Raw genomic sequence first — 72,089 nt, 5'->3', positions numbered from 1 at the left:
ATATCTCAATGCTTCTAATACCAAACCTGAGACCCGTCCTATAACATGAGATGGGATATCCAACTCCTTCCCATTCCAAATCTAAGACCCTTCATATAGCATGAGATGTGATATCTCAATGCTTCTAATACCAAACCTGGATCCTTCCTATAGCATGAAATGTGATATAAAACTCCGTCCCATTCCAATCCTGCGTCCCTTCCTATAGCATGAGGTTTGATATCTCAATGTTTCTACTACCAAACCTGAGACCTTTCCTATAACATGAGACGTGATATCCAACTCCTTCCCATTCCAATCCTGAGACTCTTCCTATAGCATGAGATGTGATATCTCAATGCTTCTACCAAACCTGAGACCCTTCCTATAGCATGAGATGTGATATCCAACTCCTTCCCATTCCAATCCTCAGACACTTTCTATAGCATGAGATGTGATATCTCAATGCTTCTAATACCAAACCTGAGACCCTTCCTATGGCATGAGATTTGATATCACACTCCTTCCCATTCCAATCCTGAGACCCTTCCTATAGCATGAGATATGATATCCAACTCCTCCCCATTCCAATCCGGAAACCCTTCCTATACCATGAGGTGTGAAATCTCAATGCTTCTAATAGCAAACCTGAGACCCGTCCTATAACATGAGATGTGATATCCAAATCCTTCCCCTTCCAAAACTGAGACCCTTCCTTTAGCATGAGATGTGATATTCCAGCTCCTTCCCATTCCAATCCTGAGACCCTTCCGATAGCATGAGATGTGATATCTCAATGCTTCTAATATCAAAACTGAGACCCTCCTTATAGCATGAGATGTGATATCTAAGTCCTTCCCATTCCAATCCTGAGATCCTTCTGATAGCAGAGATGTGATATCTCAATGCTTATACGAAACCTGAGACCCTTCCTATGGCATGAGTTGTGATATACAAATCCTTCCCATTCCAAACCAGAGACCCTTCCTATAGCGTGAGCTGTGATATCACAATGCTTGTAATACCAAACCTGAGACCCTTCCTATAGCATGAGATGTGATATCTCAATGCTTCTAATACCAAAACTGAGACCCGTCTTAAAGCATGAGATGTGATATCCAACTCCTTCTCATTCCAAACCTGAGGCCCTTCCTATAGCATATGTGATATCCAACTCCTTCCCATTCCAAACCTGAGACCCATCCTATAGCAAGAATGTAATATCCAACTCCTTCTCATTCCAATCCTGAGACCATTCCTATAGCATGAGATGTGATATCTCAATGCTTCTAATAGCAAACCTGAGATCCTTCCTATGACATGAGATGTGATATCCAATTCCTTTCCATTCCAAACCTGAGACCCTTCCTACAGCATGCGATGTGAATATCTCAATGCTTCTAATACCACACCTGAGACCCATCCAATAACATGAGATGGGATATCCAGGTCCTTCCCATTCCAATCCTGAGACCCTTCCTATAGCATGGGATGTGATATCTCAATGCTTCTAATACCAAACCTGAGACCCTTCCTATAACATGAGATGGTATATCCAACTCCTTCCCATTCCAATCCTGAGACCCTTCCGATAGCAGAGATGTGATATCTCAATGCTTATACCAAACCTGAGACCTTTCCTATGGCATGAGATGTGATATCCAAATCCTTCCCATTCCAATCCTGAGATCCTTCCTATAACATGAGATGTGATATCCAATTCCTTCCCATTCCAAACCTGAGACCCTTCCTATTGGATGAGATGTGATATCCAACTCCTTCCCATTCCAATCCTGAGACCCTTCCTATACCATGAGATGTGATATCTCAATGCTTCTAATACCAAACCTGGGACCCGTCCTATAACATGAGATATGATATCCAAATCCTTCCCCTTCCAAACCTGAGACCCTTCCTTTAGCATGAGATGTGATATCCAAATCCTTCCCATTCCAATCCTGAAACCCTTCCTATGGCATGAGATGTGATATCTCAATGTTTCTAATAAAAAACCTGAGACCCATCCTTTAGCATGAGATGTGATATCCAAATCCTTCCCATTCCAATCCTGAGACCCTTCCTATAGCATGAGATGTGATATCTCAATGCTTATACCAAACCTGAGACCCTTCCTATAGCCTGAGATGTGATATCCAACTCCTTCCCATTCCAATCCTGAGACCCTTCCTATAGCATGAGATGTGATATCTCAATGCCTCTAATACCAAACCTGAGATCCTTCCTCTAACATGAAATGTGATATCCAACTCCTTCCCTTTCCAAACCTGAGAGCCTACCTATAGCATGAGATGTGATATCCAAGTCCTTCCCATTCCAATCCTTAGACCCCTCCTACAGCATGCAATATGATATCTCAATGCTTATACCAAACCTGAGACCCTTCCTATAGCATGAGATGTGATATCCAACTCCTTCCCATTCCAATCCTGAGACCCTTCCTATAGCATGAGATGTGATATCTCAATGCCTCTAATACCAAACCTGAGATCCTTCCTCTAACATGAAATGTGATATCCAACTCCTTCCCTTTCCAAACCTGAGAGCCTACCTATAGCATGAGATGTGATATCCAAGTCCTTCCCATTCCAATCCTGAGACCCTTCCTACAGCATGCAATGTGATATCTCAATGATTCTAATACCAAACCTGAGACCCGTCCTATAACATGAGATGGGATATCCAACTCCTTCCCATTCCAATCCTGAGACACTTCCGATAGCAGAGATGTGATATCTCAATGCTTATACCAAACCTGAGACACTTCCCTTAACATGAGATGTGATATCCAACTCCTTCCAGTTCCAAACCTGAGACCCTTCCTATAGCATGAGATGTGATATTCAACTCCTTCCCATTCCAATCCTGAGTCCCATCCGATAGCATGAGATGTGATATCTCAATGCTTCTAATACCAAACCTGAGATCCTTCCTATAACATGAGATGTGATATCCAAATCCCCTTCCAAACCTGAGACCCTCCCTATAGCATGAGATGTGATATCCAACTCCTTCCAGTTCCAAACCTGAGACCCTTCCGATAGCATGAGATGTGATATCTCAATGCCTCTAATACCAAGCCTGAGATCCTTCCTCTAACATGAAATGTGATATCCAACTCCTTCCCTTTCCAAACCTGAGAGCCTTCCTATAGCATGAGATGTGATATCCAACTCCTTCCCATTCCAATCTTGAGACCCTTCCGATAGCATGAGATGTGATATCTCAATGCCTCTAATACCAAACCTGAGATCCTTCCTCTAACATGAAATGTGATATCCAACTCCTTCCCTTTCCAAACCTCAGAGCCTTCCTATAGCATGAGATGTGATATCCAAGTCCTTCCCATTCCAATCCTGAGACCCTTCCTATAACATGAGATGTGATATCCAACTCCTTCCCATTCCAACCTGAGACCCTTCCTATAGCATGAGATGGGATATCCAACTCCATCCAAATCCAATCCTGAGACCCTTCAGATAGCATGAGATGTGATATCTCAATGCTTCTACCAAACCTGAGACCCATATTATGGCATGAGATGTGATATCAAACTCCTTCCCATTCCAATCCTGAGACCCTTCCTATAGCTTGGGATGTGATATCCAACTCCTTCCCATTCCAATTCTAAGACCCTTCCTATACCATGAGATGTGATATCTCAATGATTCTAATACTAAACCTGAGACCCGTCCTATAACATGAGATGTAATGTCCTAATCCTTCCCCTTCCAAGCCTGAGACCCTTCCTTTAGCATGAGATGTGATATCCAACTTCTTCCCATTCCAATCCTGAGACCCTTCCGATAGCATGAGATGTGATATCTCAATGATTCTAATATGAAACCTGAGACCCTCCCTATAGCATGAGATGTGATATCCAAGTCCTTCCCATTCCAATCCTGAAACCCTTCCTATAACATGAGATGTGATATCTCAATGCTTCTAATACGAAACCTGAGACCCTTCCTATAGCATGAGATGTGATATCTCAATGCTTCTAATACCAAACCTGAGACCCTTCCTATAGCATGAGATGGGATATCCAACTCCTTCCCAATCCAATCCTGAGACCCTTCCTATACCATGAGATGTGATATCTCAATGATTCTAATACTAAACCTGAGACCCGTCCTATAACATGAGATGTAATGTCCTAATCCTTCCCCTTCCAAGCCTGAGACCCTTCCTTTAGCATGAGATGTGATATCCAACTTCTTCCCATTCCAATCCTGAGACCCTTCCGATAGCATGAGATGTGATATCTCAATGATTCTAATATGAAACCTGAGACCCTCCCTATAGCATGAGATGTGATATCCAAGTCCTTCCCATTCCAATCCTGAAACCCTTCCTATAACATGAGATGTGATATCTCAATGCTTCCAATACCAAACCTGAGACCCTTCCTATAACATGAGATAGGATATCCAACTCCTTCCCATTCCAATCCCGAGACCCTTCCGATAGCAGAGATGTGATATATCAATGCTTATACCAAACCTGAGACCCTTCCTATGACATGAGATGTCATATACTACTCCTTCCCATTCCAATCCTGGGACCCTTCCTATAGCATGAGATGTGATATCTCAATGCTTCTACCAAACCTGAGACCCTTCCTATAGCAAGAGATGTGATATACAAATCCTTCCCATTCCAAACCTGAGACCCTTCCTATAGCAAGAGATGTGATATCCAAATCCTTCCCATTCCAATCCTGAAACCCTTCCTATGGCAAGAGATGTGATATCTCAATGTTTCTAATAAAAAACCTGAGACCCATCCTTTAGCATGAGATGTGATATCCAAATCCATCCCATTCCAATCCTGAGACCCTTCCTATAGCATGAGATGTGATATCTCAATGCTTATACCAAACCTGAGACCCTTCCTATAGCATGAGATGTGATATCCAACTCCTTCCCATTCCAATCCTGAGACCCTTCCTATAGCATGTGATGTGATATCTCAATGCCTCTAATACCAAACCTGAGATCCTTCCTCTAACATGAAATGTGATATCCAACTCCTTCCCTTTCCAAACCTGAGAGCCTACCTATAGCATGAGATGTGATATCCAAGTCCTTCCCATTCCAATCCTTAGACCCTTCCTACAGCATGCAATATGATATCTCAATGCTTATACCAAACCTGAGACCCTTCCTATAGCATGAGATATGATATCCAACTCCTTCCCATTCCAATCCTGAGACCCTTCCTATAGCATGAGATGGGATATCCAACTCATCCTATCCTGAGACCGTTCCGATAGCATGAGATGTGATATCTCAATGCTTCTACCAAACCTGAGACCCATACTATGGCATGAGATGTGATATCAAACTCCTTCCCATTCCAATCCTGAGACCCTTCCTATAGCTTGAGATGTGATATCCAACTCCTTCCCATTCCAATTCTGAGACCCTTCCTATACCATGAGACTTGATATCTCAATGCTTCTAATACGAAACCTGAGACCCTTCCTATAGCATGAGATGTGATATCCAATTCCTTCCCATTCCAAACCTGAGACCCTTCCTACAGCATGTGATGTCATATCTCAATGCTTCTAATACAAAACCTGAGACCCGTCCTATAACATGAGATGGGATATCCAACTCCTTCCCATTGCAAATCTAAGACCCTTCATATAGCATGAGATGTGATATCTCAATGCTTCTAATACCAAACCTGGATCCTTCCTATAGCATGAAATGTGATATAAAACTCCGTCCCATTCCAATCCTGCGTCCCTTCCTATAGCATGAGATTTGATATCTCAATGTTTCTACTACCAAACCTGAGACCTTTCCTATAACATGAGACGTGATATCCAACTCCTTCCCATTCCAATCCTGAGACTCTTCCTATAGCATGAGATGTGATATCTCAATGCTTCTACCAAACCTGAGACCCTTCCTATAGCATGAGATGTGATATCCAACTCCTTTCCATTCCAATCCTCAGACACTTTCTATAGCATGAGATGTGATATCTCAATGCTTCTAATACCAAACCTGAGACCCTTCCTATGGCATGAGATTTGATATCACACTCCTTCCCATTCCAATCCTGAGACCCTTCCTATAGCATGAGATATGATATCCAACTCCTCCCCATTCCAATCCGGAAACCCTTCCTATACCATGAGGTGTGAAATCTCAATGCTTCTAATACCAAACCTGAGACCCGTCCTATAACATGAGATGTGATATCCAAATCCTTCCGCTTCCAAAACTGAGACCCTTCCTTTAGCATGAGATGTGATATCCAGCTCCTTCCCATTCCAATCCTGAGACCCTTCCGATAGCATGAGATGTGATATCTCAATGCTTCTAATATCAAAACTGAGACCCTCCTTATAGCATGAGATGTGATATCTAAGTCCTTCCCATTCCAATCCTGAGATCCTTCTGATAGCAGAGATGTGATATCTCAATGCTTATACGAAACCTGAGACCCTTCCTATGGCATGAGTTGTGATATACAAATCCTTCCCATTCCAAACCAGAGACCCTTCCTATAGCGTGAGCTGTGATATCACAATGCTTGTAATACCAAACCTGAGACCCTTCCTATAGCATGAGATGTGATATCTCAATGCTTCTAATACCAAAACTGAGACCCGTCTTAAAGCATGAGATGTGATATCCAACTCCTTCTCATTCCAAACCTGAGGCCCTTCCTATAGCATATGTGATATCCAACTCCTTCCCATTCCAAACCTGAGACCCATCCTATAGCAAGAATGTAATATCCAACTCCTTCTCATTCCAATCCTGAGACCATTCCTATAGCATGAGATGTGATATCTCAATGCTTCTAATAGCAAACCTGAGATCCTTCCTATGACATGAGATGTGATATCCAATTCCTTTCCATTCCAAACCTGAGACCCTTCCTACAGAATGCGATGTGAATATCTCAATGCTTCTAATACCACACCTGAGACCCATCCAATAACATGAGATGGGATATCCAGGTCCTTCCCATTCCAATCCTGAGACCCTTCCTATAGCATGGGATGTGATATCTCAATGCTTCTAATACCAAACCTGAGACCCTTCCTATAACATGAGATGGTATATCCAACTCCTTCCCATTCCAATCCTGAGACCCTTCCGGTAGCAGAGATGTGATATCTCAATGCTTATACCAAATCTGAGACCTTTCCTATGGCATGAGATGTGATATCCAAATCCTTCCCATTCCAATCCTGAGATCCTTCCTATAACATGAGATGTGATATCCAATTCCTTCCCATTCCAAACCTGAGACCCTTCCTATTGGATGAGATGTGATATCCAACTCCTTCCCATTCCAATCCTGAGACCCTTCCTATACCATGAGATGTGATATCTCAATGCTTCTAATACCAAACCTGGGACCCGTCCTATAACATGAGATATGATATCCAAATCCTTCCCCTTCCAAACCTGAGACCCTTCCTTTAGCATGAGATGTGATATCCAAATCCTTCCCATTCCAATCCTGAAACCCTTCATATGGCATGAGATGTGATATCTCAATGTTTCTAATAAAAAACCTGAGACCCATCCTTTAGCATGAGATGTGATATCCAAATCCTTCCCATTCCAATCCTGAGACCCTTCCTATAGCATGAGATGTGATATCTCAATGCTTATACCAAACCTGAGACCCTTCCTATAGCCTGAGATGTGATATCCAACTCCTTCCCATTCCAATCCTGAGACCCTTCCTATAGCATGAGATGTGATATCTCAATGCCTCTAATACCAAACCTGAGATCCTTCCTTTAACATGAAATGTGATATCCAACTCCTTCCCTTTCCAAACCTGAGAGCCTACCTATAGCATGAGATGTGATATCCAAATCCTTCCCATTCCAATCCTTAGACCCCTCCTACAGCATGCAATATGATATCTCAATGCTTATACCAAACCTGAGACCCTTCCTATAGCATGAGATGTGATATCCAACTCCTTCCCATTCCAATCCTGAGACCCTTCCTATAGCATGAGATGTGATATCTCAATGCCTCTAATACCAAACCTGAGATCCTTCCTCTAACATGAAATGTGATATCCAACTCCTTCCCTTTCCAATCCTGAGACACTTCCGATAGCAGAGATGTGATATCTCAATGCTTATACCAAACCTGAGACACTTCCCTTAACATGAGATGTGATATCCAACTCTTTCCAGTTCCAAACCTGAGACCCTTCCTATAGCATGAGATGTGATATCCAACTCCTTCCCATTCCAATCCTGAGTCCCATCCGATAGCATGAGATGTGATATCTCAATGCTTCTAATACTAAACCTGAGATCCTTCCTATAACATGAGATGTGATATCCAAATCCCCTTCCAAACCTGAGACCCTCCCTATAGCATGAGATGTGATATCCAACTCCTTCCAGTTCCAAACCTGAGACCCTTCCGATAGCATGAGATGTGATATCTCAATGCCTCTAATACCAAACCTGAGATCCTTCCTCTAACATGAAATGTTATATCCAACTCCTTCACTTTCCAAACCTGAGAGCCTTCCCATACCATGAGATGTGATATCCAACTCCTTCCCATTCCAATCTTGAGACCCTTCCGATAGCATGAGATGTGATATCTCAATGCCTCTAATACCAAACCTGAGATCCTTCCTCTAACATGAAATGTGATATCCAACTCCTTCCCTTTCCAAACCTCAGAGCCTTCCTATAGCATGAGATGTGATATCCAAGTCCTTCCCATTCCAATCCTGAGACCCTTCCTATAACATGAGATGTGATATCCAACTCCTTCCCATTCCAACCTGAGACCCTTCCTATAGCATGAGATGGGATATCCAACTCCATCCAAATCCAATCCTGAGACCCTTCAGATAGCATGAGATGTGATATCTCAATGCTTCTACCAAACCTGAGACCCATATTATGGCATGAGATGTGATATCAAACTCCTTCCCATTCCAATCCTGAGACCCTTCCTATAGCTTGGGATGTGATATCCAACTCCTTCCCATTCCAATTCTAAGACCCTTCCTATACCATGAGACTTGATATCTCAATGCTTCTAATACGAAACCTGAGACCCTTCCTATAGCATGAGATGTGATATCTCAATGCTTCTAATACCAAACCTGAGACCCTTCCTATAGCATGAGATGGGATATCCAACTCCTTCCCAATCCAATCCTGAGACCCTTCCTATACCATGAGATGTGATATCTCAATGCTTCTAATACTAAACCTGAGACCCGTCCTATAACATGAGATGTAATGTCCTAATCCTTCCCCTTCCAATCCTGAGACCCTTCCTTTAGCATGAGATGTGATATCCAACTTCTTCCCATTCCAATCCTGAGACCCTTCCGATAGCATGAGATGTGATATCTCAATGATTCTAATATGAAACCTGAGACCCTCCCTATAGCATGAGATGTGATATCCAAGTCCTTCCCATTCCAATCCTGAGACCCTTCCGATAGCATGAGATGTGATATCTCAATGATTCTAATATGAAACCTGAGACCCTCCCTATAGCATGAGATGTGATATCCAAGTCCTTCCCATTCCAATCCTGAAACCCTTCCTATAACATGAGATGTGATATCTCAATGCTTCTAATACCAAACCTGAGACCCTTCCTATAACATGAGATAGGATATCCAACTCCTTCCCATTCCAATCCCGAGACCCTTCCGATAGCAGAGATGTGATATATCAATGCTTATACCAAACCTGAGACCCTTCCTATGACATGAGATGTCATATACTACTCCTTCCCATTCCAATCCTGGGACCCTTCCTATAGCATGAGATGTGATATCTCAATGCTTCTACCAAACCTGAGACCCTTCCTATAGCAAGAGATGTGATATACAAATCCTTCCCATTCCAAACCTGAGACCCTTCCTATAGCAAGAGATGTGATATCCAAATCCTTCCCATTCCAATCCTGAAACCCTTCCTATGGCAAGAGATGTGATATCTCAATGTTTCTAATAAAAAACCTGAGACCCATCCTTTAGCATGAGATGTGATATCCAAATCCATCCCATTCCAATCCTGAGACCCTTCCTATAGCATGAGATGTGATATCTCAATGCTTATACCAAACCTGAGACCCTTCCTATAGCATGAGATGTGATATCCAACTCCTTCCCATTCCAATCCTGAGACCCTTCCTATAGCATGTGATGTGATATGTCAATGCCTCTAATACCAAACCTGAGATCCTTCCTCTAACATGAAATGTGATATCCAACTCCTTCCCTTTCCAAACCTGAGAGCCTACCTATAGCATGAGATGTGATATCCAAGTCCTTCCCATTCCAATCCTTAGACCCTTCCTACAGCATGCAATATGATATCTCAATGCTTATACCAAACCTGAGACCCTTCCTATAGCATGAGATATGATATCCAACTCCTTCCCATTCCAATCCTGAGACCCTTCCTATAGCATGAGATGGGATATCCAACTCATCCTATCCTGAGACCGTTCCGATAGCATGAGATGTGATATCTCAATGCTTCTACCAAACCTGAGACCCATACTATGGCATGAGATGTGATATCAAACTCCTTCCCATTCCAATCCTGAGACCCTTCCTATAGCTTGAGATGTGATATCCAACTCCTTCCCATTCCAATTCTGAGACCCTTCCTATACCATGAGACTTGATATCTCAATGCTTCTAATACGAAACCTGAGACCCTTCCTATAGCATGAGATGTGATATCCAATTCCTTCCCATTCCAAACCTGAGACCCTTCCTACAGCATGTGATGTCATATCTCAATGCTTCTAATACCAAACCTGAGACCCGTCCTATAACATGAGATGGGATATCCAACTCCTTCCCATTCCAAATCTAAGACCCTTCATATAGCATGAGATGTGATATCTCAATGCTTCTAATACCAAACCTGGATACTTCCTATAGCATGAAATGTGATATAAAACTCCGTCCCATTCCAATCCTGCGTCCCTTCCTATAGCATGAGATTTGATATCTCAATGTTTCTACTACCAAACCTGAGACCTTTCCTATAACATGAGACGTGATATCCAACTCCTTCCCATTCCAATCCTGAGACTCTTCCTATAGCATGAGATGTGATATCTCAATGCTTCTACCAAACCTGAGACCCTTCCTATAGCATGAGATGTGATATCCAACTCCTTCCCATTCCAATCCTCAGACACTTTCTATAGCATGAGATGTGATATCTCAATGCTTCTAATACCAAACCTGTGACCCTTCCTATGGCATGAGATTTGATATCACACTCCTTCCCATTCCAATCCTAAGACCCTTCCTATAGCATGAGATATGATATCCAACTCCTCCCCATTCCAATCCGGAAACCCTTCCTATACCATGAGGTGTGAAATCTCAATGCTTCTAATACCAAACCTGAGACCCGTCCTATAACATGAGATGTGATATCCAAATCCTTCCCCTTCCAAAACTGAGACCCTTCCTTTAGCATGAGATGTGATATCCAGCTCCTTCCCATTCCAATCCTGAGACCCTTCCGATAGCATGAGATGTGATATCTCAATGCTTCTAATATCAAAACTGAGACCCTCCTTATAGCATGAGATGTGATATCTAAGTCCTTCCCATTCCAATCCTGAGATCCTTCTGATAGCAGAGATGTGATATCTCAATGCTTATACGAAACCTGAGACCCTTCCTATGGCATGAGTTGTGATATACAAATCCTTCCCATTCCAAACCAGAGACCCTTCCTATAGCGTGAGCTGTGATATCACAATGCTTGTAATACCAAACCTGAGACCCTTCCTATAGCATGAGATGTGATATCTCAATGCTTCTAATACCAAAACTGAGACCCGTCTTAAAGCATGAGATGTGATATCCAACTACTTCTCATTCCAAACCTGAGGCCCTTCCTATAGCATATGTGATATCCAACTCCTTCCCATTCCAAACCTGAGACCCATCCTATAGCAAGAATGTAATATCCAACTCCTTCTCATTCCAATCCTGAGACCATTCCTATAGCATGAGATGTGATATCTCAATGCTTCTAATAGCAAACCTGAGATCCTTCCTATGACATGAGATGTGATATCCAATTCCTTTCCATTCCAAACCTGAGACCCTTCCTACAGAATGCGATGTGAATATCTCAATGCTTCTAATACCACACCTGAGACCCATCCAATAACATGAGATGGGATATCCAGGTCCTTCCCATTCCAATCCTGAGACCCTTCCTATAGCATGGGATGTGATATCTCAATGCTTCTAATACCAAACCTGAGACCCTTCCTATAACATGAGATGGTATATCCAACTCCTTCCCATTCCAATCCTGAGACCCTTCCGGTAGCAGAGATGTGATATCTCAATGCTTATACCAAACCTGAGACCTTTCCTATGGCATGAGATGTGATATCCAAATCCTTCCCATTCCAATCCTGAGATCCTTCCTATAACATGAGATGTGATATCCAATTCCTTCCCATTCCAAACCTGAGACCCTTCCTATTGGATGAGATGTGATATCCAACTCCTTCCCATTCCAATCCTGAGACCCTTCCTATACCATGAGATGTGATATCTCAATGCTTCTAATACCAAACCTGGGACCCGTCCTATAACATGAGATATGATATCCAAATCCTTCCCCTTCCAAACCTGAGACCCTTCCTTTAGCATGAGATGTGATATCCAAATCCTTCCCATTCCAATCCTGAAACCCTTCATATGGCATGAGATGTGATATCTCAATGTTTCTAATAAAAAACCTGAGACCCATCCTTTAGCATGAGATGTGATATCCAAATCCTTCCCATTCCAATCCTGAGACCCTTCCTATAGCATGAGATGTGATATCTCAATGCTTATACCAAACCTGAGACCCTTCCTATAGCCTGAGATGTGATATCCAACTCCTTCCCATTCCAATCCTGAGACCCTTCCTATAGCATGAGATGTGATATCTCAATGCCTCTAATACCAAACCTGAGATCCTTCCTTTAACATGAAATGTGATATCCAACTCCTTCCCTTTCCAAACCTGAGAGCCTACCTATAGCATGAGATGTGATATCCAAGTCCTTCCCATTCCAATCCTTAGACCCCTCCTACAGCATGCAATATGATATCTCAATGCTTATACCAAACCTGAGACCCTTCCTATAGCATGAGATGTGATATCCAACTCCTTCCCATTCCAATCCTGAGACCCTTCCTATAGCATGAGATGTGATATCTCAATGCCTCTAATACCAAACCTGAGATCCTTCCTCTAACATGAAATGTGATATCCAACTCCTTCCCTTTCCAATCCTGAGACACTTCCGATAGCAGAGATGTGATATCTCAATGCTTATACCAAACCTGAGACACTTCCCTTAACATGAGATGTGATATCCAACTCCTTCCAGTTCCAAACCTGAGACCCTTCCTATAGCATGAGATGTGATATCCAACTCCTTCCCATTCCAATCCTGAGTCCCATCCGATAGCATGAGATGTGATATCTCAATGCTTCTAATACTAAACCTGAGATCCTTCCTATAACATGAGATGTGATATCCAAATCCCCTTCCAAACCTGAGACCCTCCCTATAGCATGAGATGTGATATCCAACTCCTTCCAGTTCCAAACCTGAGACCCTTCCGATAGCATGAGATGTGATATCTCAATGCCTCTAATACCAAACCTGAGATCCTTCCTCTAACATGAAATGTGATATCCAACTCCTTCCCTTTCCAAACCTGAGAGCCTTCCTATACCATGAGATGTGATATCCAACTCCTTCCCATTCCAATCTTGAGACCCTTCCGATAGCATGAGATGTGATATCTCAATGCCTCTAATACCAAACCTGAGATCCTTCCTCTAACATGAAATGTGATATCCAACTCCTTCCCTTTCCAAACCTCAGAGCCTTCCTATAGCATGAGATGTGATATCCAAGTCCTTCCCATTCCAATCCTGAGACCCTTCCTATAACATGAGATGTGATATCCAACTCCTTCCCATTCCAACCTGAGACCCTTCCTATAGCATGAGATGGGATATCCAACTCCATCCAAATCCAATCCTGAGACCCTTCAGATAGCATGAGATGTGATATCTCAATGCTTCTACCAAACCTGAGACCCATATTATGGCATGAGATGTGATATCAAACTCCTTCCCATTCCAATCCTGAGACCCTTCCTATAGCTTGGGATGTGATATCCAACTCCTTCCCATTCCAATTCTAAGACCCTTCCTATACCATGAGACTTGATATCTCAATGCTTCTAATACGAAACCTGAGACCCTTCCTATAGCATGAGATGTGATATCTCAATGCTTCTAATACCAAACCTGAGACCCTTCCTATAGCATGAGGTGGGATATCCAACTCCTTCCCAATCCAATCCTGAGACCCTTCCTATACCATGAGATGTGATATCTCAATGCTTCTAATACTAAACCTGAGACCCGTCCTATAACATGAGATGTAATGTCCTAATCCTTCCCCTTCCAAGCCTGAGACCCTTCCTTTAGCATGAGATGTGATATCCAACTTCTTCCCATTCCAATCCTGAGACCCTTCCGATAGCATGAGATGTGATATCTCAATGATTCTAATATGAAACCTGAGACCCTCCCTATAGCATGAGATGTGATATCCAAGTCCTTTCCATTCCAATCCTGAAACCCTTCCTATAACATGAGATGTGATATCTCAATGCTTCTAATACCAAACCTGAGACCCTTCCTATAACATGAGATAGGATATCCAACTCCTTCCCATTCCAATCCCGAGACCCTTCCGATAGCAGAGATGTGATATATCAATGCTTATACCAAACCTGAGACCCTTCCTATGACATGAGATGTCATATACTACTCCTTCCCATTCCAATCCTGGGACCCTTCCTATAGCATGAGATGTGATATCTCAATGCTTCTACCAAACCTGAGACCCTTCCTATAGCAAGAGATGTGATATACAAATCCTTCCCATTCCAAACCTGAGACCCTTCCTATAGCAAGAGATGTGATATCCAAATCCTTCCCATTCCAATCCTGAAACCCTTCCTATGGCAAGAGATGTGATATCTCAATGTTTCTAATAAAAAACCTGAGACCCATCCTTTAGCATGAGATGTGATATCCAAATCCATCCCATTCCAATCCTGAGACCCTTCCTATAGCATGAGATGTGATATCTCAATGCTTATACCAAACCTGAGACCCTTCCTATAGCATGAGATGTGATATCCAACTCCTTCCCATTCCAATCCTGAGACCCTTCCTATAGCATGTGATGTGATATCTCAATGCCTCTAATACCAAACCTGAGATCCTTCCTCTAACATGAAATGTGATATCCAACTCCTTCCCTTTCCAAACCTGAGAGCCTACCTATAGCATGAGATGTGATATCCAAGTCCTTCCCATTCCAATCCTTAGACCCTTCCTACAGCATGCAATATGATATCTCAATGCTTATACCAAACCTGAGACCCTTCCTATAGCATGAGATATGATATCCAACTCCTTCCCATTCCAATCCTGAGACCCTTCCTATAGCATGAGATGTGATATCTCAATGCCTCTAATATCAAACCTGAGATCCTTCCTCTAACATGAAATGTGATATCCAACTCCTTCCCTTTCCAAACCTGAGAGCCTACCTGTAGCATGAAATGTGATATCCAAGTCCTTCCCATTCCAATCCTTAGACCCTTCCTACAGCATGCAATGTGATATCTCAATGATTCTAATACCAAACCTGAGACCCGTCCTATAACATGAGATGGGATATCCAACTCCTTCCCATTCCAATCCTGAGATACTTCCGATAGCAGAGATGTGATATCTCAATGCTTATACCAAACCTGAGACGCTTCCTATAACATGAGATGTGATATCCAACTCCTTCCAGTTCCAAACCTAAGACCCTTCCTATAGCATGAGATGTGATATCCAACTCCATCCCGTTCCAATCCTGAGACCCATCCGATAGCATGAGATGTGATATCTCAATGCTTCTAATACCAAACCTGAGATCCTTCCTATAACATGAGATGTGATATCCAAATCCCCTTCCAAACCTGAGACCCTCCCTATAGCATGAGATGTGATATCCAACTCTTTCCCGTTCCAATCCTGAGACCCATCCGATAGCATGAGATGTGATATCTCAATGCTCATACCAAACCTGAGACCCTTCCTATAGGATGAGAAGTGATATCCAACACCTTCCCATTCCAATCCTGAGACCCTTCCTATAGCATGAGATGATATCCAACTCCTTCCCATTCCAAACCTGAGACATTTCCTATTGCATGAGATGTGATATCCAACTCCTTCCCAATCCAATCCTGAGACCCATCCGATAGCATTAGATGTGATATCTCAATGCTTCTAATATCAAACCTGAGACCCTCCCTATAGCATGAGATGTGATATCCAACTCCTTCCCAATCCAATCCTGAGACCCTTCCGATAGCATGAGATGTGATATCCAACTCATGCCAATTCCAACCTCTGAACTTTCCTATAGCATGAGATGGGATATCCAACTCCTTCCCAATCAAATCCTGAGACCCTTCCGATAGCATGAGATGTGATATCTTAATGCTTCTACCATACCTGAGACCTTCCTATGGCATGAGATGTGATATCCAACTCCTTCCCAATCCAATCCTGAGACCCTCCCTATAGCATGAGATGTGATATCCAACTCCTTCCCATTCCAATCCTTTGACCCTTCCCATAGCCTGAGATGTGATATCCAACTCCTTCCCATTCCAATCATGAGGCCCTTCCTATAGCATGAGGTGTGATATCCAACTCCTTCCCATTCCAATCCTGACACCCTTCCTTTAGCATGAGATGTGATATCTCAATGCTTCTACCAAACCTGAGATCCTTCCTAAAGCATGAGATGTGATATTCAACTCCTTCCCATTCCAATCCTGAGAACCTTACGATAGGATGAGATTTATTATCTCACTCCTTCAAATACCAAACTTGAGTCCCTTCCTAAAGGATGAGATCTGATATCTCAGTGCTTCTAATACCAAACCTGAGTCCCTTCCTATAACATGAGATGTGATATCCAACTCCTTCCCATTCCAATCATGAGGCCCTTCCTATAGCATGAGATGTGATATCTCAATGCTCTTATTACCAAACCTGGGATCATTCCTATAACACGTGATGATATCCACCTCCTTCCCATTCCAATCCTGAACCCCTTTCATGAGATGTGATATCTCACTGCTTCTAATACCAAAGTCGGACCGTTCCTACACCATGAGATGTGATATCCAACTCCTTCCCATTCCAATCCTGCGTCCCTTCATTTAGCATGGGATTTGAGATCTCAGTGCTTCTAATACCAAACCTGAGACACTTCCTATAACATGAGATGTGATATCCAACTCCTGCCGATTCCACTCCTGAGACCCTTCCTATGGCATGAGATGTGATATCTCAATGCTTCTAATATCAAACCTGAGACCCTCCCTATAGCATGAGATGTGATATCCAACTCCTTCCCAATCCAATCCTGAGACCCTTCCGATAGCATGAGATGTGATATCCAACTCCTGCCAATTCCAACCTCTGAACTTTCCTATAGCATGAGATGGGATATCCAACTCCTTCCCAATCAAATCCTGAGACCCTTCCGATAGCATGAGATGTGATATCTTAATGCTTCTACCATACCTGAGACCTTCCTATGGCATGAGATGTGATATCCAACTCCTTCCCAATCCAATCCTGAGACCCTCCCTATAGCATGAGATGTGATATCCAACTCCTTCCCATTCCAATCCTTTGACCCTTCCCATAGCCTGAGATGTGATATCCAACTCCTTCCCATTCCAATCATGAGGCCCTTCCTATAGCATGAGGTGTGATATCCAACTCCTTCCCATTCCAATCCTGACACCCTTCCTTTAGCATGAGATGTGATATCTCAATGCTTCTACCAAACCTGAGATCCTTCCTAAAGCATGAGATGTGATATTCAACTCCTTCCCATTCCAATCCTGAGACCCTTACGATAGGATGAGATTTATTATCTCACTCCTTCAAATACCAAACTTGAGTCCCTTCCTAAAGGATGAGATCTGATATCTCAGTGCTTCTAATACCAAACCTGAGTCCCTTCCTATAACATGAGATGTGATATCCAACTCCTTCCCATTCCAATCATGAGGCCCTTCCTATAGCATGAGATGTGATATCTCAATGCTCTTATTACCAAACCTGGGATCATTCCTATAACACGTGATGATATCCACCTCCTTCCCATTCCAATCCTGAACCCCTTTCATGAGATGTGATATCTCACTGCTTCTAATACCAAAGTCGGACCGTTCCTACACCATGAGATGTGATATCCAACTCCTTCCCATTCCAATCCTGCGTCCCTTCATTTAGCATGGGATTTGAGATCTCAGTGCTTCTAATACCAAACCTGAGACACTTCCTATAACATGAGATGTGATATCCAACTCCTGCCGATTCCACTCCTGAGACCCTTCCTATGGCATGAGATGTGATATCTCAATGTTTCTAATAACAAACCTGAGACCCTTCCTATTGCAAGAGATGTGATATCCAACTCCTTCCCATTTCAATCATGAGGCCCTTGCTATAGCATGAGATGTGATATCTCAATGCTTCTACCAAACCTGAGACCCTTCCTATAGCATGAGATGTGATATCCAACTCCTTCCCATTCCAATCCTGAGACCCTTCCTATAGCATGAGATGTGATATCTCAAGGCTCTTAATACCAAACCTTGGATCATTCCTATTGCAAGAGATGTGATATCCAAATGCTTCCCATTCCAAACCTGAGACCCTTCCTACAGGATGAGAAGTGATATCCAACACCTTCCCATTCCAATCCTGAGACCCTTCCTATAGCATGAGATGATATCCAACTCCTTCCCATTCCAATCCTGAGACCCTTCCTATACCATGAGATGTGATATCTCAATGTTTCTAATACCAGACCTGAGACCCTTCCTATTGCAAGAGATGTGATATCCAAACCCTTCCCATTCCAAACCTGAGACCTTTCCTATTGCATGATGTGATATCCAACTCCTTCCCAATCCAATCCTGAGACCCTTCCGATAGCATTAGATGTGATATTTCAATGCTTCTAATATCAAACCTGAGACCCTCCCTATAGCATGAGATGTGATATCCAACTCCTTCCCAATCCAATCCTAAGACCCTTCCGATAGCATGAGATGTGATATCCAACTCCTTCCAATTCCAACCTATGACCCTTCCTATAGCATGAGATGGGATATCCAACTCCTTCCCAATCCAATCCTGAGACCCTTCCGATAGCATGAGATGTGATATCTTAATGCTTCTACCATACCTGAGACCTTCCCATGGCATGAGATGTGATATCCAACTCCCTCCCATTCCAATCCTGAGACCCTTCCTAAAGCATGAAATGTGATATCCAACTCCTTCCCATTCCAATCCTGAGACCCTTCCAATAGCATGAGATGTGATATCCAACTCCTTCCCATTCCAATCCTGAGACCCTTCCTATAACATGAGATGTGATATCCAACTCCTTCCCAATCCAATCCTGAGACCCTCCCTATAGCATGAGATGTGATATCCAACTCCTTCCCATTCCAATCCTGAGACCCTCCCTATAGCATGAGATGTGATATTCAACTCCTTCCCATTCCAATCCTGAGACCCTTACGATAGGATGAGATTTATTATCTCACTCCTTCAAATACCAAACTTGAGTCCCTTCCTAAAGGATGAGATCTGATATCTCAGTGCTTCTAATACCAAACCTGAGTCCCTTCCTATAACATGAGATGTGATATCCAACTCCTTCGCATTCCAATCATGAGGCCCTTCCTATAGCATGAGATGTGATATCTCAATGCTCTTATTACCAAACCTGGGATCTTTCCTATAACACGAGATGATATCCACCTCCTTCCCATTCTAATCCTGAACCCCTTCCATGAGATGTGATATCTCAATGCTTCTAATACCAAAGTCGGACCGTTCCTATACCATGAGATGTGATATCCAACTCCTTCCCATTCCAATCCTGCGTCCCTTCATTTAGCATGGGATTTGAGATCTCAGTGCTTCTAATACCAAACCTGAGACACTTCCTATAACATGAGATGTGATATCCAACTTCTGCCGATTCCACTCCTGAGACCCTTCCTATGGCATGAGATGTGATATCTTAATGTTTCTAATAACAAACCTGAGACCCTTCCTATTGCAAGAGATGTGATATCCTAATCCTTCCCATTCCAAACCTGAGACCCTTCCTATAGCATGAGATGTGATATCCAACTTCTTCCCATTCCAATCCCGCGTCTCTTCATATAGCATGGAATTTGATATCTCAGTGCTTCTAATACAAAACCTGAGACCCTTCCTATGAGATGTGATATCCAACTCCTTCCGATTCCAATCCTGAGACACTTCCTATACCATGAGATGTGATATCTCAATGTTTCTAGTACCAAACCTGAGACCCTTCCTATTGCAAGAGATGTGATATCCAAATGCTTCCCATTCCAATCCTGAGACCCTTCCTATAGCATTAGATGTGATATCTCAATGCTTCTACCAAACCTGATATTGTTCCTATTGCATGAGATTTGATATTCAACACCTTCGTATTCCAATCCTGAGACCCTTCCGATAGCATGAGATGTGATACCTCAGTGCTTCTAATACCAAACCTGAGACCCTTCCTATGGCATGACATGTGATATCCAACTCCTTCCCTTTCCAATCCTGAGACTCAGATCTCCCTAACTTCTCACTACTCCTAGCTCCCGGATTGATCCTGTTCGCTGTCTCGTCTCTCCCTTCTTCGGCTTCCTTCTTTCATTAACCTACAGGTTCCTGACCTGGACTCTAACGAAATCTGCAACTCTTCATGCCGCTGGCCCTCCACACTTTGCAGGGAATACTCTGGATTTTCTGGTCTCAGACCTCTAATTTAGACGCGAGTTCCCTGCCTTCTCTCCTCTTCCCGCTGCCTTCAAAACAACAAATGAGCTCCAAAAAATACACAGTGCTCAGAATGCTTTATAACTCCCATTATTCAACTTATAGCTGTAACCCGCTAGACTTATTGAAACGTGCTAAAAACTATCAAAAACAGCTAGAAAATGTACTTTCCTCGCGTTTTGGTAAATGCTAATTGTGTTGAGTTTCCTGTTTGTCAGTGTACGTGCGTTTGTTCAGTCGAACCTAATATTTTTAACCACTCGTCTCCTATACAAGTGGGATCAAAATATACTTTGTTTACAGGCTGAAGGTATACTGCTGAAATCTTCAATGCATTATCAGCTTTCCTTACTGTTCTGGAACGTGTATTTGCCATCTGTTAATCCAGTCACCATGTGTGCCTTCTAGTTTACAAGCTGCACTCCCCTGGTGATCTCGTTCTCTCCAAAGTAGGCTAATCCAGTTGGTCCTCCTCAGAGGCGTTCTTCCTTTCTTTTCCTGTTCCCTGCAGTTTCGCGTTGCAAGTGCTTGCTTCCCAGCTCTGGTTTAGACGCGTGTTCCCTGCCTTCTCTCCTCTTCCCGATGCCTTCAAAATAACAAATGAGCTCCATAAGATCCAGCGCTCAGAATGCTTTATAACACCCTTTATTCAACTTAGAGCCGTAACCCTCTAGACGTATTGAAAAGTGACATCTCTGCTATCGGAAGGGTCTCAGGATTGGAATGGAAAGGACTTGGATGTCAAATCTCATGCTATAGGGAGGGTCTCAAGTTTGATATTAGAAGCATTGAGATAACAAATCTCATGATATCGGAAGGGTCTCAGGATTGGAATGGGAAGGAGTTGGATATCACATCTCATGCCATAGTATGGGTCTCATGTTTGGTAGAAGCATTGGGATATCACATCTCATACTATCGGAAGGGTATCAGTATTGGATTTGGAAGGAGTTGGATATCCCATCATGCTATAGGAAGGGTCTCAGGTTGGAATGGGAAGGAGTTGGATATCACATCTCATGTTATAGGACGGGTCTCAGGTTTGGTATTAGAAGCATTGAGATATCACTTCTCATGCTATAGGAAGGGTCTCAGGATTGGAATGGGAAGGACTTGGATATCACATCTCATGCTATAGGGAGGGTCTGAAGTTTGATATTAGACGCATTGAGATATGACATCTCATGATATCGGAAGGGTCTCAGGATTGGAATGGGAAGGAGTTGGATATCACATCTCATGATAAAGGAAGGGTCTAAGGTTTGGAAGGGGAAGGATTTGGATATCACATCTCATGTTATAGGACGGGTCTCAGGTTTGGTATTAGAAGCATTGAGATATCAAGTCTCATGGTATAGGAAGGGTCTCAGAATTGGAATGGGAAGGAGTTGGATATCACAACTCAAGCTATAGTAAGGGTCTCAGGATTGGAATGGGAAGGAGTTTGATATCACATCTCATGCCATAGTATGGGTCTCAGGTTTGGTAGAAGCATTGGGATATCACATCTCATGCTATCGGAAGGGTATCAGTATTGGATTTGGAAGGAGTTGGATATCCCATCTCATGCTATAGGAAGGGTCTCAGGTTGGAATGGGAAGGAGTTGGATATCACATCTCATGTTATAGGAAGGGTCTCAGGATTGGAATGGGAAGGACTTGGATATCATATCTCATGCTATAGGAAGGCTCTCAGGTTTGGAAGGGGAAGGAGTTGGATATCACATTTCATGTTAGAGGAAGGATCTCAGGTTTGGTATAAGAGGCATTGAGATATCACATCTCATGCTATAGGAAGGGTCTCAGGTTTGGTATAAGCAGTGAGATATCACATCTCATGCTATAGGAAGTGTCTCAGGATTGGAATGGGAAGGAGTTGGATATCACATCTCATGCCATAGTATGGGTCTCAGGTTTGGTAGAAGCATTGGGATATCACATCTCATGCTATCGGAAGGGTATCAGTATTGGATTTGGAAGGAGTTGGATATCCCATCTCATGTTATAGGAAGGGTCTCAGGATTGGAATGGGAAGGCCTTGGATATCATATCTCATGCTATAGGAAGGCTCTCAGGTTTGGAAGGGAAAGGAGTTGGATATCACATCTCATGTTATAGGAAGGGTCTCAGGATTGGAATGGGAAGGACTTGGATATCATATCTCATGCTATAGGAAGGCTCTCAGGTTTGGAAGGGGAAGGAGTTGGATATCACATCTCATGCTATAGGAAGAGTCTCAGGTTTGGTATAAGCATTGAGATATCACATCTCATGCTATAGGAATGGTCTCAGGATTGGAATGGGTAGGAGTTGGATATTACATTCTTGCTATAGGAAGGGTCTCATGTTTGGAATGGGAAGGAGTTGGATATCACATATGCTATAGGAAGGATCTCAGGTTTGGTATTAGAAGCATTGAGATGTCACATCTCATGCTATCGGAAGGGTCTCAGGATTGGAATGGGAATGATTTGGATATCACATCTCATGTTATAGGAAGGGTCTCAGGTTTGGTATAGCATTGAGATATCACATCTCTGCTATCGGAAGTGGCTCCGGATTGGAATGGGAAGGAGTTGGATATCCCATCTCATGTTATAGGACGGGTCTCTGATTTGGTATTAGAATCATTGAGATATCACATCGCATGCTGTAGGAAGGGTCTAAGGATTGGAATGGGATGGACTTGGACATCACATCTCATGCTATAGGTAGGCTCTCAGGTTTGGTATAAGCATTGAGATATCACATCTCATGCTATAGGAAGGGTCTCAAGATTGGAATGGGACGGATTTGGATATCACATCTCATGCTATAGGAAGGGTCTCAGGTTTGGTATACGCATGGAGATATCACTTCTCATGCTATAGGAAGGGTCTCAGGATTGGAATGAGAAGGAGTTGGATAACACATCTCATGCTATAGGAAGGGTCTCAGATTTGGTATAAGCATTGAGATATCACATCTCATGCTATAGGAAGGGTCTCAGGATTGGAATGGGAAGGAGTTGTATATGACATCTCAGGCCATAGGAAGGGTCTCAGGTTTGGTATAAGCATTGAGATATCACATCTCTGCTATCGGAAGGGTCTCAGGATTGGAATGGGAAGGACTTGGATGTCAAATCTCATGCTATAGGGAGGGTCTCAAGTTTGATATTAGAAGCATTGAGATAACAAATCTCATGATATCGGAAGGGTCTCAGGATTGGAATGGGAAGGAGTTGGATATCACATCTCATGATATATGAAGGGTCTCAGGTTTGGAAGGGGAAGGATTTGGATATCACATCTCATGTTATAGGACGGGTCTCAGGTTTGGTATTAGAAGCATTGAGATATCAAGTCTCATGGTATAGGAAGGGTCTCAGAATTGGAATGGGAAGGAGTTGGATAACACATCTCAAGCTATAGCAAGGGTCTCAGGATTGGAATGGGAAGAAGTTTGATATCACATCTCATGCCATAGTATGGGTCTCATGTTTGGTAGAAGCATTGGGATATCACATCTCATGCTATCGGAAGGGTATCAGTATTGGATTTGGAAGGAGTTGGATATCCCATCATGCTATAGGAAGGGTCTCAGGTTGGAATGGGAAGGAGTTGGATATCACATCTCATGTTATAGGAAGGGTCTCAGGATTGGAATGGGAAGGACTTGGATATCATATCTCATGCTATGGGAAGGCTCTCAGGTTTGGAAGGGGAAGGAGTTGGATATCACATCTCAAGCTATAGGAAGGGTCTCAGGTTTGGTATTAGAAGCATTGAGATATCACATCTCATGCTATAGGAAGGGTCTCAGGATTGGAATGGGAAGGAGTTGGATATCACATCTCAAGCTATAGGAAGGGTCTCAGGTTTGGTATAAGCATTGAGATATCACATCTCATGCTATAGGAAGGGTGTCAGAATTAGAATGGGAAGGAGTTGGATATCACATCTCATGTTATAGGAAAGATCTCAGGTTTGGTATTAGAAGCATTGAGACATCAAATCTCATGTTATAGGAAGGGTCTCAGGATTGGAATGGGAAGAAGTTGGATATCACATCTCATGCTATAGGAAGGGTCTCAGGATTGGAATGGGAAGGAGTTGTATATGACGTCTCATGCCATAGGAAGGGTCTCAGGTTTGGTATAAGCATTGAGATATCACATCACATGCTATAGGAAGGGTCTCAGGATTGGAATGGGAAGGATTTGGATATCACATCTCATGCTATAGGCAGGGTCTCAGGTTTGGAAAGGGAAGGAGTTGGATATCACATTTCATGTTAGAGGTAGGATCTCAGTTTTGGTATTAGAGGCATTGAGATATCACATCTCATGCTATCAGAAGGGTCTCAGGATTGGAATGGGAAGGAGTTGGATATCACATCTCATGCTAAAGGGAGGGTCTCAGGTTTGGAAGGGGAAGGAGTTTGATATCACATCTCATGCCATAGTATGGGTCTCAGGTTTGGTAGAAGCATTGGGATATCACATCTCATGCTATCGGAAGGGTATCAGTATTGGATTTGGAAGGAGTTGGATATCCCATCTCATGCTATAGGAAGGGTCTCAGGTTGGAATGGGAAGGAGTTGGATATCACATCTCATGTTATAGGAAGGGTTTCAGGATTGGAATGGGAAGGACTTGGATATCATATCTCATGCTATAGGAAGGGTCTCAGAATTGGAATAGGAAGGAGTTGGATATCACATCTCATGTTATAGGAAAGATCTCAGGTTTGGTATTAGAAGCATTGAGACATCAAATCTCATGTTATAGGAAGGGTCTCAGGATTGGAATGGGAATAAGTTGGATATCACATCTCATGCTATAGGAAGGGTCTCAGGTTTGGTATAAGCATTGAGATATCACATCTCATACTATAGGAAGGGTCTCAGGATTGGAATGGGAAGGAGTTGTATATGACATCTCATGCCATAGGAAGGGTCTCAGGTTTGGTATAAGCATTGAGATATCACATCACATGCTATAGGAAGGGTCTCAGGATTGGAATGGGAAGGACCTGGATATCACATCTCATGCTATAGGCAGGGTCTCAGGTTTGTAAAGGGAAGGAGTTGGATATCACATTTCATGTTAGAGGTAGGATCTCAGGTTTGGTATTAGAGGCATTGAGATATCACATCTCATGCTATCAGAAGGGTCTCAGGATTGGAATGGGAAGGAGTTGGATATCACATCTCATGCTAAAGGGAGGGTCTCAGGTTTGGAAGGGGAAGGAGATTGATATCACATCTCATGCCATAGTATGGGTCTCAGGTTTGGTAGAAGCTTTGGGATATCACATCTCATGCTATCGGAAGGGTATCAGTATTGGATTTGGAAGGAGTTGGATATCCCATCTCATGCTATAGGAAGGGTCTCAGGTTGGAATGGGAAGGAGTTGGATATCACATCTCATGTTATAGGAAGGGTCTCAGGATTGGAATGGGAAGGACTTGGATATCATATCTCATGCTATAGGAAGGGTCTCAGAATTGGAATGGGAAGGAGTTGGATATCACATCTCATGTTATAGGAAAGATCTCAGGTTTGGTATTAGAAGCATTGAGACATCACATCTCATGTTATAAGAAGGGTCTCAGGATTGGAATGGGAAGAAGTTGGATATCACATCTCATGCTATAGGAAGGGTCTCAGGTTTGGTATAAGCATTGAGTTATCACATCTCATGCTATAGGAAGGGTCTCAGGATTGGAATGGGAAGAAGTTGGATATCACATCTCATGCTATAGGAAGGATCTCAGATTTGGTATTAGAAGCATTGAGATATCACATCTCATGCTATCGGAAGGGTCTCAGGATTGGAATGGGAAGGATTTGGATATCACATCTCATGTCATAGGAAGGATCTCAGGTTTGGTATTAGAAGCATTGATATATCACATCTCATGCTATAGGAATGGTCTCAGGATTGGAATGAGTAGGAGTTGGATATTACATTCTTGCTATAGGAAGGGTCTCATGTTTGGAATGGGAAGGAGTTGGATATCACATATGCTATAGGAAGGATCTCAGGTTTGGTATTAGAAGCATTGAGATATCACATCTCATGCTATCGGAAGGGTCTCAGGATTGGAATGGGAATGATTTGGATATCACATCTCATGTTATAGGAAGGGTCTCAGGTTTGGTATAAGCATTGAGATATCACATCTCTGCTATCGGAAGTGGCTCAGGATTGGAATGGGAAGGAGTTGGATATCCCATCTCATGTTATAGGACGGGTCTCTGGTTTGGTATTAGAATCATTGAGAGATCACATCGCATGCTGTAGGAAGGGTCTAAGGATTGGAATGGGATGGACTTGGACATCACATCTCATGCTATAGGTAGGCTTTCAGGTTTGGTATAAGCATTGAGATATCACATCTCATGCTATAGGAAGGGTCTCAGGATTGGAATGGGACGGATTTGGATATCACATCTCATGCTATAGGAAGGGTCTCAGGTTTTGTATACGCATGGAGATATCACTTCTCATGCCATAGGAAGGGTCTCAGGATTGGAATGGGAAGGAGTTGGATATCACATCTCATGCTATAGGAAGGGTCTCAGATTTGGTATAAGCATTGAGATATCACATCTCATGCTATAGGAAGGGTCTCAGGATTGGAATGGGAAGGAGTTGTATATGACATCTCAGGCCATAGGAAGGGTCTCAGGTTTGGTATAAGCATTGAGATATCACATCTCTGCTATCGGAAGGGTCTCAGGATTGGAATGGGAAGGACTTGGATGTCACATCTCATGCTATAAGGGAGGGTCTCAAGTTTGATATTAGAAGCATTGAGATAACAAATCTCATGATATCGGAATAGTCTCACATTGGAATGGGAAGGAGTTGGATATCACATCTCATGATATAGGAAGGGTCTAAGGTTTGGAAGGGGAAGGATTTGGATATCACATCTCATGTTATAGGACGGGTCTCGGGTTTGGTATTAGAAGCATTGAGATATCAAGTCTCATGGTATAGGAAGGGTCTCAGAATTGAAATGGGAAGGAGTTGGATAACACATCTCAAGCTATAGGAAGGGTCTCAGGATTGGAATGGGAAGAAGTTTGATATCACATCTCATGCCATAGTATGGGTCTCAGGTTTGGTAGAAGCATTGGGATATCACATCTCATGCTATCGGAAGGGTATCAGTATTGGATTTGGAAGGAGTTGGATATCCCATCATGCTATAGGAAGGGTCTCAGGTTGGAATGGGAAGGAGTTGGATATCACATCTCATGTTATAGGAAGGGTCTCAGGATTGGAATGGGAAGGACTTGGATATCATATCTCATGCTATGGGAAGGCTCTCAGGTTTGGAAGGGGAAGGAGTTGGATATCACATCTCAAGCTATAGGAAGGGTCTCAGGTTTGGTATTAGAAGCATTGAGATATCACATCTCATGCTATAGGAAGGGTCTCAGGATTGGAATGGGAAGGAGTTGGATATCACATCTCAAGCTATAGGAAGGGTCTCAGGTTTGGTATAAGCATTGAGATATCACATCTCATGCTATAGGAAGGGTCTCAGAATTGGAATGGGAAGGAGTTGGATATCACATCTCATGTTATAGGAAAGATCTCAGGTTTGGTATTAGAAGCATTGAGACATCAAATCTCATGTTATAGGAAGGGTCTCGGGATTGGAATGGGAAGAAGTTGGATATCACATCTCATGCTATATGAAGGGTCTCAGGTTTGGTATAAGCATTGACATATCACATCTCATGCTATAGGAAGGCTCTCAGCATTGGAATGGGAAGGAGTTGTATATGAAATCTCATGCCATAGGAAGGGTCTCAGGTTTGGTATAAGCATTGAGATATCACATCACATGCTATAGGAAGGGTCTCAGGATTGGAATGGGAAGGACTTGGATATCACATCTCATGCTATAGGCAGGGTCTCAGGTTTGGAAAGGGAAGGAGTTGGATATCACATTTCATGTTAGAGGTAGGATCTCAGGTTTGGTATTAGAGGCATTGAGATATCACATCTCATGCTATCAGAAGGGTCTCAGGATTGGAATGGGAAGGAGTTGGATATCACATCTCATGCTAAAGGGAGGGTCTCAGGTTTGGAAGGGGAAGGATTTGGATATCACATCTCATGTTATAGGAAGGATCTCAGGTTTGGTATTAGAAGCATTGAGATATCACATCTCATGCTATCGGAAGTATCTCAGGTTTGGTATTAGAGGCATTGAGATATCACATCTCATGCTATCATAAGAGTCTCAGGATTGGAATGGGAAGGAGTTGGATTTCACATCTCATGCTAAAGGGAGGGTCTCAGGTTTGGAAGGGGAAGGATTTGGATATCACATCACATGTTATAGGAAGGATCTCAGGCTTGGTATTAGAAGCATTGAGATATCACATCTCATGCTATAAGAAGGGTCTCAGGATTGGAATGGGATGGAGTTGGATATCACATCTCATGCTAAAGGAAGGGTCTCAGGTTTGGTAGAAGCATTGGGATATCACATCTCATGCTATCGGAAGGGTATCAGAATTGGATTTGGAAGGAGTTGGATATCCCATCTCATGCTATAGGAAGGGTCTCAGGTTGAAATGGGAAGGAGTTGGATATCACATCTCATGTTATAGGAAGGGTCTCAGGATTCGTTTTAGAGGCATTGAGATATCACATCTCATGCTATCAGAAGGGTCTCAGGATTGGAATGGGAAGGAGTTGGATTTCACATCTCATGCTAAAGGGAGGGTCTCAGGTTTGGAAGGGGAAGGATTTGGATATCACATCTCATGTTATAGGAAGGATCTCAGGTTTGGTATTAGAAGCATTGAGATATCACATCTCATGCTATCGGAAGGATCTCAGGTTTGGTATTAGAAGCATTGAGATATCACATCTCATGCTATCAGAAGGGTCTCAGGATTGGAATGGGAAGGAGTTGGATATCACATCTCATGCTAAAGGGAGGGTCTCAGGTTTGGAAGGGGAAGGATTTGGATATCACATCTCATGTTATCGGAAGGATCTCAGGTTTGGTATTAGAAGTATTGAGATATCACATCTCATGCTATAAGAAGGGTCTCAGGATTGGAATGGGATGGAGTTGGATATCACATCTCATGCTAAAGGAAGGGTCTCAGGTTTGGTAGAATCATTGAGATATCACATCTCATGCTATCGGAAATGTCTCAGGATTGGAATGGGAAGGAGCTGGATATCACATCTCATGCTAAAGGAAGGGTCTCAGGTTTGGAACGGGAAGGAGTTGGATATCACATCTCATGTTATAGGAAGGGTCTCAGGTTTGGTATAAGCATTGAGATATCATATCTCTGCTATCGGAAGTGTCTCAGGATTGGAATGGGAAGGAGTTGGATATCCCATCTCATGTTATAGGACGGGTCTCAGGTTTGTTATTAGAATCATTGAGATATCATATTGCATGCTGTAGGAAGGGTCTAAGTATTGCAATGGGAAGGACTTGGATATCACATCTCATGCTATAGATAGGCTCCCAGGTTTGGAAAGGGAAGGAGTTGGATATCACATTTCATGTTAGAGGAAGGATCTCAGGTTTGGTATTAGAGGCATTGAGCCATCACATCTCATGCTATAGGAAGGGTCTCAGGATTGGAATGGGAAGGAGTTGGATATCACATCTCATGCTATAGGAAGGGTCTCAGGTTAGGTATAAGCATTGAGATATCACATCTCATGCTATAGGAAGGGTCTCAGGATTGGAATGGGAAGGAGTTGTATATGACATCTCATGCCGTAGGAAGGGTCTCAGGTTTGGTATAAGCATTGAGATATCACATCTCTGCAATCGAAAGGGTCTCAGGATTGGAATGGGAAGGAGTTGGATATCCCATCTCATGTTATAGGAAGAGTCTCAGGTTTGGTATTAGAAGCATTGAGATATTACATCTCATGCTATAGGAAGTGTCTCAGGATTGGAATGGGAAGGACTTGGATATCACATCTCATGCTATAGGGAGGGTCTCAAGTTTGATATTAGAAGCATTGAGATATCACATCTCATGCTATAGGAAGGGTCTCAGGATTAGAATGGGAAGGAGTTGGATATCACTTCTCATGCTATAGGAAGGGTCTCAGGTTTGGTATAAGCAGTGAGATATCACATCTCATGCTATAGGAAGTGTCTCAGGATTGGAATGGGAAGGAGTTGGATATCACATCTCATGTTATAGGAAGGATCTCAGGTTTGGTATAAGCATTGAGATATCACATCTCTGCTATCGGAATGGTCTCAGGATTGGAATGGGAAGGAGTTGGATATTCCCATCTCATGATAAAGGAAGGGTCTAAGGTTTGGAAGGGGAAGGATTTGGATATCACATCTCATGTTATAGGACGGGTCTCAGGTTTGGTATTAGAAGCATTGAGATATCACTTCTCATGCTATAGGAAGGGTCTCAGGATTGGAATGGGAAGGACTTGGATATCACATCTCATGCTATAGGGAGGGTCTGAAGTTTGATATTAGAAGCATTGAGATATGACATCTCATGATATCGGAAGGGTCTCAGGATTGGAATGGGAAGGAGTTGGATATCACATCTCATGATAAAGGAAGGGTCTAAGGTTTGGAAGGGGAAGGATTTGGATATCACATCTCATGTTATAGGAAGGGTCTCAGGTTTGGTATTAGAAGCATTGAGATATCAAGTCTCATGGTATAGGAAGGGTCTCAGAATTGGAATGGGAAGGAGTTGGATATCACATCTCAAGCTATAGTAAGGGTCTCAGGATTGGAATGGGAAGGAGTTTGATATCACATCTCATGCCATAGTATGGGTCTCAGGTTTGGTAGAAGCATTGGGATATCACATCTCATGCTATCGGAAGGGTATCAGTATTGGATTTGGAAGGAGTTGGATATCCCATCTCATGCTATAGGAAGGGTCTCAGGTTGGAATGGGAAGGAGTTGGATATCACATCTCATGTTATATGAAGATTCTCAGGATTGGAATGGGAAGGACTTGGATATCATATCTCATGCTATAGGAAGGCTCTCAGGTTTGGAAGGGGAAGGAGTTGGATATCACATTTCATGTTAGAGGAAGGATCTCAGGTTTGGTATAAGAGGCATTGAGATATCACATCTCATGCTATAGGAAGGGTCTCAGGTTTGGTATAAGCAGTGAGATATCACATCTCATGCTATAGGAAGTGTCTCAGGATTGGAATGGGAGGGAGTTGGATATCACATCTCATGCCATAGTATGGGTCTCAGGTTTGGTAGAAGCATTGGGATATCACATCTCATGCTATCGGAAGGGTATCAGTATTGGATTTGGAAGGAGTTGGATATCCCATCTCATGTTATAGGAAGGGTCTCAGGATTGGAATGGGAAGGCCTTGGATATCATATCTCATGCTATAGGAAGGCTCTCAGGTTTGGAAGGGAAAGGAGTTGGATATCACATCTCATGTTATAGGAAGGGTCTCAGGATTGGAATGGGAAGGACTTGGATATCATATCTCATGCTATAGGAAGGCTCTCAGGTTTGGAAGGGGAAGGAGTTGGATATCACATTTCATGTTAGAGGAAGGATCTCAGGTTTGGTATAAGAGGCATTGAGATATCACATCTCATGCTATAGGAAGGGTCTCAGGATTGGAATGGGAAGGAGTTGGATATCACATCTCAAGCTATAGGAAGGGTCTCAGGTTTGGTATAAGCATTGATATATCACATCTCATGCTATAGGAAGGGTCTCAGAATTGGAATGGGAAGGAGTTGGATATCACATCTCATGTTATAGGAAAGATCTCAGGTTTGGTATTAGAAGCATTGAGACATCACATCTCATGTTATAGGAAGGGTCTCAGGATTGGAATGGGAAGAAGTTGGATATCACATCTCATGCTATAGGCAGGGTCTCAGGTTTGGTATAAGCATTGAGATATCACATCCCATGCTATAGGAAGGGTCTCAGGATTGGAATGGGAAGGAGTTGTATATGACATCTCATGCCATAGGAAGGGTATCAGGTTTGGTATAAGCATTGAGATATCACATCACATGCTATAGGAAGGGTCTCAGGATTGGAATGGGAAGGACTTGGATATCACATCTCATGCTATAGGCAGGGTCTCAGGTTTGGAAAGGGAAGCAGTTGGATATAACATTTCATGTTAGAGGTAGGATCTCAGGTTTGGTATTAGAGGCATTGAGATATCACATCTCATGCTATCAGAAGGGTCTCAGGATTGGAACGGGAAGGAGTTGGATATCACATCTCATGCTAAAGGGAGGGTCTCAGGTTTGGAACGGGAAGGAGTTGGATATCACATCTCATGCTATAGGAAGGGTCTCAGGTTTGGAATGGGAAGGAATTGGATATCACATCTCATGTCATAGGAAGGATCTCAGGTTTGGTATTAGAAGCATTGAGATATCACATCTCATGCTATAGGAATGGTCTCAGGATTGGAATGGGAAGGAGTTGGATATTACATTCTTGCTATAGGAAGGGTCTCATGTTTGGAATGGGAATGAGTTGGATATCACATATGCTATAGGAAGGGTCACAGGTTTGGAACGGGAAGGAGTTGGATATCACATCTCATGTTATAGGAAGGGTCTCAGGTTTGGTATAAGCATTGAGATATCACATCTCTGCTATCGGAAGTGTCTCAGGATTGGAATGGGAAGGAGTTGGATATCCCATCTCATGTTATAGGACGGGTCTCAGGTTTGTTATTAGAATCATTGAGATATCATATTGCATGCTGTAGGAAGGGTCTAAGGATTGGAATGGGAAGGACTTGGATATCACATCTCATGCTATAGGTAGGCTCTCAGGATTGGAAAGGAAAGGAGTTGGATATCACATTTCATGTTAGAGGAAGGATCTCAGGTTTGGTATTAGAGGCATTGAGCCATCACATCTCATGCTATAGGAAGGGTCTCAGGATTGGAATGGGAAGGAGTTGGATATCACATCTCATGCTATAGGAAGGGTCTCAGGTTAGGTATAAGCATTGAGATATCACATCTCATGCTATAGGAAGGGTCTCAGGATTGGAATGGGAAGGAGTTGTATATGACATCTCATGCCGTAGGAAGGGTCTCAGGTTTGGTATAAGCATTGAGATATCACATCTCTGCAATCGAAAGGGTCTCAGGATTGGAATGGGAAGGAGTTGGATATCCCATCTCATGTTATAGGAAGAGTCTCAGGTTTGGTATTAGAAGCATTGAGATATTACATCTCATGCTATAGGAAGTGTCTCAGGATTGGAATGGGAAGGACTTGGATATCACATCTCATGCTATAGGGAGGGTCTCAAGTTTGATATTAGAAGCATTGAGATATCACATCTCATGCTATAGGAAGGGTCTCAGGATTAGAATGGGAAGGAGTTGGATATCACTTCTCATGCTATAGGAAGGGTCTCAGGTTTGGTATAAGCAGTGAGATATCACATCTCATGCTATAGGAAGTGTCTCAGGATTGGAATGGGAAGGAGTTGGATATCACATCTCATGTTATAGGAAGGATCTCAGGTTTGGTATAAGCATTGAGATATCACATCTCTGCTATCGGAATGGTCTCAGGATTGGAATGGGAAGGAGTTGGATATTCCCATCTCATGATAAAGGAAGGGTCTAAGGTTTGGAAGGGGAAGGATTTGGATATCACATCTCATGTTATAGGACGGGTCTCAGGTTTGGTATTAGAAGCATTGAGATATCACTTCTCATGCTATAGGAAGGGTCTCAGGATTGGAATGGGAAGGACTTGGATATCACATCTCATGCTATAGGGAGGGTCTGAAGTTTGATATTAGAAGCATTGAGATATGACATCTCATGATATCGGAAGGGTCTCAGGATTGGAATGGGAAGGAGTTGGATATCACATCTCATGATAAAGGAAGGGTCTAAGGTTTGGAAGGGGAAGGATTTGGATATCACATCTCATGTTATAGGAAGGGTCTCAGGTTTGGTATTAGAAGCATTGAGATATCAAGTCTCATGGTATAGGAAGGGTCTCAGAATTGGAATGGGAAGGAGTTGGATATCACATCTCAAGCTATAGTAAGGGTCTCAGGATTGGAATGGGAAGGAGTTTGATATCACATCTCATGCCATAGTATGGGTCTCAGGTTTGGTAGAAGCATTGGGATATCACATCTCATGCTATCGGAAGGGTATCAGTATTGGATTTGGAAGGAGTTGGATATCCCATCTCATGCTATAGGAAGGGTCTCAGGTTGGAATGGGAAGGAGTTGGATATCACATCTCATGTTATATGAAGATTCTCAGGATTGGAATGGGAAGGACTTGGATATCATATCTCATGCTATAGGAAGGCTCTCAGGTTTGGAAGGGGAAGGAGTTGGATATCACATTTCATGTTAGAGGAAGGATCTCAGGTTTGGTATAAGAGGCATTGAGATATCACATCTCATGCTATAGGAAGGGTCTCAGGTTTGGTATAAGCAGTGAGATATCACATCTCATGCTATAGGAAGTGTCTCAGGATTGGAATGGGAGGGAGTTGGATATCACATCTCATGCCATAGTATGGGTCTCAGGTTTGGTAGAAGCATTGGGATATCACATCTCATGCTATCGGAAGGGTATCAGTATTGGATTTGGAAGGAGTTGGATATCCCATCTCATGTTATAGGAAGGGTCTCAGGATTGGAATGGGAAGGCCTTGGATATCATATCTCATGCTATAGGAAGGCTCTCAGGTTTGGAAGGGAAAGGAGTTGGATATCACATCTCATGTTATAGGAAGGGTCTCAGGATTGGAATGGGAAGGACTTGGATATCATATCTCATGCTATAGGAAGGCTCTCAGGTTTGGAAGGGGAAGGAGTTGGATATCACATTTCATGTTAGAGGAAGGATCTCAGGTTTGGTATAAGAGGCATTGAGATATCACATCTCATGCTATAGGAAGGGTCTCAGGATTGGAATGGGAAGGAGTTGGATATCACATCTCAAGCTATAGGAAGGGTCTCAGGTTTGGTATAAGCATTGATATATCACATCTCATGCTATAGGAAGGGTCTCAGAATTGGAATGGGAAGGAGTTGGATATCACATCTCATGTTATAGGAAAGATCTCAGGTTTGGTATTAGAAGCATTGAGACATCACATCTCATGTTATAGGAAGGGTCTCAGGATTGGAATGGGAAGAAGTTGGATATCACATCTCATGCTATAGGAAGGGTCTCAGGTTTGGTATAAGCATTGAGATATCACATCCCATGCTATAGGAAGGGTCTCAGGATTGGAATGGGAAGGAGTTGTATATGACATCTCATGCCATAGGAAGGGTATCAGGTTTGGTATAAGCATTGAGATATCACATCACATGCTATAGGAAGGGTCTCAGGATTGGAATGGGAAGGACTTGGATATCACATCTCATGCTATAGGCAGGGTCTCAGGTTTGGAAAGGGAAGCAGTTGGATATAACATTTCATGTTAGAGGTAGGATCTCAGGTTTGGTATTAGAGGCATTGAGATATCACATCTCATGCTATCAGAAGGGTCTCAGGATTGGAACGGGAAGGAGTTGGATATCACATCTCATGCTAAAGGGAGGGTCTCAGGTTTGGAACGGGAAGGAGTTGGATATCACATCTCATGCTATAGGAAGGGTCTCAGGTTTGGAATGGGAAGGAATTGGATATCACATCTCATGTCATAGGAAGGATCTCAGGTTTGGTATTAGAAGCATTGAGATATCACATCTCATGCTATAGGAATGGTCTCAGGATTGGAATGGGAAGGAGTTGGATATTACATTCTTGCTATAGGAAGGGTCTCATGTTTGGAATGGGAATGAGTTGGATATCACATATGCTATAGGAAGGGTCACAGGTTTGGAACGGGAAGGAGTTGGATATCACATCTCATGTTATAGGAAGGGTCTCAGGTTTGGTATAAGCATTGAGATATCACATCTCTGCTATCGGAAGTGTCTCAGGATTGGAATGGGAAGGAGTTGGATATCCCATCTCATGTTATAGGACGGGTCTCAGGTTTGTTATTAGAATCATTGAGATATCATATTGCATGCTGTAGGAAGGGTCTAAGGATTGGAATGGGAAGGACTTGGATATCACATCTCATGCTATAGGTAGGCTCTCAGGATTGGAAAGGAAAGGAGTTGGATATCACATTTCATGTTAGAGGAAGGATCTCAGGTTTGGTATTAGAGGCATTGAGATATCACATCTCATGCAATAGGAAGGGTCTCAGGATTGGAATGGGAAGGAGTTGGATATCACATCTCATGCTATAGGAAGGGTCTCGGGTTTGGTATAAGCATTGAGATATCACATCTCATACTATAGGAAGGGTCTCTGGATTGGAATGGGAAGGAGTTGGATATCACATCTCATGTTATAGGAAGGATCTCAGGTTTGGTATTAGAAGCATTGAGACATCACATCTCATGCTATAGGAAGGGTCTCAGGATTATAATGGGAAGGAGTTGTATATGACATCTCATGCCATAGGAAGGGTCTCAGGTTTGGTATAAGCATTGAGATATCACATCTCTGCTATCGGAAGGGTCTCAGGATTGGAATGGGAAGGAGTTGGATATCCCATCTCATGTTATAGGAAGAGTCTCAGGTTTGGTATTAGAAGCATTGAGATATCACATCTCATGCTATAGGAAGTGTCTCAGGATTGGAATGGGAAGAACTTGGATATCACATCTCATGCTATAGTGAGGGTCTCAAGTTTGATATTAGAAGCATTGAGATATCACATCTCATGCTATAGGAAGGGTCTCAGGATTGGAATGGGAAGGAGTTGGATATCACAACTCATGCTATAGGAAGGGTCTCAGGTTTGGTATAAGCAGTGAGATATCACATCTCATGCTATAGGAAGTGTCTCAGGATTGGAATGGGAAGGAGTTGGATATCACATCTCATGTTATAGGAAGGATCTCAGGTTTGGTATAAGCATTCAGATATCACATCTCTGCTATCGGAAGGGTCTCAGGATTGGAATGGGAAGGAGTTGGATATTCCCATCTCATGTTATAGGAAGGGTCTCAGGTTTGGTATTAGAAGCATTGAGATATCACATCTCATGCTATAGGAAGGGTCTCAGGATTGGAATGGGAAGGAGTTGGATATCACATCTCATGCTATAGGAAGGGTCTCAGGTTTGGTATAAGCATTGAGATATCACATCTCTGCTATCGGAAGGGTCTCAGGATTGGAATGGGAAGGACTTAGATATCACATCTCATGCTATAGGGAGGGTCTCAGTTTTGATATTAGAAGCATTGAGATATCACATCTCATGCTATCGGAAGGGTCTCAGGATTGGAATGGGAAGGAGTTGGATATCACATCTCATGCTGTAGGAAAGCTCTCAGGTTTGGAAAGGGAAGGAGTGGGCTATCACATTTCATGTTAGAGGTAGGATCTCAGGTTTGGTATTAGAGGCATTGAGATATCACATCTCATGCTATCAGAAGGGTATCAGGATTGGAATGGGAAGGAGTTGGATATCACATCTCATGCTAAAGGGAGGGTCTCAGGTTTGGAAGGGGAAGGATTTGGATATCACATCTCATGTTATAGGAAGGATCTCAGGTTTGGTATTAGAAGCATTGAGATATCACAACTCATGCTATCGGAAGGATCTCAGGTTTGGTATTAGAAGCATTGAGATATCACATCTCATGCTATAGGAAGGGTCTCAGGATTGGAATGGGAAGGAGTTGGATATCACATCTCATGTTATAGGAAGGGTCTCAGGTTTGGTATTAGAAGCATTGAGATATCACATCTCATGCTATAGGAAGGGTCTCAGGATTGGAATGGGAAGGAGTTGGATATCACATCTCATGCTAAAGGAAGGGTCTCAGTTTTGGTAGAAGCATTGAGATATCACATCTCATGCTATAGGAAGGGTCTCAGGATTGGAATGGGAAGGAGTTGGATATCACATCTCATGCTATAGGAAGGGTCTCAGGTTTGGTATAAGCATTGAGATATCACATCTCTGCTATCGGAAGGGTCTCAGGATTGGAATGGGAAGGACTTAGATATCACATCTCATGCTATAAGGAGGGTCTCAATTTTGATATTAGAAGCATTGAGATATCACATCTCATGCTATCGGAAGGGTCTCAGGATTGGAATGGGAGGAGCTGGATATCACATCTCATGCTAATGGAAGGGTCTCAGGTTTGGAAGGGGAAGGATTTGGATATCACATCTCATGATATAGGACGGGTCTCAGGTTTGGTATTAGAAGCATTGAGATATCACATCTCATGCTATAGGAAGGGTCTCAGGATTGGAATGGGAAGGAGTTGGATATCACATCTCATGCTATAGGAAGGGTTTCAGGTTTGGTAGAAGCATTGAGATATCACATCTCATGCTATAGGAAGAGTCTCAGGTTTGGGAAGGAAAGGATTTGGATTTCACATCTCATGTTATAGGATGGTTCTCATGTTTGGTTTTTGAAGCATTGAGATATCACATCTCATGCTATCGGAAGGGTCTCAGGTTTGGAATGGGAAGTAGTTGGATATCACATCTCATGTTATAGGAAGGATCTCAGGTTTGGTATTAGAAGCATTGAGATATCACATCTCATGCTATAGGAAGGGTCTCAGGATTGGAATGTGAAGGATTTGGATATCACATCTCATGCTAAAGGAAGGGTCTCAGGTTTGGAATGGGAAGGAGTTGGATATGACATCTCTTGTTATAGGGAGGGTCTCAGGATTTGAATGGCAAGGAGTTGGATATCACATCTCATGCCATAGGAAGGGTCTGTAAGGATATTTGGCGTGTTACAGTACACAGTACAGCAATACTGCACAAGTAGAACAATTTTTTTGCAGCACCACCACCACAAGGGTGCGGTGCATTGCTATATGGGTTAGCAGATTAACAAGGAAAGACAGACTATTCAGTAAAAAACGATTTTAACATATAAGATGCAAATCTATTTTTACAGTTAAAAGCACACGTGTTCATTTAAAAATGCACACTATTTTTCACCTGAAATGCCTATATTGCTAGAGACACATTTGAAAATTAACAGCTAACCTATTAACCATTAACCTGACTAATAAAACCTTATTTTAATATAACCCACTAATAAAATGTGTTCTCTACTGCAGAATTAGGCATACTCTGAAAACCATTTAAATGAGTGTGCAGATTTTTCTCTTCTCTTCTCTGCCTGATTCTCCGTGTTTTTGTGCACAATAACTGCAGGAAGGAGGAAGTCAGATTTGCAACAATTGCAAATGTATAAGCGAAGCTATTGTTGAAGAGTAGGAGGATGAGAGATGATGGATTTCATTGGGACACGTCATAAAGAGGGCTGAGAGGAAAGTTTTAGTGGGCAGTATCAGGGAAAAAGACAGGCAGACATCTTTCTGCACTACTGGGGAGAAGACCTGGCTGTGGGGTCCTGACTGAATGCAAATTCCGGTGTCCTGCTGCAGTCGAGACTGGGGAGAGCTGAAAGAAAAACCTTTCCACTGGCTGAGGCATTCCTATCTGAAAAAGCTGAGAATTCCAGGCAATGACCCCGGCTTGAGAAGGCAAGCGTTCCTTTTTGCTGGAGTTAATCCAAGAGAGCCACATTCACAAAGAGAACAACTGAAGAACACTCAGATAAGGTAATTACCTAAGCGTGGGAGCCGGGTGTGTGCACGAAATTATGCAGTCAGTGTAGGATTCCTGTGCGTGTCTTAATCAAATACCAATGTTGCAATTTGAGTTTTGTTCTCCGCCACGCTCTTTGCAGTGTGACATAGAAAATGCTTTTACTGTACCATTTTATTTATTTCTGTAAAGAATGAGATCATGTCTAAGTGCAACTTTTATAATACAGAAAATATTTGAAAACAGACGGGTGGTTTATTTTCTATTTACCATTACAATGCCAATGATGTGGGGAGATTTTTAAACAGTGCAATGGTCATTTTAAGACAGATGTGTGTATGTCAGAATCAGTATGAATAATTGTGAGTGACTGTAGTATAACTTGTTGGAGGTACATGAGCCAACAGGAAGTGAGACTCTCTGAACATAGCTCCCTACCTTATATAAGGTAGTGGAAATTACCACAAGACTACCACATATAGCTCTCTGTCGTAAATAAGTCAGTGAGTTTGCCCATGGTGGCGCACCAACACTATCACTGGAAAATGTGGTATCTCTAGAATGCAGGTCTGAGGTCTCTCTAGTGATCACACGAAAAATCTAAGCGAAGATAAGGGATTCTGGATATTGGGGCCACAAATAAAACAAGGGAATTATGCTCACCAAAATACCACCAACCACGTATACCAAATAAGCAGGTCTGGGTGCTGAAATAATGCATGTCCATTGTATTATTGTTGCACATGGCCAAATCTGAATACAAAGAGTGATTATTGCTAAGTTATTTTTCGGCGGTAATAAAATACCGTCAGGCCCCAAATCTCCACAAAATACCCTACATATTTATGGTGCGTTGCAGGCCGGGAAAGTGATCATAGAGTACCTACTGGGCGTGGCAAGTGTGTCTCACACTGCCATTTGCACATTAAAGGGAACCCATTTTATAATAGCAGTGTGCCACTAAAAACGAATTTCAGAATGTCACAAAGGGAAACCACATTCTCAGATCTAGTGCAATATTTAGAGGCAAAGTTATTTGCACATGGGAATTGGTCTTCGAATACCACGTTAGAATGGAGTAACCGCATTCAAGGTGAGGTGCAGAAAGAAAAACTAGACAATATTTTTGCAGAAGGCAGCATAATTCAGGTCTGCCTTACAAGATTATTGAATGCAGCCGATAAAAGTGCAGAGAAAGACTGTTTAATACGGCTATGCGGCAAAATATGGTTTATTTTAAACAAGTCCCTGCGAATGCAAGAGAATGATACTCAGCTAATTAACAGGTTAAAGACTGAATTAGACGGGGCAAGTAAAAATCAGGAAATGTTGAGAGCAGAATTGGATGTATGCAAAAAAGACATGCAATTAAAATGCAGAGACTTTGATACTCAGTTATCCAAAAGCAAGAAACAATTTGAAGATAGTGAGCAAGAATTGACACACTTAAAAGCCTTAGTGGATCACATTAGGCAGGATAAAGATGAGGTTGTTTCAGAAATGCAGATTTTACAAAAAGAACATTGCGAAAAAGAAGGTGATCTCCAGAGTGCAGAACAAGAAATGATTAAAATGATCCAAGAAAGAGACAAGAGAAATAAAGAGTTCAATGAATGCCAAATGCAAATGTGCGATATGCAGGAGGCAATTAATAAAATGAGTGATGAAAATAATTACTTGCATGATGAAGCCAACAGACTCCTTAAAAAGTGTAAGGACTTAGAACAGCAAATGTGCATCCCCAGGTCCCAGGAGAGGCGGCAGGGTACCACATTCAATGGAGTGGAGGTGAATTCTAGCTCTGCCCAAAGAGCTAGTGCCCCAGTGACTGGGCCGGTGACTGAACTTGGTTGCAGCGCCCTTGGGGGATTTGATACTCCCATTGGGGGCAGCCACCAATCTCATACACCTGAAAACAGGATTGAATCACAAAATAGTGCAATTCCATGCATTGCAACAAGTAGCCCCATAAAATAATGAAATCCATTAAAGCCCTGATCAAACCATTTAAAAAGGGAGGTGAATGCTGCATTGAGGATCACTTAGAAGCGGTGCATGACATTTTTAAAGCACTCCAGATACCTAAGGAACAGTACAGACAATATTTTCATTTAACTTTAGATGCCCCGACGGCCAGCATCATAAGGGGATTAAATGAACAGCAAAATATGACATGGCTGGAGTTTGAAAAAGAAATTAGGCGTCATTTTTCTCCTTTTCAGTCATTGCAGGAGGCAAAGAAAGTCGCGTACACTATTACTGCTGGACCTAATACATCACCTCGCCAATTTTTACAAGACTTAAAAAGAGCATTCTCTCGCTTTGATGTATCTTTTGACTCAAATTCCAATGAGTTTAAAACCGCATACTTCTATGGGCTACAGAAAGACATCATATCCCAATTGGTCCGTGAATTTGACCGTGACAAGTCCCTTGAATGGATTGTACATCAAAGCACCAAGCTATATGAGGTACTCTATTGTCAGGGTAGAGAAAGTGATAAAATGAAAGATACTAGGCCTAAATCTAAAGAACCCTCAGCCACAGTAATGGAAATCAGGTCAGCCAAAATGTCCCTTGAGTCTACTCAAAGCCAAGGTAAAAATAATGTGACACCTGAACAAAGGGGTAATCAACAAAGATCGCCATTTCCTGTACCAATGTTCCAATCACATGATCCTAGTAATAGAGAGAGCTACATCAGCCCTAGATATTTAGGAGATAGACCCCGGGTAAGATACCGGTCTGATATGGCAGGTATGAACAATAACCAGAGACAAAATCAAGATCAAAGAAATGATGGTCCCTACCAGTCATTGGGGACACAGAGCAGATTTGATCCCAGCACCATGATATATGGTAATCAGGATAGGCCCCGATATGTGGATCGATTTACTGATAATGGAAATCAACATAGGGGCCAGTACCCACAATCTGAGAGACAGGACATGAGGCAAAACGTGAACTACAGTCCACGCCAGTACAATGATTCCCCACCAGGGGACTATAATCAAAGGATGGGTGCACCCCGCTCCCCTCCACAAATGAATCAAGAGTTCAGAAACCATCCCAACCGGTATCAATCACCTGAGAGGTATCAGAATAGATCCAATCAGGGGGAAAACAACCAATATCGACCTAGGCCACAGAAAGAGGATCCTAGAGAAGTGGAAAGGTTCCAATGCCTTGAGGCCCAAGTGAAAATGTTAGCTGAGCAAATAGGAAAGCTCTATACAGCGCAAAAACAACCTTCCAAAGAGGGGGCTGATGGCCATAGCAATGACCGGGGGGCTTCCGAAAAGTGACTAAGTACTCATGATAACTGCAGTGCCAAAATGACAGATTGCTCTGATATAATTTTGCATGACATTTCTGATGGGGACAGATTGCCTGAAAAGATTGTCTCCTCTCATAGATGGGGTGAATGGAGTGCTGTGGTCCTTAACCAAAAAACCATTGAGGCCTAAGAAACTAAAATCACAAAACAGCAATATAAAAGAATGTCACACCGTTGCCAAAACAAATGATGCTGTGGAGGTATATCTCCAGAATAGCTGCATACCTAGTGTCACTGTTATATTAATGTGTCAAGACAAAGATCAGAGCGACAATGAAAAACTACCTGTACAAATATACTTGGACCCAAGGAAAGATTGGCAGACTGCTATAGATGAGCACACATTACGTTTTTACTTAAAAGAGAATACATGCAAACAGAATATTGTTCCTAAAACAGATTCAGAAAAACACATTACCACTCTGGCAGAAATACACCTGGAAGATGAGTAACCATGGGTTCACGTTGGTATAAATGATTATCTTAAAACAATAAAAGCCACTTTAGCGCTTGAACATGAAAGGAGTTTCATTAATGAGAAATTGTTGCAAAAAATTATGGAGAGGGAAGAAATCCCGAAATTTAGGATTAAAAACCAATATGTTTCTGGGTTGGACAGTCCAGACTTTGAAAACCGAATTACAGGCAGATGCATGCTTAAAATTAGCATTGGGCAGAAAACAATTTACCATAATGTATGGATAGTGAATGGAGCACAAAATGAATTTTACATGGGCAATGACATCATGCACAGAATGTGTATGGTGTTAGATTTCCTTAATCAAAAAATATGGTCACGCCTAGGTGGGCCGGCGCCTGAATTTGAAGACAAAAGAAGGGCTTATCATTGTGCACAACTAGTTCCTTATGCAGTCGAATTACAGATGAGGAAAAATACTATTGTTCCTGCATTTACAAAACAGTTTGCAATAACACTGAAATGCAAAAATGGACAGCAGATGAAAGGCTCTGATGCATTTGTATGCCTGAATGAATCCATAAAACAGCAAGGCCTGGATTATGAATACATTCCATTGGTAGACATTGGTGAAGGATCTGTAAAAATCATGGTAAATAATAAAGGTTGTCAGGACATTCATTTAGAGGAAAACTCCCCATTAGGAATGGCCATACAAAAATCACATTATACGGCAGATTTAAATAACATGGTGATTGGGAATATTCCTGAAAAATATGTAGATGCCAAGGGCGAGTTGCCAGAACACCTGGACTCTCAGCCCAAAGGAATATTTAAAATTCATTCTGTGTATCCTTATGATTCAAATGAGACAGTGTGCTGCCATCAAGAGGATTGCATAATATTTAATTTAAATGAAAATGAAACAGGAAATCAGCCCATTGAAGTGGAAGCTGATATGCCAAAATATTTGAAAGTGGCAGCTCTACAAAAAGACACAGCCACACAGTTAGAGGAAAGCGCTGAGATTCCTTTACCAGAAGAGTTTCCAGAATTTTCCAGAATGGTAGAAGAGCAGATCTCCTTAGCGGATGCATGTGACAGCGATGAGGATCGACGCAAACTGAGGGAAATATTTATGGAGTTTAAGGATGTATTTGCAAAAGATGCTTATGATTGTGGTTTAACTGATTTACATGTGGCCACACTACCAGAAGGTTGTAGCAGAAATCCAGTGTTTGTACGCCAGTATAGACTACCGCTGGCATGTTTAGAATCATTGGCAGAGATTATTAAAAATTTGGAATCACGGGGAATAATTAGGCCCATTCATAGCACATCCAATACGCCTATTTTAGGTGTGTTAAAGCCAAATGGTCAATGGCGGCTGTGTGCAGACTTAAGAGAGTTAAATAAAAGAGTACCAGTATCTAGATGGCCACTACCATTCATTGATCAGGGCCTAGCTCAGATACATGGTTCAAATGTATTTACCACGTTAGATCTCACATCTGGATATTGGTGTGTGCCATTGGCAGAGGAGATACAACACCTATTTTCCTTTACATTTGACAGGACTCAATATGCCTGGCTTAGAGCTCCGTTCGGGTACATCAATAGTGGGAGTGAATTTGGCATATTTTTGAGAAAGGCCATGCCAGATGCAGCGGAAAGAGGAACAATAGTTTATGTGGATGATGTCTTGATAAAAAATGAAAACCTTAAAAGCCATTTTGATGAAATAAGACATGTGCTTGGCCAATTGCAGAAAGCAGGCGCCAAAGTATCTTTGCAAAAAGCATAATGGTGCAAGAAAAAAGTGAACTTTCTAGGGCATGAAGTGACTGAACATGGGCTAAATCCACAAAGGAAGAAAATAGAGGCCATACAAAGATTAAAAGATCCTAAAAATGTGAAAGGAGTAAAAAGTTTATTAGGGATGACAGGCTATAACAGAAAGTTCATTGAGAATTATGCAGAAATCACTCAACCATTGACTAAACTGCTTAAACTAAATACTCCCTGGAGATGGGAAAGAGAGCAGTCTGATGCAGTGGCTAGATTGAAGGAATGTCTTGTAAAGGCACCATGTTTAGCATACCCCATAAAGGACAGGGATTTCTTTATAGAAATAGGCTTTTCTGAACATTGTATGTCAGCAGTGTTATCACAAAAACACGATTTGAATCACAAAACCATTGCATATGCAAGTAAGGCATTTTCCCAAGTTGAAATGAAATTTAATGAATGCGAAAAGGCCCTATTAACCACTGTGTGGGCGCTACAACATTTCCGCCCCATTGTTCAGGGAGAAAAGGTGATTATTGAAACAAATCATCAACCTTTGCAATTTTTAGAGAGTAAAAGAATTAGATCAGGCAATCTAGCGCAATCCAGAATCACTTCATGGACGCTGGCATTACAAGGTTTTCCCGTAGAAGTAAGATATGGACAAAATAAAAAGAGCCCAATTGCTCAAGGGTTAGCTGACTTACATGACTGTGCAGCTGAACAAATAACAAATGAAATGGATGTGGAAGCTAGTTTACAGGGATTTGAACAATCACCACACAAAGCTTTTGATGAAAAAACATGCAAGGATTTGCCAACTGTATATGTGGATGGTTGTGCTTTTCACATTGAAAATGACAGTAATAAACAATTAGTGGCAGGAATAGGAAATGTCTGGTTGAAATGTGAAGGCGTTCCTAGTATAGGGATGAGGATTGGAGATAGGAGCAGTCAGGTGGCGGAATTGGCAGCCATCTATAAAGCAATTGCTACTGCAGTTGATAAAAAGTTCAGTGAAATTGTCCTGGTGACTGATTCTGACTATGCACGGAATAGCTTTGTGGAGTATTTGCCTGGTTGGAAAGCAAGAGGCATGGTTACATACAACAAAAAGCCACTTAAACATGGAAAAATGATACAAGCCATAGACAAATTGGTGTCAGAAAATAATTTAACAATATACTGGAGAAAAATTCGTGGGCATTTAAAAACACCAGGAGAGGATAAGGAGGGAAATGATAAGGCAGACCATCTGGCTAAGATTGGGGCTGTGATGGGAGAATTGCTACCTATTGATTATTTAATGGGTGAAATACAAATTGATGCAGTCACACGTTCTAAAGCACCAAAGGAGGTAGATCAACCGGTGGTGCAGTGGAGTCATGACACGCCAGACCAAGATTTGATTGAGGCACAAAAGAATGATCAAATTTTGGGAATCTATTATAATCATTTGATAGATCCTGAACAAAATCCTTTAACAGAAAATGATTGTATGGGAAAAGAAGAGTTGAGGGTGTTATTAAAGAACAAAACACGAATTAGATTACAGGATGGACTCATGATTAGAGAGTCCATAACAGGGCAAATACAGTGGGTAGTACCCCTTTCATTCAGAGGACTAATGCTACACCATGCACACGATGCCATAACTGCAGGCCATAGAGGTTCACAAAAAACATTAGAAATACTAAAAGATTATGCTTACTGGCCTCATATGTCCCAAGATGTGGAATTATATACTAGAGGATGTCTAGTATGCACCCAATTTAAACCTGCTTCACCAATGCATAGAGCACCATTGATGAAAAGAGGCCTAACTCTCCCATGGTCAGATTTGCAAATAGACTATGTAGGTCCTTTAAAAAGGTCGAGCAGGGGACACCGCTATATTTTGAGTGTGGTATGTTTGATGTCAAAGTGGATTGAGTGCATTCCCGCACCAGATTGTAGTGCGCAAACAGCAGCCACATTGCTGGTGAACCATGTGTTCTCAAGGTTTGGGTTGCCACAAAGAATTGAGTCAGACAGAGGAAGTCATTTCACAAGTACTCTAATGAGTAAGGTATGGCAAATACTAGGTGTGAAAAGGAAACTACATATCGCATATCGGGCGGCGTCTTCAGGTACAGTTGAAAGAAGCAATAGGTCTGTTGTGGATATTTTAAAGAAATTTGTGGCAGAAGCAGGTTCCAGCTGGGATTTGCGTTTACCATTGGTTTTGATGGCAATCAGGTCGACTCCTGCCAAAGCAACAGGTGTTAGCCCCCATGAGGTCTTAACAGGTAGGAAAATGGTGTTACCACAACACCTACTATACAGAACACATGAGCAAACTCTAGTGAGTGCATCCACAGTTCATGAATATATTGATGAACTGAGGAGGCATTTGCAACATGCATTTGCTTTTGTGCAGAGAAATCTGGAAAGAGCTGCTGACAGTGCAAAGTCATATTATGATAAAAAGACATCAGTAAAGGAATACAGTGTAGGGGATCAGGTGTACAAGTTTCATTTTGGAAAATGTAAACAGAAAAATTCTAAATTTCTGGCAGCCTGGCAGGGGCCATTTCGAATTATAGATAAAGTCTCTCCTGTAGTGTATAAAATTTTGAAAAATGAAGGTGAAACAGCAATAGAGCAGTTTGTCCATGTAAATCAAATCAAACCATGCCATCCCAGACATGAGATCAGGCAGCTTGAGCATGTGGAAACGGATAGAGTCCCTTGAGAAAATAAATGGGTGTAATCAGGAGGCAGTGACAAAGAAGTTAAAAAAAAGTTGATTGTTATGATGGCACATAAACACTGTAATATATGTAAAAATATATAATATAAATAAATAAATAAATAAATAAATAAATAAATACACATATAACGGAAGCTCGTGGTTGGTGTGCAGAGAGAAAGTGTATTAAATATTGAATGCTGTTTTATATGTGTTTGTTTTCTTTTAACTTGTGTTTAATTTCAGAAAAAAGAAAAAAAAAAACGAAGTATTTTTACCAAGCATGTTTTATTTTTGGCAAAAGGATGAAGTTAGTATTGTGCTATGTACTTAATCTGTTTATTTTCTATTTTGATTTAGACAATTAACATTATTTGGTCGGAGGTTCCGGGATCAGAGGCCACGGGAGACGATGGAGTCCTGGAGTCCCCTGGATGAAGACCAAAAGATGCCTGCCTCCAGGTGGAGGTGAAGACAAAATAACCGGAATGCCAAAAGAGATGACTACTGTGGATTCAAGATTGCCAAGATGAAAGAGTACTCGAATGAACCGAATAACATCGCTGGTCGAGACATACCAAAAGAGACAAAGCAAAAGTTCCGGCATATGAAGTTCCACGTATTTATTATTTTAATTATTTATTTTAACTTGTTATATTACTTATTTGTTTTAGTTAGTTGTTTTATTTCATTGTTTTTGATTGACTTGGAAAATTTAAACTTAAAGTAATGCCACTTCCACTGAGAAGGCAAATGTGGAACATTTTATGAACTGATGGACTCAGATGAAATGTTGATTGCAAATTGTCATTGATGCACATGAATATTCATTTTGTTGGATTGCTATATTGTAAAAAAAAATAGAACAAGTTGTTTTTAGGAATTGGCTTGGATTATAGCCAAGTTCTAAAAACAAAAGGAGGGTATATGTAAGGATATTTGGCGTGTTACAGTACACAGTACAGCAATACTGCACAAGTAGCACAATTTTTTTGCAGCACCACCACCACAAGGGTGCGGTGCATTGCTATATGGGTTAGCAGATTAACAAGGAAAGACAGACTATTCAGTAAAAAACGATTTTAACATATAAGATGCAAATCTATTTTTACAGTTAAAAGCACACGTGTTCATTTAAAAATGCACACTATTTTTCACCTGAAATGCCTATATTGCTAGAGACACATTTGAAAATTAACAGCTAACCTATTAACCATTAACCTGACTAATAAAACCTTATTTTAATATAACCCACTAATAAAATGTGTTCTCTACTGCAGAATTAGGCATACTCTGAAAACCATTTAAATGAGTGTGCAGATTTTTCTCTTCTCTTCTCTGCCTGATTCTCCGTGTTTTTGTGCACAATAACTGCAGGAAGGAGGAAGTCAGATTTGCAACAATTGCAAATGTATAAGCGAAGCTATTGTTGAAGAGTAGGAGGATGAGAGATGATGGATTTCATTGGGACACGTCATAAAGAGGGCTGAGAGGAAAGTTTTAGTGGGCAGTATCAGGGAAAAAGACAGGCAGACATCTTTCTGCACTACTGGGGAGAAGACCTGGCTGTGGGGTCCTGACTGAATGCAAATTCCGGTGTCCTGCTGCAGTCGAGACTGGGGAGAGCTGAAAGAAAAACCTTTCCACTGGCTGAGGCATTCCTATCTGAAAAAGCTGAGATTTCCAGGCAATGACCCCGGCTTGAGAAGGCAAGCGTTCCTTTTTGCTGGAGTTAATCCAAGAGAGCCACATTCACAAAGAGAACAACTGAAGAACACTCAGATAAGGTAATTACCTAAGCGTGGGAGCCGGGTGTGTGCACGAAATTATGCAGTCAGTGTAGGATTCCTGTGCGTGTCTTAATCAAATACCAATGTTGCAATTTGAGTTTTGTTCTCCGCCACGCTCTTTGCAGTGTGACATAGAAAATGCTTTTACTGTACCATTTTATTTATTTCTGTAAAGAATGAGATCATGTCTAAGTGCAACTTTTATAATACAGAAAATATTTGAAAACAGACGGGTGGTTTATTTTCTATTTACCATTACAATGCCAATGATGTGGGGAGATTTTTAAACAGTGCAATGGTCATTTTAAGACAGATGTGTGTATGTCAGAATCAGTATGAATAATTGTGAGTGACTGTAGTATAACTTGTTGGAGGTACATGAGCCAACAGGAAGAGAGACTCTCTGAACATAGCTCCCTACCGTATATAAGGTAGTGGAAATTACCACAAGACTACCACATATAGCTCTCTGTCGTAAATAAGTCAGTGAGTTTGCCCATGGTGGCGCACCAACACTATCACTGGAAAATGTGGTATCTCTAGAATGCAGGTCTGAGGTCTCTCTAGTGATCACACGAAAAATCTAAGCGAAGATAAGGGATTCTGGACATTGGGGCCACAAATAAAACAAGGGAATTATGCTCACCAAAATACCACCAACCACGTATACCAAATAAGCAGGTCTGGGTGCTGAAATAATGCATGTCCATTGTATTATTGTTGCACATGGCCAAATCTGAATACAAAGAGTGATTATTGCTAAGTTATTTTTCGGCGGTAATAAAATACCGTCAGGCCCCAAATCTCCACAAAATACCCTACAGGTCTCAGGTTTGGTATAAGCATTGAGATATCACATCTCTGCTATGGGAAGGGTCTCAGGATTGGATTGGGAAGGAGTTGGATATCCCTTCTCATACTATAGGGTCTCAGGTTGGAATGGGAAGGAGTTGGATATCACATCTCATGTTATAGGAAGGGTCTCAGGATTGGAATGGGAAGGATTTGGATATCACATCTCTTGCTATAGGAAGGGTCTAAGGTTTTTTATTAGAAACATTGAGATATCACATCTCATGCTATAGGAAGGGTTTTAGGATTGGAATGGGAAGGATTTGGATATCACATCTCATGCTAAAGGAAGGGTCTCAGGTTTGGAAGGGGAAGGATTTGGATATCATATCTCATGTTATAGGACGGGTCCCAGGTTTGGTATTAGAAGCATTGAGATATCACATCTCATGGTATAGGAAGGGTCTCAGGGTTGGAATGGGAAGGAGTTGGAGATCACATCTCATCCAATAGGAAGGGTCTCAGGTTTGGAATGGGAAGGAATTGGCTATCACATCTCATGTTATAGGAAGGATCTCAGGTTTGGTATTAGAAGCATTGAGATATCACATCTCATGCTATAGGAAGGGCCTCAGGATTGGAATATGAAGGATTTGGATATCACATCTCATGCTAAAGGAAGGGTCTCAGGTTTGGTAGAAGCATTGAGATGTCACATCTCATGCTTTAGTAGGGGTCTCAGGATTTGAATGGCAAGGAGTTGGATATCACATCTCATGCCATAAGAAGGGTCTCAGGTTTGGTATAAGCATTGTGATATCACATCTCTGCTATCGGAAGGGTCTCAGGATTGGATTGGGAAGGAGTTGGATATCCCTTCTCATGCTATAGGAAGGGTCTCAGGTTGGAATGGGAAGAAATTGGATATCACAACTCATGTTATAGGAAGGGTCTCAGGATTGGAATGGGAAGGATTTGGATATCACATCTCTTGCTATAGGAAGGGTCTCAGGATTGGAATGGGAAGGATTTGGATATCACATCTCATGTCATAGGAAGGATCTCAGGTTTGGTATTAGAAGCATTGATATATCACATCTCATGCTATAGGAATGGTCTCAGGATTGGAATGGGTAGGAGTTGGATATTACATTCTTGCTATAGGAAGGGTCTAATGTTTGGAATGGGAAGGAGTTGGATATCACATATGCTATAGGAAGTGTCTCAGGTTTGGAACGGGAAGGAGTTGCATATCACATCTCATGTTATAGGAAGGGTCTCAGGTTTGGTATAAGCATTGAGATATCACATCTCTACTATTGAAAGTGGCTCAGGATTGGAATGGGAAGGAGTTGGATATCCCATCTCATGTTATAGGACGGGTCTCTGGTTTGGTATTAGAATCATTGAGATATCACATCGTATGCTGTAGGAAGGGTCTAAGGATTGGAATGGGATGGACTTGGATATCACATCTCATGCTATATATAGGCACTCAGGATTGGGATAAGCATTGAGATATTACATCTCATGCTATAGGAAGGGTCTCAGGATTGGAATGGGAAGGAGTTGGATATCACATCTCATGCTATAGGAAGGGTCTCAGATTTGGTATAAGCATTGAGATATCACATCCCATGCTATAGGAAGGGTCTCAGGATTGGAATGGGAAGGAGTTGTATATGACATCTCAGGCCATAGGAAGGGTCTCAGGTTTGGTATAAGCATTGAGATATCACATCTCTGCTATCGGAAGGGTCTCAGGATTGGAATGGGAAGGAGTTGTATATCCCATCTCATGTTATAGGAAGGGTCTCAGGTTTGGTATTAGAAGCACTGAGATATCACATCTCATGCTATAGGATGGGTCTCAGGATTGGAATGGGAAGGACTTAGATGTCACATCTCATGCTATAGGGAGGGTCTCAAGTTTGATATTAGAAGCATTGAGATAACAAATCTCATGATATCGGAAGGGTCTCAGGATTGGAATGGGAAGGAGTTGGATATCACATCTCATGATAAAGGAAGGGTCTAAGGTTTGGAAGGGGAAGGATTTGGATATCACATCTCATGTTATAGGAAGGGTCTCAGGATTGGAATGGGAAGGAGTTGGATATCACATCTCATGTTATAGGAAGGGTCTCAGGATTGGAATGGGAAGGACTTGGATATCATATCTCATGCTATGGGAAGGCTCTCAGGTTTGGAAGGGGAAGGAGTTGGATATCACATTTCATGTTATAGGAAGGATCTCAGGTTTGGTATTAGAAGCATTCAGACATCACATCTCATGCTATAGGAAGGGTCTCAGGATTGGAATGGGAAGGAGTTGGATATCCCATCTCATGCTATAGGAAGGGTCTCAGGTTGGAATGGGAAGGAGTTGGATATCACATCTCATGCTATAGGAAGGGTCTCAGGATTGGAATGGGAAGGAGTTGTATATGAAATCTCAGGCCATAGGAAGGGTCTCAGGTTTGGTATAAGCATGGAGATATCACTTCTCATGCTATAGGAAGGGTCTCAGGATTGGAATGGGAAGGAGTTGGATATCACATCTCATGTTATAGGAAGGATCTCAGGTTTGGTATTAGAAGCATTCAGACATCAGATCTCATGCTATAGGAAGGGTCTCAGGATTGGAATGGGAAGGAGTTGGATATCACATCTCATGCTATAGGAAGGGTCTCAGATTTGGTATAAGCATTGAGATATCACATCTCATGCTATAGGAAGGGTCTCAGGATTTTAATGGGAAGGAGTTGTATATGACATCTCAGGCCATAGGAAGGGTCTCAAGTTTGATATTAGAAGCATTGAGATAACAAATCTCATGATATCGTAAGGGTCTCAGGATTGGAAAGGGAAGGAGTTGGATATCACATCTCATGATAAAGGAAGGGTGTAAGGTTTGGAAGGGGAAGGATTTGGATATCACATCCCACGTTATAGGATGGGTCTCAGGTTTGGTATTAGAAGCATTGAGATATCAAGTCTCATGGTATAGGAAGGGTCTCAGAATTGGAATGGGAAGGAGTTGGATATCACATTTCAAGCTATAGGAAGGGTCTCAGTATTGGAATGGGAAGGAGTTTGATATCACATCTCATGCCATAGTATGGGTCTCAGGTTTGGTAGAAGCATTGGGATATCACATCTCATGCTATCGGAAGGGTATCAGGATTGGATTTGGAAGGAGTTGGATATCCCATCTCATGCTATAGGAAGGGTCTCATGTTGGAATGGGAAGGAGTTGGATATCACATCTCATTTTATAGGAAGGGTCTCAGGATTGGAATGGGAAGGACTTGGATATCATATCTCATGCTATGGGAAGGCTCTCAGGTTTGGAAGGGGAAGGAGTTGGATATCACATTTCATGTTAGAGGAAGGATCTCAGGTTTGGTATTAGAGGCATTGAGATATCACATCTCACGCTATAGGAAGGGTCTCAGGATTGGAATGGGAAGGAGTTGGATATCACATCTCAAGCTATAGGAAGGGTCTCAGGTTTGGTATAAGCATTGAGATATCACATCTCATGCTATTGGAAGGGTCTCAGAATTGGAATGGGAAGGAGTTGGATATCACATCTCATGTTATAGGAAAGATCTCAGGTTTGGTATTAGAAGCATTGAGACATCACATCTCATGTCATAGGAAGGATCTCAGGTTTGGTATTAGAAGCATTGATATATCACATCTCATGCTATAGGAATGGTCTCAGGATTGGAATGGGTAGGAGTTGGATATTACATTCTTGCTATACGAAGGGTCTCATGTTTGGAATGGGAAGGAGTTGGATATCACATATGCTATAGGAAGTGTCTCAGGTTTGGAACGGGAAGGAGTTGGATATCACATCTTATGTTACAGGAAGGGTCTCAGGTTTGGTATAAGCATTGAGATATCACATCTCTGCTATCGGAAGTGGCTCAGGATTGGAATGGGAAGGAGTTGGATATCCCATCTCATGTTATAGGACGGGTCTCTGGTTTGGTATTAGAATCATTGAGATATCACATCGCATGCTGTAGGAAGGGTCTAAGGATTGGAATGGGATGGACTTGGATATCACATCTCATGCTATAGGTAGGCTCTCAGGTTTGGTATAAGCATTGAGATATCACATCTCATGCTATAGGAAGGGTCTCAGGATTGGAATGGGAAGGATTTGGATATCACATCTCATGCTATAGGAAGGGTCTCAGGTTTGGTATAACCATGGAGATAGCACTTCTCATGCTACAGGAAGGGTCTCAGGATTGGAATGGGAAGGAGTTGGATATCACATCTCATGTTATAGGAAGGATCTCAGGTTTGGTATTAGAAGCATTGAGACGTCACATCTCATGCTATAGGAAGGGTCTCAGGATTGGAATGGGAAGGAGTTGGATATCACATCTCATGCTATAGGAAGGGTCTCAGATTTGGTATAAGCATTGAGATATCACATCTCATGCTATAGGAAGGGTCTCAGGATTGGAATGGGAAGGAGTTGTATATGACATCTCAGGCCATAGGAAGGGTCTCAGGTTTGGTATAAGCATTGAGATATCACATCTCTGCTATCGGAAGGGTCTCAGGATTTTAATGGGAAGGACTTGGATGTCACATCTCATGCTATAGGGAGGGTCTCAAGTTTGATATTAGAAGCATTGAGATATCACATCTCATGCTATCGGAAGGATCTCAGGTTTGGTATTAGAAGCATTGAGATATCACATCTCATGCTATCAGAAGGGTCTCAGGATTGGAATGGGAAGGAGTTGGATATCACATCTCATGCTAAAGGGAGGGTCTCAGGTTTGGAAGGGGAAGGATTTGGATATCACATCTCATGTTATCGGAAGGATCTCAGGTTTGGTATTAGAAGTATTGAGATATCACATCTCATGCTATAGGAAGGGTCTCAGGATTGGAATGGGATGGAGTTGTATATGACATCTCAGGCCATAGGAAGGGTCTCAGGTTTGGTATAAGCATTGAGATATCACATCTCTGCTATCGGAAGGATCTCAGGATTTTAATGGGAAGGACTTGGATGTCACATCTCATGCTATAGGGAGGGTCTCAAGTTTGATATTAGAAGCATTGAGATATCACATCTCATGCTAAAGGAAAAGTCTCAGGTTTGGTAGAATCATTGAGATATCACATCTCATGCTATCGGAAATGTCTCAGGATTGGAATGGGAAGGAGCTGGATATCACATCTCATGCTAAAGGAAGGGTCTCAGGTTTGGAACGGGAAGGAGTTGGATATCACATCTCATGTTATAGGAAGGGTCTCAGGTTTGGTATAAGCATTGAAATATCATATCTCTGCTATCGGAAGTGTCTCAGGATTGGAATGGGAAGGAGTTGGATATCCCATCTCATGTTATAGGACGGGTCTCAGGTTTGTTATTAGAATCATTGAGATATCATATTGCATGCTGTAGGAAGGGTCTAAGTATTGGAATGGGAAGGACTTGGATATCACATCTCATGCTATAGATAGGCTCTCAGGTTTGGAAAGGGAAGGAGTTGGATATCACATTTCATGTTAGAGGAAGGATCTCAGGTTTGGTATTAGAGGCATTGAGACATCACATCTCATGCTATAGGAAGGGTTTTAGGATTGGAATGGGAAGGAGTTGGATATCACATCTCATGCTATAGGAAGGGTCTCAGGTTAGGTATAAGCATTGAGATATCACATCTCATGCTATAGGAAGGGTCTCAGGATTGGAATGGGAAGGAGTTGTATATGACATCTCATGCCGTAGGAAGGGTCTCAGGTTTGGTATAAGCATTGAGATATCACATCTCTGCAATTGAAAGGGTCTCAGGATTGGAATGGGAAGGAGTTGGATATCCCATCTCATGTTATAGGAAGAGTCTCAGGTTTGGTATTAGAAGCATTGAGATATTACATCTCATGCTATAGGAAGTGTCTCAGGATTGGAATGGGAAGGACTTGGATATCACATCTCATGCTATAGGGAGGGTCTCAAGTTTGATATTAGAAGCATTGAGATATCACATCTCATGCTATAGGAAGGGTCTCAGGATTAGAATGGGAAGGAGTTGGATATCACATCTCATGCTATAGGAAGGGTCTCAGGTTTGGTATAAGCAGTGAGATATCACATCTCATGCTATAGGAAGTGTCTCAGGATTGGAATGGGAAGGAGTTGGATATCACATCTCATGTTATAGGAAGGATCTCAGGTGTGGTATAAGCATTGAGATATCACATCTCTGCTATCGGAATGGTCTCAGGATTGGAATGGAAAGGAGTTGGATATTCCCATCTCATGTTATAGGAAGGGTCTCAGGTTTGGTATTAGAAGCATTGAGATATCACTTCTCATGCTATAGGAAGGGTCTCATGATTGGAATGGGAAGGACTTGGATATCACATCTCATGCTATAGGGAGGGTCTGAAGTTTGATATTAGAAGCATTGAGATATCACATCTCATGATATCGGAAGGGTCTCAGGATTGGAATGGGAAGGAGTTGGATATCACATCTCATGATAAAGGAAGGGTCTAAGGTTTGGAAGGGGAAGGATTTGGATATCACATCTCATGTTATAGGACGGGTCTCAGGTTTGGTATTAGAAGCATTGAGATATCAAGTCTCATGGTATAGGAAGGGTCTCAGAATTGGAATGGGAAGGAGTTGGATATCACATCTCAAGCTATAGTAAGGGTCTCAGGATTTGAATGGGAAGGAGTTTGATATCACATCTCATGCCATAATAAGGGTCTCATGTTTGGTAGAAGCATTGGGATATCACATCTCATGCTATCGGAAGGGTATCAGTATTGGATTTGGAAGGAGTTGGATATCCCATCTCATGCTATAGGAAGGGTCTCAGGATTGGAATGGGAAAGAGTTGGATATCACATCTCATGTTATAGGAAGGATCTCAGGTTTGGTATTAGAAGCATTGAGACATCACATCTCATGTTATAGGAAGGGTCTCAGGATTGGAATGGGAAGGAGTTGGATATCAAATCTCATGCTATAGGAAGGGTCTCAGGATTTTAATAAGAAGGAGTTGTATATGACATCTCAGGCCATAGGAAGGGTCTCAGGTTTGGTATAAGCATTGAGATATCACATCTCTGCTATCCGAAGGGTCTCAGGATTCTAATGGGAAGGACTTGGGTGTCACATCTCATGCTATAGGGAGGGTCTCAAGTTTGATATTAGAAGCATTGAGATAACAAATCTCATGATATCGGAAGGGTCTCAGGATTGGAATGGGAAGGAGTTGGATATCACATCTCATGATAAAGGAAGGGTCTAAGGTTTGGAAGGGGAAGGATTTGGATATGTAAGGATATTTGGCGTGTTACAGTACACAGTACAGCAATACTGCACAAGTAGCACAATTTTTTGCAGCACCACCACCACAAGGGTGCGGTGCATTGCTATATGGGTTAGCAGATTAACAAGGAAAGACAGACTATTCAGTAAAAAACGATTTTAACATATAAGATGCAAATCTATTTTTACAGTTAAAAGCACACGTGTTCATTTAAAAATGCACACTATTTTTCACCTGAAATGCCTATATTGCTAGAGACACATTTGAAAATTAACAGCTAACCTATTAACCATTAACCTGACTAATAAAACCTTATTGTAATATAACCCACTAATAAAATGTGTTCTCTAATGCAGAATTAGGCATACTCTGAAAACCATTTAAATGAGTGTGCAGATTTTTCTATTCTCTTCTCTGCCTGATTCTCCGTGTTGTTGTGCACAGTAACTGCAGGAAGGAGGAAGTCAGATTTGCAACAATTGCAAATGTATAAGCGAAGCTATTGTTGAAGAGTAGGAGGATGAGAGATGATGGATTTCATTGGGACACGTCATAAAGAGGGCTGAGAGGAAAGATTTAGTGGGCAGTATCAGGGAAAAAGACAGGCAGACATCTTTCTGCACTACTGGGGAGAAGACCTGGCTGTGGGGTCCTGACTGAATGCAGATTCCGGTGTCCTGCTGCAGTCGACATTGGGGAGAGCTGAAAGAAAAACCTTTCCACTGGCTGAGGCATTCCTATCTGAAAAAGCTGAGAATTCCAGGCAATGACCCCGGCTTGAGAAGGCAAGCGTTCCTTTTTGCTGGAGTTAATCCAAGAGAGCCACATTCACAAAGAGAAGCCTCTGAACAGATAAGGTAATTACATAACTGGGGGAGCTGTGTGTGTGCACGAAGATATGCAGTCAGTGTAGAAAAAATGAAAGTCCAGTGCGTGTCTTAATCAAGTGCTAATGTTGCAATTTGAGTTCTGTTCTCCGCCACTCTATTTGCAGTGTGTCATAGAAAATGCTTTGATTGTGCCATTTTATTGCTGTAAAGAATGAGATCGTGTTAAATACAACTTTTATAATACAGAAAAATATTTGAAAACAGACGGATGGTGTATTTACTGTTTATCATTACAATGCTGATGATGTGGGGGGATTTTAAACAGTGCAATGGTCATTTTAAGACAGATGTGTGCATGTCAGAATCAGTATGAATAATTGTGAGTGACTGTAGTATAACTTGTTGGAGGTACATGAGCCAACGGGAAGAGAGACTCTCTGAACATAGCTCCCTACCGTATATAAGGTAGTGGAAATTACCACAAGACTACCACATATAGCTCTCTGTCGTAAATAAGTCAGTGAGTTTGCCCATGGTGGCGCACCAACACTATCACTGGAAAATGTGGTATCTCTAGAATGCAGGTCTGAGGTCTCTCTAGTGATCACACGAAAAATCTAAGCGAAGATAAGGGATTCTGGACATTGGGGCCACAAATAAAACAAGGGAATTATGCTCACCAAAATACCACCAACCACGTATACCAAATAAGCAGGTCTGGGTGCTGAAATAATGCATGTCCATTGTATTATTGTTGCACATGGCCAAATCTGAATACAAAGAGTGATTATTGCTAAGTTATTTTTCGGCGGTAATAAAATACCGTCAGGCCCCAAATCTCCACAAAATACCCTACAGATATCACATCCCATGTTATAGGATGGGTCTCAGGTTTGGTATTAGAAGCATTGAGATATCAAGTCTCATGGTATAGGAAGGGTCTCAGAATTGGAATGGGAAGGAGTTGGATATCACATCTCAAGCTATAGGAAGGGTCTCAGGATTGGAATGGGAAGGAGTTTGATATCACATCTCATGCCATAGTATGGGTCTCAGGTTTGGTAGAAGCATTGGGATATCACATCTCATGCTATCGGAAGGGTCTCAGGTTGGAATGGGAAGGAGTTGGATATCACATCTCATGTTATAGGAAGGGTCTCAGGATTGGAATGGGAAGGACTTGGATATCATATCTCATGCTATGGGAAGGCTCTCAGGTTTGGAAGGGGAAGGAGTTGGATATCACATTTCATGTTATAGGAAGGATCTCAGGTTTGGTATTAGAAGCATTCAGACATCACATCTCATGCTATAGGAAGGGTCTCAGAATTGGAATGCGAAGGAGTTGGATATCCCATCTCATGCTATAGGAAGGGTCTCAAGTTGGAATGGGAAGGAGTTGGATATCACATCTCATGCTATAGGAAGTGTCTCAGGATTGGAATGGGAAGGAGTTGTATATGACATCTCAGGCCATAGGAAGGGTCTCAGGTTTGGTATAAGCATGGAGATATCAATTCTCATGCTATAGGAAGGGTCTCAGGATTGGAATGGGAAGGAGTTGGATATCACATCTCATGTTATAGGCAGGATCTCAGGTTTGGTATTCGAAGCATTCAGACATCAGATCTCATGCTATAGGAAGGGTCTCAGGATTGGAATGGGAAGAAGTTGGATATCACATCTCATGCTATAGGAAGGGTCTCAGATTTGGTATAAGCATTGAGATATCACATCTCATGCTATAGGAAGGGTCTCAGGATTTTAATGGGAAGGAGTTGTATATGACATCTTAGGCCATAGGAAGGGTCTCAGGTTTGGTATAAGCATTGAGATATCACATCTCTGCTATCGGACGTGTCCCAGGATTTTAATGGGAAGGACTTGGATGTCACATCTCATGCTATAGGGAGGGTCTCAAGTTTGATATTAGAAGCATTGAGATAACAAATCTCATGATATCGTAAGGGTCTCAGGATTGGAAAGGGAAGGAGTTGGATATCACATCTCATGATAAAGGAAGTGTCTAAGGTTTGGAAGGGGAAGGATTTGGATATCACATCCCATGTTATAGGATGGGTCTCAGGTTTGGTATTAGAAGCATTGAGATATCAAGTCTCATGGTATAGGAAGGGTCTCAGAATTGGAATGGGAAGGAGTTGGATATCACATTTCAAGCTATAGGAAGGGTCTCAGGTTTGGTATAAGCATGGAGATATCACTTCTCATGCTATAGGAAGGGTCTCAGGATTGGAATGGGAAGGAGTTGGATATCACATCTCATGTTATAGGAAGGATCTCAGGTTTGGTATTAGAAGCATTGAGACATCACATCTCATGTTATAGGAAGGGTCTCAGGATTTTAACAAGAAGGAGTTGTATATGACATCTCAGGCCATAGGAAGGGTCTCAGGTTTGGTATAAGCATTGAGATATCACATCTCTGCTATCGGAAGGGTCTCAGGATTCTAATGGGAAGGACTTGGGTATCACATCTCATGCTATAGGGAGGGTCTCAAGTTTGATATTAGAAGCATTGAGATAACAAATCTCATGATATCGGAAGGGTCTCAGGATTGGAATGGGAAGGAGTTGGATATCACATCTCATGATAAAGGAAGGGTCTAAGGTTTGGAAGGGGAAGGATTTGGATATCACATCCCATGTTATAGGATGGGTCTCAGGTTTGGTATTAGAAGCATTGAGATATCAAGTCTCATGGTATAGGAAGGGTCTCAGAATTGGAATGGGAAGGATTTGGATATCACATCTCATGCTAAAGGAAGGGTCTCAGGTTTGGTAGAAGCATTGAGATATCACATCTCATGCTATAGTAGGGGTCTCAGGATTTGAATGGCAAGGAGTTGGATATCACATCTCATGCCATAGGAAGGGTCTCAGGTTTGGTATAAGCATTGTGATATCACATCTCTGCTATCGGAAGGGTCTCAGGATTAGATTGGGAAGGAGTTGGATATCCCTTCTCATGCTATAGGAAGGGTCTCAGGTTGGAATGGGAAGGAGTTGGATATCACAACTCATGTTATAGGAAGGGTCTCAGGATTGGAATGGGAAGGATTTGGATATCACATCTCTTGCTATAGGAAGGGTCTCAGGATTGGAATGGGAAGGATTTGGATATCACATCTCATGTCATAGGAAGGATCTCAGGTTTGGTATTAGAAGCATTGATATATCAAATCTCATGCTATAGGAATGGTCTCAGGATTGGAATGGGTAGGAGTTGGATATTACATTCTTGCTATAGGAAGGGTCTAATGTTTGGAATGGGAAGGAGTTGGATATCACATATGCTATAGGAAGTGTCTCAGGTTTGGAACGGGAAGGAGTTGGATATCACATCTCATGTTATAGGAAGGGTCTCAGGTTTGGTATTAGAATCATTGAGATATCACATCGCATGCTGTAGGAAGGGTCTAAGGATTGGAATGGGATGGACTTGGATATCACATCTCATGCTATAGGTAGGCTCTCAGGTTTGGGATAAGCATTGAGATATTACATCTCATGCTATAGGAAGGGTCTCAGGATTGGAATGGGAAGGATTTGGATATCACATCTCATGCTATAGGAAGGGTCTCCGGTTTGGTATAAGCATGGAGATATCACTTCTCATGCTATAGGAAGGGTCTCAGGATTGGAATGGGAAGGAGTTGGATATCACATCTCATGTTATAGGAAGGATCTCAGGTTTGGTATTAGAAGCATTGAGACATCACATCTCATGCCATAGGAAGGGTCTCAGGATTGGAATGGGAAGGAGTTGGATATCACATCTCATGCTATAGGAAGGGTCTCAGATTTGGTATAAGCATTGAGATATCACATCTCATGCTATAGGAAGGGTCTCAGGATTGGAATGGGAAGGAGTTGTATATGACATCTCAGGCCATAGGAAGGGTCTCAGGTTTGGTATAAGCATTGAGATATCACATCTCTGCTATCGGAAGGGTCTCAGGATTGGAATGGGAAGGAGTTGGATATCCCATCTCATGTTATAGGAAGGGTCTCAGGTTTGGTATTAGAAGCATTGAGATATCACATCTCATGCTATAGGAAGGGTCTCAGGATTGGAATGGGAAGGACTTAGATGTCACATCTCATGCTATAGGGAGGGTCTCAAGTTTGATATTAGAAGTATTGAGATAACAAATCTCATGATATCGGAAGGGTCTCAGGATTGGAATGGGAAGGAGTTGGATATCACATCTCATGATAAAGGAAGGGTCTAAGGTTTGGAAGGGGAAGGATTTGGATATCACATCTCATGTTATAGGACGGGTCTCAGGTTTGGTATTAGAAGCATTGAGATATCACGTCTCATAGTATAGGAAGGGTCTCAGAATTGAAATGGGAAGGAGTTGGATATCACATCTCAAGTTATAGGAAGGGTCTCAGGATTGGAATGGGAAGGAGTTTGATATCACATCTCATGCCATAGTATGGGTCTCAGGTTTGGTAGAAGCATTGGGATATCACATCTCATGCTATCGGAAGGGTATCAGTATTGGATTTGGAAGGAGTTGGATATCCCATCTCATGCTATAGGAAGGGTCTCAGGATTGGAATGGGAAGGAGTTGTATATGACATCTCAGGCCATAGGAAGGGTCTCAGGTTTGGTATAAGCATGGAGATATCACTTCTCATGCTATAGGAAGGGTCTCAGGATTGGTATGGGAAGGAGTTGGATATCACATCTCATGTTATAGGAAGGATCTCAGGTTTGGTATTAGAAGCATTGAGACATCACATCTCATGTTATAGGAAGGGTCTCAGGATTGGAATAGGAAGGAGTTTTATATGACATCTCAGGCCATAGGAAGGGTCTCATGTTTGGTATAAGCATTGAGATATCACATCTCTGCTATCGGAAGGGTCTCAGGATTGGAATGGGAAGGAGTTGGATATCCCATCTCATGTTATAGGAAGGGTCTCAGGTTTGGTATTAGAAGCATTGAGATATCACATCTCATGCTATAGGAAGGGTCTCAGGATTGGAATGGGAAGGACTTAGATGTCACATCTCATGCTATAGGGAGGGTCTCAAGTTTGATATTAGAAGCATTGAGATAACAAATCTCATGATATCGGAAGGGTCTCAGGATTGGAATGGGAAGGAGTTGGATATCACATCTCATGATAAAGGAAGGGTCTAAGGTTTGGAAGGGGAAGGATTTGGATATCACATCTCATGTTATAGGACGGGTCTCAGGTTTGGTATTAGAAGCATTGAGATATCACGTCTCATAGTATAGGAAGGGTCTCAGAATTGAAATGGGAAGGAGTTGGATATCACATCTCAAGTTATAGGAAGGGTCTCAGGATTGGAATGGGAAGGAGTTTGATATCACATCTCATGCCATAGTATGGGTCTCAGGTTTGGTAGAAGCATTGGGATATCACATCTCATGTTATCGGAAGGGTATCAGTATTGGATTTGGAAGGAGTTGGATATCCCATCTCATGCTATAGGAAGGGTCTCAGGTTGGAATGGGAAGGAGTTGGATATCACATCTCATGCTATAGGAAGGGTCTCAGGATTGGAATGGGAAGGAGTTGTATATGACATCTCAGGCCATAGGAAGGGTCTCAGGTTTGGTATAAGCATGGATATATCACTTCTCATGCTATAGGAAGGGTCTCAGGATTGGAATGGGAAGGAGTTGGATATCACATCTCATGTTATAGGAAGGATCTCAGGTTTGGTATTAGAAGCATTGAGACATCACATCTCATGTTATAGGAAGGGTCTCAGGATTGGAATGGGAAGGAGTTGGATATCAAATCTCATGCTATAGGAAGGGTCTCAGGATTTTAATAAGAAGGAGTTGTATATGACATCTCAGGCCATAGGAATGGTCTCAGGTTTGGTATAAGCATTGAGATATCACATCTCTGCTATCGGAAGGGTCTCAGGATTCTAATGGGAAGGACTTGGGTGTCACATCTCATGCTATAGGGAGGGTCTCAAGTTTGATATTAGAAGCATTGAGATAACAAATCTCATGATATCGGAAGGGTCTCAGGATTGGAATGGGAAGGAGTTGGATATCACATCTCATGATAAAGGAAGGGTCTAAGGTTTGGAAGGGGAAGGATTTGGATATCACATCCCATGTTATAGGATGGGTCTCAGGTTTGGTATTAGAAGCATTGAGATATCAAGTCTCATGGTATAGGAAGGGTCTCAGAATTGGAATGGGAAGGATTTGGATATCACATCTCATGCTAAAGGAAGGGTCTCAGGTTTGGTAGAAGCATTGAGATATCACATCTCATGCTATAGTAGGGGTCTCAGGATTTGAATGGCAAGGAGTTGGATATCACATCTCATGCCATAGGAAGGGTCTCAGGTTTGGTATAAGCATTGTGATATCACATCTCTGCTATCGGAAGGGTCTCAGGATTAGATTGGGAAGGAGTTGGATATCCCTTCTCATGCTATAGGAAGGGTCTCAGGTTGGAATGGGAAGGAATTGGATATCACAACTCATGTTATAGGAAGGGTCTCAGGATTGGAATGGGAAGGATTTGGATATCACATCTCTTGCTATAGGAAGGGTCTCAGGATTGGAATGGGAAGGATTTGGATATCACATCTCATGTCATAGGAAGGATCTCAGGTTTGGTATTAGAAGCATTGATATATCAAATCTCATGCTATAGGAATGGTCTCAGGATTGGAATGGGTAGGAGTTGGATATTACATTCTTGCTATAGGAAGGGTCTAATGTTTGGAATGGGAAGGAGTTGGATATCACATATGCTATAGGAAATGTCTCAGGTTTGGAACGGGAAGGAGTTGGATATCACATCTCATGTTATAGGAAGGTTCTCAGGATTGGAATGGGAAGGAGTTGGATATCAAATCTCATGCTATAGGAAGGGTCTCAGGATTTTAATAAGAAGGAGTTGTATATGACATCTCAGGCCATAGGAAGGGTCTCAGGTTTGGTATAAGCATTGAGATATCACATCTCTGCTATCGGAAGGGTCTCAGGATTCTAATGGGAAGGACTTGGGTGTCACATCTCATGCTATAGGGAGGGTCTCAAGTTTGATATTAGAAGCATTGAGATAACAAATCTCATGATATCGGAAGGGTCTCAGGATTGGAATGGGAAGGAGTTGGATATCACATCTCATGATAAAGGAAGGGTCTAAGGTTTGGAAGGGGAAGGATTTGGATATCACATCCCATGTTATAGGATGGGTCTCAGGTTTGGTATTAGAAGCATTGAGATATCAAGTCTCATGGTATAGGAAGGGTCTCAGAATTGGAATGGGAAGGATTTGGATATCACATCTCATGCTAAAGGAAGGGTCTCAGGTTTGGTAGAAGCATTGAGATATCACATCTCATGCTATAGTAGGGGTCTCAGGATTTGAATGGCAAGGAGTTGGATATCAAATCTCATGCCATAGGAAGGGTCTCAGGTTTGGTATAAGCATTGTGATATCACATCTCTGCTATCGGAAGGGTCTCAGGATTAGATTGGGAAGGAGTTGGATATCCCTTCTCATGCTATAGGAAGGGTCTCAGGTTGGAATGGGAAGGAATTGGATATCACAACTCATGTTATAGGAAGGGTCTCAGGATTGGAATGGGAAGGATTTGGATATCACATCTCTTGCTATAGGAAGGGTCTCAGGATTGGAATGGGAAGGATTTGGATATCACATCTCATGTCATAGGAAGGATCTCAGGTTTGGTATTAGAAGCATTGATATATCAAATCTCATGCTATAGGAATGGTCTCAGGATTGGAATGGGTAGGAGTTGGATATTACATTCTTGCTATAGGAAGGGTCTAATGTTTGGAATGGGAAGGAGTTGGATATCACATATGCTATAGGAAGTGTCTCAGGTTTGGAACGGGAAGGAGTTGGATATCACATCTCATCTTATAGGAAGGGTCTCAGGATTGGTATTAGAATCATTGAGATATCACATCGCATGCTGTGGGAAGGGTCTAAGGATTGGAATGGGATGGACTTGGATATCACATCTCATGCTATAGGTAGGCTCTCAGGTTTGGGATAAGCATTGAGATATTACATCTCATGCTATAGGAAGGGTCTCAGGATTGGAATGGGAAGGATTTGGATATCACATCTCATGCTAGAGGAAGGGTCTCCGGTTTGGTATAAGCATGGAGATATCACTTCTCATGCTATAGGAAGGGTCTCAGGATTGGAATGGGAAGGAGTTGGATATCACATCTCATGTTATAGGAAGGATCTCAGGTTTGGTATTAGAAGCATTTTGACATCACATCTCATGCTATAGGAAGGGTCTCAGGATTGGAATGGGAAGGAGTTGGATATCACATCTCATGCTATAGGAAGGGTCTCAGATTTGGTATAAGCATTGAGATATCACATCTCATGCTATAGGAAGGGTCTCAGGATTGGAATGGGAAGGAGTTGTATATGACATCTCAGGCCATAGGAAGGGTCTCAGGTTTGGTATAAGCATTGAGATATCACATCTCTGCTATCGGAAGGGTCTCAGGATTGGAATGGGAAGGAGTTGGATATCCCATCTCATGTTATAGGAAGGGTCTCAGGTTTGGTATTAGAAGCATTGAGATATCACATCTCATGCTATAGGAAGGGTCTCAGGATTGGAATGGGAAGGACTTAGATGTCACATCTCATGCTATAGGGAGGGTCTCAAGTTTGATATTAGAAGCATTGAGATAACAAATCTCATGATATCGGAAGGGTCTCAGGATTGGAATGGGAAGGAGTTGGATATCACATCTCATGATAAAGGAAGGGTCTAAGGTTTGGAAGGGGAAGGATTTGGATATCACATCTCATGTTATAGGACGGGTCTCAGGTTTGGTATTAGAAGCATTGAGATATCACGTCTCATAGTATAGGAAGGGTCTCAGAATTGAAATGGAAAGGAGTTGGATATCCCATCTCAAGTTATAGGAAGGGTCTCAGGATTGGAATGGGAAGGAGTTTGATATCACATCTCATGCCATAGTATGGGTCTCAGGTTTGGTAGAAGCATTGGGATATCACATCTCATGCTATCGGAAGGGTATCAGTATTGGATTTGGAAGGAGTTGGATATCCCATCTCATGCTATAGGAAGGGTCTCGGGTTGGAATGGGAAGGAGTTGGATATCACATCTCATGCTATAGGAAGGGTCTCAGGATTGGAATGGGAAGGAGTTGTATATGACATCTCAGGCCATAGGAAGGGTCTCAGGTTTGGTATAAGCATGGAGATATCACTTCTCATGCTATAGGAAGGGTCTCAGGATTGGAATGGGAAGGAGTTGGATATCACATCTCATGTTATAGGAAGGATCTCAGGTTTGGTATTAGAAGAATTGAGACATCACATCTCATGTTATAGGAAGGGTCTCAGGATTGGAATGGGAAGGAGTTGGATATCAAATCTCATGCTATAGGAAGGGTCTCAGGATTTTAATAAGAAGGAGTTGTATATGACATCTCAGGCCATAGGAAGGGTCTCAGGTTTGGTATAAGCATTGAGATATCACATCTCTGCTATCGGAAGGGTCTCAGGATTCTAATGGGAAGCACTTGGGTGTCACATCTCATGCTATAGGGAGGGTCTCAAGTTTGATATTAGAAGCATTGAGATAACAAATCTCATGATATCGGAAGGGTCTCAGGATTGGAATGGGAAGGAGTTGGATATCACATCTCATGATAAAGGAAGGGTCTAAGGTTTGGAAGGGGAAGGATTTGGATATCACATCCCATGTTATAGGATGGGTCTCAGGTTTGGTATTAGAAGCATTGAGATATCACGTCTCATAGTATAGGAAGGGTCTCAGAATTGAAATGGGAAGGAGTTGTATATGACATCTCAGGCCATAGGAAGGGTCTCAGGTTTGGTATAAGCATTGAGATATCACATCTCTGCTATCGGAAGGGTCTCAGGATTGGAATGGGAAGGAGTTGGATATCCCATCTCATGTTATAGGAAGGGTCTCAGGTTTGGTATTAGAAGCATTGAGATATCACATCTCATGCTATAGGAAGGGTCTCAGGATTGGAATGGGAAGGACTTAGATGTCACATCTCATGCTATAGGGAGGGTCTCAAGTTTGATATTAGAAGCATTGAGATAACAAATCTCATGATATCGGAAGGGTCTCAGGATTGGAATGGGAAGGAGTTGGATATCACATCTCATGATAAAGGAAGGGTCTAAGGTTTGGAAGGGGAAGGATTTGGATATCACATCTCATGTTATAGGACGGGTCTCAGGTTTGGTATTAGAAGCATTGAGATATCACGTCTCATAGTATAGGAAGGGTCTCAGAATTGAAATGGGAAGGAGTTGGATATCCCATCTCAAGTTATAGGAAGGGTCTCAGGATTGGAATGGGAAGGAGTTTGATATCACATCTCATGCCATAGTATGGGTCTCAGGTTTGGTAGAAGCATTGGGATATCACATCTCATGCTATCGGAAGGGTATCAGTATTGGATTTGGAAGGAGTTGGATATCCCATCTCATGCTATAGGAAGGGTCTCGGGTTGGAATGGGAAGGAGTTGGATATCACATCTCATGCTATAGGAAGGGTCTCAGGATTGGAATGGGAAGGAGTTGTATATGACATCTCAGGCCATAGGAAGGGTCTCAGGTTTGGTATAAGCATGGAGATATCACTTCTCATGCTATAGGAAGGGTCTCAGGATTGGAATGGGAAGGAGTTGGATATCACATCTCATGTTATAGGAAGGATCTCAGGTTTGGTATTAGAAGAATTGAGACATCACATCTCATGTTATAGGAAGGGTCTCAGGATTGGAATGGGAAGGAGTTGGATATCAAATCTCATGCTATAGGAAGGGCCTCAGGATTTTAATAAGAAGGAGTTGTATATGACATCTCAGGCCATAGGAAGGGTCTCAGGTTTGGTATAAGCATTGAGATATCACATCTCTGCTATCGGAAGGGTCTCAGGATTCTAATGGGAAGGACTTGGGTGTCACATCTCATGCTATAGGGAGGGTCTCAAGTTTGATATTAGAAGCATTGAGATAACAAATCTCATGATATCGGAAGGGTCTCAGGATTGGAATGGGAAGGAGTTGGATATCACATCTCATGATAAAGGAAGGGTCTAAGGTTTGGAAGGGGAAGGATTTGGATATCACATCCCATGTTATAGGATGGGTCTCAGGTTTGGTATTAGAAGCATTGAGATATCACGTCTCATAGTATAGGAAGGGTCTCAGAATTGAAATGGGAAGGAGTTGGATATCCCATCTCAAGTTATAGGAAGGGTCTCAGGATTGGAATGGGAAGGAGTTTGATATCACATCTCATGCCATAGTATGGGTCTCAGGTTTGGTAGAAGCATTGGGATATCACATCTCATGCTATCGGAAGGGTATCAGTATTGGATTTGGAAGGAGTTGGATATCCCATCTCATGCTATAGGAAGGGTCTCAGGTTGGAATGGGAAGGAGTTGGATATCACATCTCGTGCTATAGGAAGGGTCTCAGGATTGGAATGGGAAGGAGTTGTATATGACATCTCAGGCCATAGGAAGGGTCTCAGGTTTGGTATAAGCATGGAGATATCACTTCTCATGCTATAGGAAGGGTCTCAGGATTGGAATGGGAAGGAGTTGGATATCACATCTCATGATAAAGGAAGGGTCTAAGGTTTGGAAGGGGAAGGATTTGGATATCACATCCCATGTTATAGGATGGGTCTCAGGTTTGGTATTAGAAGCATTGAGATATCAAGTCTCATGGTATAGGAAGGGTCTCAGAATTGGAATGGGAAGGAGTTGGATATCACATCTCAAGCTATAGGAAGGGTCTCAGGATTGGAATGGGAAGGAGTTTGATATTACATCTCATGCCATAGTATGGGTCTCAGGTTTGGTAGAAGCATTGGGATATCACATCTCATGCTATCGGAAGGGTCTCAGGTTGGAATGGGAAGGAGTTGGATATCACATCTCATGTTATAGGAAGGGTCTCAGGATTGGAATGGGAAGGAGTTGGATATCACATCTCATGTTATAGGAAGGGTCTCAGGATTGGAATGGGAAGGACTTGGATATCATATCTCATGCTATGGGAAGGCTCTCAGGTTTGGAAGGGGAAGGAGTTGGATATCACATTTCATGTTATAGGAAGGATCTCAGGTTTGGTATTAGAAGCATTCAGACATCACATCTCATGCTATAGGAAGGGTCTCAGGATTGGAATGCGAAGGAGTTGGATATCCCATCTCATGCTATAGGAAGGGTCTCAAGTTGGAATGGGAGGGAGTTGGATATCACATCTCATGCTATAGGAAGGGTCTCAGGATTGGAATGGGAAGGAGTTGTATATGACATCTCAGGCCATAGGAAGGGTCTCAGGT

The sequence above is a fragment of the Ambystoma mexicanum genome, chromosome 13, assembly GCF_040938575.1.
Source record: "Ambystoma mexicanum isolate Mex_15411 chromosome 13, UKY_AmexF1_1, whole genome shotgun sequence".
In the NCBI taxonomy this organism is placed as follows: domain Eukaryota; kingdom Metazoa; phylum Chordata; class Amphibia; order Caudata; family Ambystomatidae; genus Ambystoma; species Ambystoma mexicanum.
The sequence above is the reverse complement of the archived record's forward strand: the minus strand, read 5'-3'. Positions refer to the sequence as shown.